This window comes from Denticeps clupeoides, chromosome 7 (genome assembly GCF_900700375.1).
Source record: "Denticeps clupeoides chromosome 7, fDenClu1.1, whole genome shotgun sequence".
Taxonomy (NCBI): Eukaryota; Metazoa; Chordata; class Actinopteri; order Clupeiformes; family Denticipitidae; genus Denticeps; species Denticeps clupeoides.
The window spans coordinates 18,604,111-18,676,199 of record NC_041713.1 but is presented as its reverse complement, the minus strand read 5'-3'; the positions used below and the strand labels follow the sequence as shown (position 1 = coordinate 18,676,199).

The window sequence follows — 72,089 nt, the reverse complement described above, 5'->3', positions numbered from 1 at the left end:
ATAGTGCATCCAGAAAGTATTCACTTTTTTGACATTTATGTTACAGCCTTATTCCAAAATTTATTAAATGCATTTTTTCTCCAGAATTCTACACACAACACCCCCTAATGACAATGTGAAAAAAAAGTTTACTTGAGGTTTTGTCAAAAAAAAAAAAAAAAACTGACAAAGCACATGTACATAAATGTATGCAGCCTTTGCCATGAAGCTCAAAATTGAGGTCAGGTGAACAACAGAACAAAATGCTGTGAATAATTTCCAGATGCACTGTCCTTCCCAAGTACTAAGGATACTGACAGACTTGCATTGCAACTCCAGATGTATTGTTCCTGACAGCCAGGGAATAAATTATTTGAGCCCCTGCTGATTTAGCAAGTTTGCCCCCACCAACAAAGAAATGATCTGTTTGCCAGAACATCCATGGCCTTATTTTTTACTTTCACTTTCAAATGCTTTTTGTGCCTGCCTCAGCCCCATTTGATTTTGTCTCGCAAGAATTCACCATCTAATCTTAGGAAACAGGTAGAGGTTCAAATTAGTTCTGATGGAAATTTCACTACTCAACAAAGTTAGCTAGACAAGTTAGGAAAATGCTGCTACCCATTATGGCAGTAGCAGGCTAAAGCTATTCTATCAATTTCAACTCGATGTCTAGTGTTAGTCGTTTCTGTTTATTTCATATTATGCTATGTTTTCAGAGTTGCCAGACCCTAAAAGTATAGTGCCAGCAGCTGAAAATGAACGTATTTTGAGAAAAATGATCGTACATATGCAATTTCCATTCAGACGTTGCTCAGAAAATCTGCTTTAATAGCACATATTATCATAGCCTGAATATTAAAGTGTTAAATGCAACTTTTACCTACAGAACGGATCTCATTCGGCAAGCCAACTGGAGCACTGAATTATTGGATCTGTAGTTTGTGTGTTATCAGCACTTCATATCGCCGGGCTGATCTCACGGTCTGGCTGTAATTGTACCCTGGGCTGTTTTTCAGCAATAAATGTTATAAAAGTGTTAACAATAAAAGTGTTCAACTTCATCTTATCATGCACAATTACTTTTAGGGGACAGTGTTGGCCTAGCGATTAAGGAAGCGACCTTGTAATCAGAAGGTTGCGGTATGAATCCCGATCCACCAAGGTCCCACTGAGGTGCCACTGAGCAAAGCACCGTCCCCACACACTGCTCCCGGGCGCCTGTCATATCTGCCCACTGCTCGCTCAGGGGGATGGTTAAAAGCAGAGGACACATTTCACTGGGTGCACCTTGTGCTGTGCCTGCTGTGTATCATAATGACAAACACTTCACTTTCACAATTTTATGCAATTGTGAAATTGTGCTTGTACCCAGCACCAGCAGACCAAACATGCAGACAACTTAACAGTTAGTTTTCAAAAATCTGTCCATCTTTTCTCATTTCGCCTTGTGAAACGTACAGTAGTAGATAAAAAACGAAATATTTCTTAAGTTCACTAAGGGTGATGGGACACATTTCAATGTGTGCACTGTGTGCTCTGCTGCTGTGTATCACAATGACAATCACTTCACTTTGATCCTTCTGATGTGCGGAGAGAGAGGTTCTGATTTCTCTGGTCTGCCTGTCTACACCAAGCCGGCTGAGGATGACCCCAGCTGTGCCAGCCTCACCACCGCTTCGGGTGACTATTCTGTGTTGTCTACTCTGACACTTAGTGCACTTTGTCTCCTTATCACTGATTAATTACAGTCCAATGTGTTTCCAATTTAAAATAAGCTCATCCACTTCCTCCTGGTCCCTACATGACCATACATGTCCCTACATGTATTATCCAAGAGTGTTTTATTTTTATTTACTCCCTGTTTTGTGCTTTCATCATGTTGTGTTAGGGTGTTGTAGGGTGTAGGGTGTTAGTAGCCTAGTGGGTAACACACTCGCCTATGAACCAGAAGACCCGGGTTCGAATCCCACTTACTACCATTGTGTCCCTGAGCAAGACACTTAACCCTAAGTTGCTCCAGGGAGACTGTCCCTGTAACTACTGATTGTAAGTCGCTCTGGATAAGGGCGTCTAATAAATGCTGTAAATGTAAATGTAAATGTTGTGTAATATAACTTCACTCAGACGTGACCATAATATCCATAAGTCTCCTCCAACAGCTGGCCTCTTATAACTGCAAAGTATTATAGCTTATTCAGTGAAATAAACACAGCTTCTTGATAATACTATTTATTCTGTTTCCATGACTACAGTGACTCCACACTAACAAGAATTAGGGAATATAATTGCCTTCTCATTAACTGCCCATGAGGCATGGTGCGACAAAGAAAATTTGATGTCAAATTCAAGCTAGACACAATTAATTGCTGGGCTGCGTGTCCTTATGAGATGATAATGTTAGTATCTGCTATTGTTTCCCTTAAATCAGAATAAAGCCATACTGATCTTGGTCTATTATAAACACAACAGCTCCAACCATTCATAATCTGCTGTAAACAAGAAAGCCTGAAAGCAGTGACCTTAAAAAGCAGAGTCACATGGAATAGTCTCGGACAGAGTTTGGTACAGAGGGAGACAATCACTGCAGGGGACTTAGGCTGCAATTAGGCCAGGCACAGGCGCGTGTTGGAACACAGGAAGGCACTCACAGGTCGGGGGTTTAGGCAGAGGTGGTTGAAGAAACGGGTGAGGGGGGTAAATCCAGGAGAAACAAGGCAACAGAAGCTCAAAAATGCAGAAGAGAACATCTGCAGCACGGGAGCTCATGTAGGGTGCGGGTCAATGAGATCCGCCTGGTACAGGCTGTTGATGAAGACAGGTGCACGGTGCTTTTGTGGTTGACCAAGCCTTCTGGGCAGAGCTGCCAGGGGAGCTCTGGCAGTTTTAATTATTGGGGAAGATTAAAAGTGGGTGACTGATCACGATTACACATTCCAGAAGGACAGGCACAGCCTCATTAGTGTACAGGTAATTTTTCTCATTTTCTTGCTGTCTTTCTACCATCCGTCTGACGCTGACCACATAAAATGAAAATATGCTGATGGGCAGTGTTGCTGTCACTTTAAATTGACCTGCAGGAAAACAATTGTTCAATGGAGCTCCCAAAACCACATTCTCTAAAAATGAAGTGTGCTGAGTTTTTCCATCCGGCACACAGGCCCCCTGGCCTTCAGCGGCTGTGTAAACTTCACTAATCATAATTTCCTTTCTTCTCTCCTGCTGCCTGATTCCCCAGGGAGTAGGATCTTCCTAACTCCAATCCTTTTTGAGTCCTGCATATCGCTTTCTGCTAATCATATGCGCTGCTTGCATTTTTTTTTTTGTTCTTCTCCTCTTTTTTCTTACTTACCGTGTGCTCTGCAACTTCATAATCCTATGTTTTGAAGGTGAGACACAATCACGTGGACTTAGAGTCTTTCTTTGCACTTACCATTTGAAGGTAAAAATGTCTCAGAATATAAAGTTAGAATATTTAGGCAGTTGTATATTGAAAAATGTATGCTCATTGTGAACCAGAGCAGAGCTTGCAGATCTATAAAGTGCTGAGAAGGAACCTGTTTTCTGTTACCATGAGCAGGTAATCTAGTACAAGATAACCAGCAGTGGTGAAGATAAGCATTCTGTGAACATCTAAGTTATGTCATTTAATACTTAGCGACTTGACGAGTGCATTGTTGGCCAGTTTAGCCCATAGAAGAACACAGAGACGATCAAAATAATCACCTTGATCCCATTGCTGTCTGTAATTTTTGATATCACTCCCTGATTTCTGTGGAGGACCATTTCCTGTACAATCACACAACCTGAATTAAATGTCTTCTGATGGTCAGCATTAAACATGCTGCTAATCATCTTCCATGTGGCAGCTTGTACAAGCAGACGGTATTTGATGTTGATTTGTGCTGACCTTAATTCATACTGCCTTCTGGGCGTACTTGACGTGCCCATTTTACCCTCCACCCTATTACTTGCATCTTTTCGCTTTGAAACAGGATCTGATTGCTGATTGCTGTCCACACTCAGAATGATCAGAAACAGTCTCCTATACATAAAATTTGCTCTGATTGTTGGTCGAGTGCCTAATTAGTTCTTTTAAGAAAACATCTGGTACCTTCTGCTTGGCAGAACCTTTTCCAGGTTACTGTCAGCATTTCAACAATTCTCACTAACACAGGATTATTGAATAAAAAAAATACACTCTGTACAGTGCATCCGGTGCAATTCAGTGCAATTCTACACTCAACACCCCATAATGTCAGCATGAAAAACTTACTTGAGGTTTTAAAGAAAGGGGGTTTCTGAAAGGGGCCAAAGGGCTGATGAGTTAAGCACTGCTCTGATTATATTATCTTCTACCCAGTAAGTCCTCTGCAGGATTGTTGGCGCCACGTACTTTTACAAAAAGGTGCTATTTACAGTTTTTTAGGAACTTCGATGCACTATTTCACAGGTGACAGAGCTACAGGAGCTGCCATACAAGCCGGGCAAAACACTTCAGCTGCCTGGAGAACGCCAAGTGCATCAGCAGGGTGGCGGACAAGTTTCAGCTTTCTTCAGTTTCTGTCTGGTGCTTTGTATCTGTGTGCATGTATGTGTTTTTTTCAATTGTGTTTCAATTTCACATCAAATTTACCATCAAAGCAAGTCAGAGAGGTAGTGCTTGTATGTCGGTTTTAAAGACTGAATATGAGTCTCTTTTTGATCCATGTGAGCCTGTTAATATCTTTATGTTTGTTTGGTAATTTGAACACGAGGCCATTTCTCATGGCCTGTAGAACACGGAACACCTGCAGCAATGCCCGGAGCAGGTCATGGGGTCAGAGGTCATGTTGAACGCGTCTGTAATAGCTGTCAGAATCTGCTGGATGGGAGGATAATGTGACACAGCTCGGCTTTCCAGAGGTGCTCACTGAGCAGCTGTGGACCTGTGGGTAAAGTTACTGAGGTTATTACTCCGTAGATGTGTTTCTGATGTAGGCTTGCGCTCAGTGTGTCAGCATCAGAAAATATGGATTTTAAAATGTATGTGGTTCATGTTTAATATGGAAACGTCTGCATCACAAATCAGCTGATACGATTGAAACAGACTTGTTTTGTTTACTTTTTAATAATAACAATTTTCTGTTAAAGCCCACCACTCTAGATTTTATTATGTGTTTGATATTTGCCATTGGTATTGTTTGTGATAAGAACATTAGACACACTATCTATCTCTGGAAATGGCCAGACATCTTTGGAAGCAGACTCACAAGCAGGAGGTCACAGGTTCAAATCCACCCACTGTCAAATTGCCACAGAGAAACCCTGTCTAGTGTGCACTTCCATTTTAAAATTTGTCTTTTTGAACTGCTAAAAAATATATTCATAGAAACACTCAAATAAAATAGCCACTAAACTGTTAAAAAATGAACTGTTTAGAGGGGAGTTGTCCATGGGACTAATTCCTGGTGTGTTGAAAGGTACGTAGCAGCGACTTTTAAAATAAATTCTGAACAATATCAGTTAAAAGTCATCACTGCTGGCTTGTTCAGGGGAGCTCTGGGTTGAGACTGATTGGTTGAATACATTTTGATTTGTTGATGAAAAATTAAACGGCCAGTTGGCTCAAGGGGAATCGTTTGTCTAGTTTTCTAGCTTCACAGGATACTGTAATTTTGTGAAAAAGAAAGCAATTTGGAGAATTATTGAAAATTATCTAATCAAAACATTGCTAGACATGATTGTTTCAGTATTTCTAATGAAGGATGAGTGTAGCTGATGCATATTCTGTGATGCATATTTTGAGCAGGCTGTGTGTTTCTTTGCAGCTAGTATTCTGTTTTGTTACTGTGAAATCTGAAATCTGTAAATGTAATCTAATTGTGTGTGTGTATGTGTGTGTGTGTGTTTGATTTTCTATAAATCTCTAAGTATTTTCTGCAGTTAAGAATGAAATATTACACATTTGTTTGAACACAGACTCACACTGTAATATAACATATTAATATTAGTGGTGTTTGACACATTTGTAAAACAGACCATTCATTACCACCTGAATGCATTTGCAGAGAGATGAGCCCTTTTGTGTATTATGCTGTGTTGCAAGAGTGCAAATTCACTGTAATCATGGTTCATTTCTTTATCAAAGATCTTTTTCTGAAGAGGATATGTACGGTGTGCATACATTTAAATGGTAATATGCGGATGTGTGCACACTCATGGGGTGGAACAAAATTCCCTGGAGGGAAAGATAGTGTGTGTGATTAAATCACGTTCTACTGGGGGAAGGCTGTGTGGCAGATCAAAAGGAAAATGAACATGCAAAAAAAAAAAAAAAAAAAAAGAGAGAGAGAGAGATTAGGCATTATTTATGCAATGGGTTCATTATAGTCCAGTATACTTCAGATTTTGGCCTATTTTCTGAATTTCTAATGTTATTTAATGACTTTCATTAAAGATACTTCTGGATTCTTAAGAGGTTACACTATGCACTATGTTCAGGAGATACACTAAGAGGAACAGGTTTAACTTTGGAGAGTGTTGTCCTCACATACTAACAAAATGGACAGGATTTAACGGTTAAATTTAATAAATGGTTAATTTAATCAAACTAATAAAATTTCATAAAAAAGGAGCAATTTTATTCTCATCTAAAATACAGATAATGCAACAGGTCAACTGTCATTTGATAGCCAATCGGCTGCTTAAGTTTTATTTTTTGATCCCAGGCTCATGTCAGGCTCGGCTCCGGAAGGGGCTACACCGGACCAGAGTATCATGCTCGTCCTGTGTTACTAAATGTCCCGATTGTTTTCACCTGTAAATCTGCATATATAGCATCAACCTAAACTAAAACTCATCTAGACTGGTCTGTTAGCATGCAAACGCTAAAATCAGCATCGGTAAAAATAGGTGAAATTTTGGTTAATTTGGGAGAGGGCAGCATATTAGCACGCTAATGCTGATATGCTAATGCTGACATGTTAGCATACACAGCAGTGTATGCCGTTTCAAATCCCAAACTACCGAGGTGCCACTGAGGACAGCATAGTCCCCACACTTCTCCTTGCCTATCAAGGCTGAACACTGCACACCAACTTGATGGGCTAAAAGCAGAGGTCACGTTTTGGGCAGTGGTGGCCCTAGGCAGTGGTGGCCTAGTGTGTAATCAGTAGGTTGCCAGTTACAATCCTGAGCAAAGCAGTCCCCACACACTGTTCCCCGGGCTCCTTCCATGACTGCCCACTGATCACCAATGGTGAGGGTGTCACATCCACGGGCTGAAAGGTGGAAGGAAGTGCAAGCGAAGGACATTTTGGAACAAAAAGGGATTTATCAAACACAAAATGGGAAAACAAACAGGGGAAACAAAGGAAGACCAAAAGCAATCATGCAGGCATGTGGTAATTGCCAGGAAAAGTCAAAAGGTAAGGGTCCACGTTAATGTATCCGCCTCCTCCAGTGGCGTCTCTTCTCTTTTTATGGAGCACTGACTGATCAGGCCGGATGATGCTCAGCTGTGATCAGTCAGGGCTCGCCAACCAGGTTCCTGCCGTCCCGCTGTGACAATCCCATGGCCTTGGGGCATTACAGATGGGTCAAAAGCAGCAGACACATTTTGTTGTGTGCACCGTGTTTCACAATGACAATCACTTCACTGAAACTTTAACGGCTACTGACCAATAATGGTGAAATTTTGAAGATTTGTTTGTTTTTTAAATGGTTCACTTGAATCATTTGATACTGATTCACCTTGAAACAGTGGAAACTCTTATGGACAGTGGTTTTCCTGGGCAAGTTATTGAACTTCTTTATAAACGTATGTATACAAAGGTCAAAGGCTTACCAATGGGCCTGAACACAAATGTTACACAAATTGAGTTCTGAGAGTTGCATCAGATGATGATTAATATTGGAGGGAAAATGTGGAAAATTGGTTCAGACTGGTTGAGATTTGAAACTCTCCAGAAGGGCTTTCACATTCTTTCAATCCAAGACAGCCTGTTTACATGTTCTGGTTATTACATTGTAGAAGCAGATGGTATGGGCTGGAATCTGAAACTTGACAGGGCTTGCTCTGGGAGCAACCCAATAACCTGTTTGTGGAGTTCAATGAGGAGCAATGTCATCAAACTGAAGCCCTTCCAGGAGTGGTTTATGCGACAGAATTTTGAACTCTGCAAACAGAATAGGGAATGACATAGAAGCTCTCCCAAAGATTGCAGGCAGGAAACACATCATGCAGATTGGAAGTTGGCTAAAGTGCCTGCAATATGCCAACTGGCCACCATCTTTTAGACCTCATATTTTCTGGTATGTGCTGGAGCAATTTTCAATTTCAGCTACTTAGGGAGAAATTCAGGACCTTTTTCACAAAAATGTCCTAGTCACAAAAGGGATTTTCACGTTGAATATTTATACTTTATAATATTTATAATATATTTTGAGTACTGGAACCGCTTAAAAGTATGCAATCTTTGTTTTTTTACTCTTATATTTGTAAGATGGGACATTCTGCAGGACCACGAGAGTTCTTTTGTCTTGTGGAGAGGCCATCACCTCTTTGTTCTCCATATCTTTGTCAAACGTCATTATAGCATTTAGCAGCCTTCCCCCAAACAAAAGGTGTGAAGCACACCCATGTGTTTTGAGATCCCCCGTTCTCTTTGTCTGCCCCAGACAGGAGACACCGGGGGCATGACAGGACAGAAACAACAAATTCTGATTGGTCTGTGACTACTTCCTGTGAGTCAAAAGTATAAAAGAATGTTCACTTGTGGTCTCTGGACTTCCATTTTCTTTTCCATTGGGAGCTGAGGGGAATCTTCCCATCGGCCCCTGAGTCTTTTCTATTTACCTATGGCTGGCTTTTCTCTCTCTTTTTCTATCTTTTCTCCTTCCTTTTAATTTTCGTTTTCTCTGTAACATTGGTACCTTTACATACAATATTGTAAATACAATAATAATTTACTGGTGTTAATAAATTAGAAAGTGTTTATCCTTTTAATCTCTATTGTGCCATGCCTCTTTCTGCTAGGTAACATCAAGTTGGAATGGTTTTAATACAGTGCTTTTGTGTTTTGATACTATTCTCCACGGTTTACATATTGAAAGTGTGTGTTTTGCTGCCAGTCCCAAGCCCAGGTAAATGTTAGGTTGTGTCAGGGCAAACGTCTGCCATGTTGATTGTGCAGTCAGACCAGTTGATTTACTGTGGTGACCCCTAGCAGGGACAGCTAAAGGAGAGAGAAGAAGAAGAGAGAGCCAGGTCATGAATACAACCATTAAACTTGGTGCTCTGCCGTCTGGTTCAGAATTTAGATCTAAAATTACAAAAAAATCAATTTTAGCCATGCATGGATGAATAGGTGGATGGGTGAATTTTTTGGGTTATATTTTCCTGGTGCTAATGATATGCCTGTCTGAATGGCTTGGTTGAAGCTATGGTCCTGAGATGACTAACGGAATACATTTCCCAACCCCCCCCACACCTTTTCCTCTTTAAAGATGTTTTTTTTGCTGTCAAGCATAATAAACACGGGAATGATGCATCAGCCAACTTCTAAATAGGAGGAAAGCAACATGTATGGCAGAATGCAGTGGTGGGGCAGTGGTGGCCTAGCGGTTAAGGAAGTGGCCCCGTAATCAGAAGGTTGCCGGTTCGAATCCTGATCCGCCAAGACGCCACTGAGGTGCCACTGAGCAAAGCACTGTCCCCACACACTGCTCCCCGGGCGCCTGTCATGGCTGCCCACTGCTTACCAAGGGTGATGGGTTAAATGCAGAGGACAAATTTCACTGTGTTTACCATGTGCTGTGCTGCTGTGTATCACATGTGACAATCACTTCACTTTACTTTACTTTTTGCTATTATGATTTATGAAAAAAACACCTGTGGCTTGACAACACAGACAGATTTCCAACACTTGGGTGTCTGTGAACTTTATGTACGTTATACATGCAATGTACATTATATAATGTGCCATTTTGTTTCGGTAATTTTGTCTCAATTTAAACAATGTCATATCAATGATTAAATTAAATAAGTAAATAAATGCTACCGCCAGGAAAGCTGATGTGTGCCACATTTTAATAGCAATCCATAACAATTTGTTGTGCACTCTTTGGTTTGTAATTAAGTCTTGAGGGCACACACACTAAATTAACTGCATTTGTTTGCCTCTAGACCAACACACCCATAAACAAAAGTCAGAGAGTGGAGATAAAGTGTTTAGTAATACTGCTGTGTATTTGTGTTCTCTGCTGCTCTGGAGGGGGAGGCTACACTTTTCATTTACTCCTGACTTAATTATGGATTTATTCTGATCTGAGTTTATGACTGGATAGGGTTTAAATCTCAAGCCAGTAAATATGTTTCTCAGAGCAGTCTCAAAAGTGTATCTTGAGCATATTACACATTGGCCTTGTTGGGTTGTATAACAAGATTAGACTGGAAATCACGTATAACCCACGAGTAAATCATAATTAAAAATAATTAAAAAATTAGGCTGAACATGTACAATCCCTCAAAACACTCTGTCTTTCTCTTTCTTTATTTCATTTTTTCTTTTATTGAGTTATTGAGTTATTTAGCTTTCATGAGCAGCAATGTCCCTCTCAAGTGTATTTTACCCAAACAATTGCTTTATGTCCTATTTACATACGTAGACAAGCATATGAATATGTAATCAGATAGTTATCAGACTGCCATTTTCCATATGGTAAGTAGACGAACCCTTACTCTCAGAGGCTTATCAGTCTCAGTGTATGTTGAGGCAACACCTGCCAGAATGAGTATAATTCTGCTGTGGACCTCAATCATTTCTGATAAATTACATCAAATCATGCTGCTAAAAATGGCTTTGCAATAATATCCTGCTCTGTTCATTTGCACAAAAGGAGAAAAACAGATTAGAATGGAATAAAATAAATCCAGCCAAGAATATATGGAAGAGAAGACATGATGCATTTCATCTTTGTGTTCAATTCAATTTCACATTGTTATTAAGCAGGTCAGCATGATGACACTGATCCAGCAACCCCTGAGCAGTGAAAAGTATGGAGTTCATGGAGTTCTAAACTTCTGAGCATATTTGTCCAAATGTATAAAAAATCGGTATAAAACATGTTAAAAAAATGGTATCTTGATAATTACATTTATCATATCAGTATCTCTTCATAAGACTGTTGCACATCTGCATGAGAAACCAGACAGTACTTATCCATTATCTTGAAAAGGTTTCTCAAATTTTCTTGTTTAATGGAAAAGCATGGAAATAATAAAAAAAAACGTTTGAACGGCAGTGTAGTGCAATAATGAAACCTAGAATGTGATTTTATTAATGTTTGTAGAGCCATAAAGAGATTTGCCCATCACTATTTCAACATTTTCTTTAGTGAAAAAGAACACAAGATTAATTTCAGTATTAAGCAGAAGTGATTTTTGGGGTTAGCCTGCCATTCAGGTGAGTCATTCAAGAGCCACTGGGTGCTTTAATTGGAGGACCATGGAAGGGTCACTGATGAAATGAGCTGTGCAGTAATAAAAGGACTAGAGGGGGTCAGCAGCTCCCAGAGGTAGTCAGTCAGTATTAAAGTCCCAGCAAGATCGTGCTGACCCCAGTCACTTTTGTTGCCTTCTTTACGTGACCCCATTAAGGGCCCATTATTGTAGATTATCCAGGGTCTTCCTCTGATATTCAGTGATTGAAACCTTTTTTCTTCAGCACGAATATGGAAATATTGGGTTAAATACAAATACATGCCATCACAGTCCCAGATAACCTTGCTGAAAGTTTCCCAACTTTTTCATCAGTGTTTTTTTCTATTTAAAAAATGTCACTTTTTTCTATACCATTCTATATATTTATTTTACTAATTCACTGATACACTTGCAGTATCTGTCGATAACAGGCTGGCAATAATCTCCAGAAGGCAGCAATTTGTGTCTATTTCTGGATGAATAATTTATCAGTAAAATGTATTAATGGAGAATAATATAAATAAAGTCTAATCAGCGAGTGTGCATTGTGAGATGCGCATCCCAGTTCCAGACCTGCTTTTTAGAAATTAGAAATAATTTATAACACTAATCCCTCATTTTTTATTTCCTGGTCCAAATTTTTGTGTCTGGATCTCTGGGGATCTGATTTGTACCCGAGGGTAGAATGGGCTCTAATGGTAAATGCTCTCTTTGCTATTTAGTTAGTTGGTTTTCTGAGTAACTGAAAATAGGCTTTAGCTACCTTTCCCCTTTTTTCCCCCTCACTACACTCCTTTGCACGTTCACAATCAGGCAGCTCCATCTGGTCTAGATTCTCTATCTGACGGACAGAGACATGCACACATGCTAAAATTAAGCGGACGGTAAGGCACTCAAGGTTGTCCAAAGCAATGTCCTCTGCTGTTTAACAAGCACTGTACATTTGTCAGTCATCAGCATGAGGCGTCTGTTTCTGTGTGGTCGAGCAATCAGTGGGCCTGATAAATGAACAGTTTTCACGCCGATGACTGCGCCATTATAGCCGTCTCCTGAGAGCCGAGGACTAAAAAACACTGGTCTTTGCTGGTGGCCTGCCACACTATCTAGCTCAGAGTGGCTCTCTAGGGAAGATGGATGAAAGTGTTGGGGGGGGGGATAAAAATTAAAAGAATAAAAGAGCTGCGAGTTGCATTATTTATAGCTGGTGACACACGGATGTGTCGTTAGTGGCTGCTAAAGGCTACGCTCAGAGCCCGGCTCGCTCAGCATATACTTGCCAGTAAATATGATACTCTTAATGTTCATTGATAATGATGTTCGGGTAATGAAATCACTCACTGCTGAAATCACTTATCACTTTAGGATTGTGAGAAGAGGGCCTGGGTATAAATCTCTCATAGGAGAAAAGTTCTGTCGCAAATTATTATACAGCCTTTATGGTTTTGTGTCCATTGTTTTCAAACTGGCTGCAAGCGTCGGACTTGTTTGTTACAACCAACCTCAAGACCTACGTTAATAGATTTTTTTTTAGATGTGATTTACTGACAGACACAGGTTTATAGTCAATATAGTGAGGAAAAGACTCATCTCCAACAACGATGAGTCTGCCTACGGAAAGGAGATAAAACATCTGGTGGATTGGTGCTCTGGTGGATTGCTCTGGTGGATTTCAATACATGTATACTGTGTATACAGTTGTACTGGCAATAAACCAGTCTTGAATCTTGAATCATACACAACGAGGGAGCAGCATTCATGTCAATCATCAGCCTCCCATTTGGAAATCATGTTCTGGAAGACGGAAATAAACACATAGACCTTGCATAAAGCTGCTCTTACCAGTTTGAAAAAGTTTAAAACAGACTGTAAGCTGTGGCAGGTTCACCAGAGCTCCAACCCATTGAACTGGCTCCCTCATCGCCGAGTTGGTCTACTTATGACACTACTGGATGCCAAAAGAGTGAAGGAGTCCAAAAAGTGCCTAGTCAACAAGTTCTGAAACTAAATGTAAACCTAACAAAACATGGCCAAAGGGCTCCCAGTTCATCTATAATTCATTTAACACATAGGCAGCAGCATGTCCTCCCACCTACTCATCTGCTTACTGGCTCAGGGCCCACTCCTCAGGGCAGCTGACAAGTCCAGGTCGGCACACAGGCAATGCGTGAAATTCCGATTTCAGCACTGGTCCGAGCTTGTTGCTGACATGCAGGAAAAAATGAAACAGCATCGTTGCACTTTGTGGAATTGGTGGATGCGTATTGCTGTAACTGTTCCTAACTGCCAGAAGTGAACTACGACTCTCAAACTGTGGCCCCTTCAACCCCACTTCTTTCATTATGAAAAATGCAAAAATAAACAAACAAGAAAGCAAAAATAGGAACAAGCTAAATGTTTTATAGACAGAGCAAAGTTAGAGAAATATAGTGAGGAAATGACACTTTAGACAAAGTTTGCATTGATTATTTCTCTTCAACATAAGAATCCAGTCAAGTCAGAACGTTTTTTTATCTCAAGGCTTTGTTTTAAACTGAATAATGTAGTATTATATTGAATAACATTTATTAACAGTATTATATAGTATAACAGTATCTCTTTACTGGAACAGTTACCAAAGTGAAAACCCAACCTTGCAAGTTATCATAACTAAAAACTGTGCGCAGATTATTGTAGATTATACTCAAGAATATCACACTGTGGTACACACACCAAAGAATTTCAAACTAGTCTGGTTTCTCCTGACTTCATCATTATTTAATGACTCCCTGGCATCTCTGCTCATCCAGCTCAATCCTCATATTGTACTGGCAACATTACTCACAGCTTCCATCAGGAGCCAACTATAAGTGACAATATTAATAACGGAATAATATTAATCAAGGAATGCAAGGTCATTTAACATAAATCAGATCAGTCCAAAAGCATTTGAGAATAAGTAAAAATAACAGATGGCTGTTGAAAATGTCTAGAGATGTTGGAGGAGAGCGAATTCCAGAGTGCCAGAGCAATGAAGGCCCTGTCACATAAGGATCAGTCTCTGGACCTTAGACTCTGAGATGGAGTGTAGGGAAGCCATAGGTCGGATGCTGATGGGCTATGGCATGGAGGCATTTGTAGGTTAGGAGAAGGATTTTGAAAGAGATTCAAAAGTGTTTAGTGACACTCATGACATCTCACCTAGACTGTCCTATATAGTGTACTGGGGCCATTGATACACTCGACATGTACACAGGTACATCATAACGACTGGGTTAAGCTTCTAACGCCAAACACCATGTCTCACACCTTCACAAGAAGAGTCAAGTGTGATGGGGTGTCAACTATAGGGCCTGTCAAAACACATACTGTATGTGATTTTGGGCTGTATAAGAAATAAATGTTGTTGTTGTCTTGACTACATTAGTGACAATACTTTTATGTGAATGGGCTACTTGCATTTTTTTATATATATAATATTTAAAGCCCTCAGGGGAAAAAAGGATTCTACTCTAATAACTCATGTCTCCCATGCTTCATTTGGCTTGTGGATGTTGGTTTATAATCCTGTTTATGATTTTTTTCCCCCTTGCTGAAGGATGGTGCAGATCTGAACCCTATCAGCCCCACTAAATGCTGTTTATTTTGTAATCCTCGAAGTTGTGCAAAATGGAAAGAATCACAATCTGGCTGCTGCACCACTTAACATTGGAAAATAGCATAAAAAAGGCTTAATCCTCTCTCCTCAGAGAGTTAGTGTTCAAGAATGGAATTATGTGAAGCTAACACAGCATACTGTCTGATTTCACACGCTGTACAGGAAATAAGCACTTGGCCAAATACTGTGAATAATGGCTGAGGAGCTGAAAAGAAAAAAGAAAAAACTTTCTAAACCACAGCCTGAATGTGAAGACACTTATTCAGCAAAACGAACAGTTCTCAACTAAAACAGCCCAGAAAGGGATAGGGTTTTAATTATGGATGAACAGGGTGGGGGGGTTCTTTTTAGCAGAAGGGAAGACTTGTAAATACACTCATACAAGCCATATGGTCACATCAGGATATAAACTGCCACCAAAAATAACCTCCCCTGCATGTTAGGGGGTAACCGATGGGCCATTTTTGCCCATTATATGTTGTCCCCCCATGAAAACCCCTTTTACTGACGACACAGACGCAAACATACCATGAGCGATGATGTTTGGAATTATATTTCATTTCTGAAAATAGCTTCCTGTAACCTTCTTCTCTCCCGGCCACAGCTACTTCTTTTCACAGCGGATGGCGTGTTGCTGTTTTCATTAGTCTGAATTTAGCTTTAATTGTGAATGCACAAAGGGAGTTGCAGGAAAAAATAACACAATGTGCATTCTAAGGCTTGAAAGTGGAGGTGGCCTACTTAAATCAATCTTCTTTACTCCTGATCAGCCTTCATGAGAAACGTCATAATCTACAGTTCCGATCCAGAAATTGCTTCTAATTTTACAGTTAAAAATGCTCCGTTCAAATTATATCATCCAAGACATTTGATTAATTACATGCAAATTGTTCAAAATATGTTGCATGATGCACTATGCAAAGCTGAAAAGTGACTGCAGTGACTGCTCATAAACTGTGGGTGGATCTGAGTAAAAAATATTGACATAAAGATGTGTATTTGTCTGTTTTACTGTGAGCAGGGTGCAAAATAGTCTGTGATAGTCCATTACAAAACAGTGAATATGAAGGTGTCTTTGTAATGCCCGCTGTTTCAGTCATTTCTTTCAGTGAATGACTCTGCCCCATTTAAAAGATCCATCCCGACATCATGTATTGGAACGACTATTTAAAATAGTAGGTGACCCAATTCTGATATAATAATCATAAGGATTGTCTCTGCTCTCTGTTGCTTCCTGGGATCTGCTTTCACATTTTGTGTATTACTCTTATCCAGAAGAAAATTTATCCTCCTAACTACAGTAAACTTACAAATATGAGCGATATTAAATATACCAACCTCCCTATATCCACATGTGATTATGCGATCGACTGCTAAAAATGAATATAACAAAGATACAGTTAAAACACATATGTAGTTAAAACACACATACACACACAAATGAGAATTTGGGGTCAGTAACATGCAAGTCTTTGGACTTTGAGAATGTACTGAGTAGCAAAGTGTTTGGCATCCAAAATTTCAGACTGAGGGCTGTGTGTGGGGTGTTTTTTTCCTCTCTGGACAATTTTCGGTCTCAGTTTTATGGCTTTGTCTCTGCCTCTGTGGCACTGATTTAGATGGTGGCCCTGATTTAAAAAGAACAGATGTCACAGACCTGTGGACCATGTGCTCATTATACCTAGAAACGTTGTCTTTGAGTTTCATTTTGCATGAATATTTCAAATTCCGACAGAAGTGTTCCATGAGTCACTGTGACACTTCCAAGGTCATGAGTTTGAATCTGGGCCACCGCTTTGTGTATGCAGAGTGTGCATGCTCTCCCTGTGTTAGTACAGGATTCATATGATTCCGTCCCACTGCCCGAAATTGTGACTAAATTTGCAAAAGATTTAATTGTGTGTGAATTGTGTATGCATCCAATGATAGATCATGTAAAGGTACAAGTTCTTTTTAAGTTGCATTTGCACATATGGCACATCACACAGAAGAATAGACAGCAGAAAAGCTGTTGGATTTTAGGACTGTGAAATATGCTTGCACTTGGGTCCTCTGCCCCTTCTTGACAGAATAATATGCTTTATATTGTTTTGTTTTTTTTGCCTCTGACCACCCACAGTCACCAGAAGACCAAGTGGATCCATCAAATCATGGAACAAATCATTGCCCCGCAGGTAGGCATAGCTTCAGCACTCCCCATGTCTCCACCGCCCTCGCTACTCCAGCAGGGCGATGGATTCCACCTGCATGCGAGGGTGAGCGGGCCGACACACCTTCCATGACTTTGCGGTGAGCACAGTGGGCCGGAGCACCGAGCTCAGTTCACCATCCTGGAACTGCTTAGCTGGCCCAACTCAGAGGATGAGGGACGTAAGTTTCCATGGCAGGACATGTGGAAGAAAGAAGAGTCACCACTAAATTTCAATTTGGGAGCAGCTTCTAGGTTCCATCAGAGACAATGAGACATACATGACAGATCACAGATCACATGTCAGTTCATATGAAGAGCTGACACATTAGGTCAGCCTTTGCTGGCTGAGTGGACATGAAGGTCCTGCTTCCGCACAGCCCAGGAAATCAAATGCTTTCTCACTTTCTCATGTATCTGTTTATTTCTGTAAATCCTTAAGAAAAAATTAATGTGACATTAGCAAACACTCACATTACACTCACATTGAAAAACACATTGTATAGTGCCATGAAAAGCCGCTTTGGGTGTCATGACACGAGGATGGACGCAGAAAAGAGACAATACAGAAGGGTTATGATCCAGTCACAGGTTCCAGGTTGTTTTCGTGTAGACATCCCAAGCACAGGGACATGATCAGATGTACAACATTCAGGGTCAGGTCAGTGGGTAGTTTGGACACAGGGAGTGGGAAAGGCAGACACGGTAACAGGGGCGAGATACAGGGGACATGTGAGAGACCAGACCCGGAACACTGGCGCAGGCATTCCTTTAAAGGAGGGAAAACATGTGTAGGGAATCGGGAGGGGGCATGGCAAGCACTCAGACCCCCAGGAGAACGTTGTTACACCTGGAAGGGAATCTGTATAAGAATGCATGTAAGTGGTTTCAATAGGGAACAAAATCTGTGATTTGTGGGGTTTATATTAGAGTGATAATAGTGTAAAACTCCCAAATGCACATAGCATCTTCACATTGCACATGGCAACCTATTTCTGTATAGAGAGTAAAACTACAGCCCCATAATGCATTTGATGATGACATTTCTGAACTTCAGACAAAGACAAATTTGAAACCGAAACTGAATTTGTACCTAAATCTAGAACAACTTCACAATAATATGTTTACATGTGCCCCTCACCTACAGGGCTTTCTTCCATTCTCAAGTTTTAGTAACCTTTATTGCCAGGAAAAACAGCAGCAGCTGTTCAAAACCAGACATCCGGGCTTTTTAAAGCAGCGTCAAATTGTGCTCCACTGGGGAGGCCTCTCCGCCGCCACAGTCGTGGTAAATTATCATCCTTTCCAAGCAGCCTCTTCCTGGCCTTAATTATTGGGGAGCTCTAATCAGCCTCCATAATGAGGTCAACCCCAAGGCAGGTGAGACAGCTACACCAACGCTTTCTGGTAGAAGTGGGTTTCTGTCATTGAAACCGGGGACGGGGGGGACTGGAAAAAAAAAAATTATAACCGGCTGTCACACTGTTGATATACAATTTTACCTTGGTTTCTAGGTTAAGACTCAAGTGTATGAAGCAAAAATAGTATTGCTTTGGGACAAAAAGTTTCTTTACTTATTAAAATTTGGAATGCATTTGTAGACATTCCATTCCTCATAGGGTGAGCAGACATCATTTGCATAAGGGGCAAGAGGGGTATCAGAATGATACGCAGGACTACCCATGACCGCGGGGTTCAAATACATTTCTGAAAAGATAACATGCACCATTATACACACCCATCAGCCACAATATTAAAACCACTGTCAATTCAAATCCAAGTGAGTTCTGGGCCCAGTTGTTCAAAAGTAACCAAATGGGATTTGGGATAACAAATTGGATTGAATCTTGAAAATAGTTCAAAGGGAAAAGAGTGATTCTAAAATCACCCAATCCAGATCACGTTTCTTTTCGTAGTTCCAAAGTTTTTGTTTGAATTTAGATACATTTGATCCCTAAAAACAGGATCATCCTGAACACAAAGGGGGATTCAGTGTGGATTTCTGGTGTAAGATGGGACGTCGCAGGGCCATGACTTTTCTGCACCTTTTTTTTGCTGAGAGGTTCAACACCTCCGTTTTACATATCTTTGTCAAATGGCAAGAGGTGTGAAATGCCAGCCACGGGTTTTTGCAATACCCCGGCCTGCCTTTGTCTGCCCCAGACGGGTGACACTGGGGGCGGGACAAGACAGAAACAACAATTCTTATTGGTCTGTGACAACTTCCTGTGGGTAAAATGTATAAAGGATGTTCACTTGTGGTAGCTAGGCATTTTTTTTCTCAGCTTCTTTTCCATGGGGAACTGGACCTTCCAGTTCCTGAGTCTTCTCTCTACCAATTTTTCTCCTGGATCAGGTCTCTGAAGCTTGGTTCAGGCTTTTCTGTCTTTTTTTCTATCTTTTCCTCTTGTCTTTCATTTTTGCTTTCTCTGTAACATTAGTACCTTTTTTAAATACAATATTTACATTTAACTGCAATAATAATCTACTGGTGTTAATAAATTAGAAACTGTTCATCCTTTTAACCTCTATTGCGCTGTTTCGGTGTCTGTAGCTTTAAACGCTAATTAGAAGGAGAGAGGTGGGACAAGGAGGAGAGCAGCCTGTAGAAGTGGGCAAGGGGGCACTCGCGGAAATTACGTCACCACCATTCACCAAACACAATGTTTGGTGTACACAGAAAGTCGTTTTTTTTTTTCGAAAAAAAAAAAAATCGAATTAACCCACTTCTGAGTCTCATTTGATGGAACAAATACATTTGCTCATTTTTACGTGCAATCACTGAGCAACTACAATGCTTTGCAAGTTTTCATGAAGTGACGGTTGAGTTCCTTTTTAGGGGAGGGTGGGAAATTCTCTGGGCGGACAAAGCATGAAAAATGGGAGGTAGCCATAAAGGGAAACATTCCAGATCTGACCGTCCAAGCTGCTGCTCTCTGAACGGTGAAGCAGAATGACCAAACACTCTTTACAGCTATTTCCATTTCAAGCCATGCAGGACCATAGACAGGGCAACTCGTATTAAATAATTTCACATAGTGATATTTTCGTAATAGGGGACCTTTAAGCCACTTGAAACTTGTCTTCTGGTGTTGCTGTGGCCTGCAAGACCTTTCTTGATCATTTTTCAGAAACATTTCCGTTTTTAAGTGTCATGGTCTTTCTCTTTTACATTGTTTCATTAACCTCCACTTCTGCAAAACGGCCTGTTTGTTTCCTAAAACCTTTGATTAGTAATGTCCTTACTCACATTAAAGGCAACAGACAGGAGACAGAGGATTTTACCTTGTTTCTTTTACATGTTTGTATTATATGTGATTAAGATATTTGAAACAGGGAAAGATTTCCTATTATGAAATATGTTGTGATTAGAAAAGCTCCGCCCAACTACCCTGCAGCTTGCTGTCACCATACAATATATATTTTTTTAAATCCAAATGTTATATTATACAATCTAACATTATTAAACAATTATTCTTTATATTAAATTATTGTTTATTATAAATTATTATTATATATTTTACACATATCTGAATATGACAACCCACGTGTGCTATTATTCTTGCATACACACATCTTCACAAACCCCATGTGGTGCTGGGTGCCAGCGGAGCATTGATGTTTATTACTTAATGAAGTCTGGTGCCTCTGGATTACTGAGCTCAGCTAAAGAGGAGAGGGGCGTGTGTTAGATCTGCAGTGTGTTGAGATTTGCAGCAGAGTCAGGTGATGTGGGGAAATTTGAGGCTGCAGTATTTTTACTTCTCTTTGAGCGGTTACCTTGACTGGACAAGTATAGAGCGACACTGGGGCTCAGCAGAGGTATATCTGCACTGAGGCCACTGTCAGCATGTCGATAGGTTAATCCGGCAGCATTATCAGTGAGCGGGACCCTTTACCAGTCACTAAGATGATAATGAATGCTGAGCCGCACTGGAATGATTGGAAAGGAATCTTCTATACAGCTGAGCTGACGCTTTTTTTTATGTCACTCCCAAATTTCAGCATGAGGAATTCAGCATTTCGGAGTGTCGGACTGATGCTTTTGACTATAACACAGACTGAGATGTTCAATATATTTGGACGTTTGGGTTCAGCAGTTTTTCAGCAGTTTAGGATTTGATTTTAAGGCATCCCAAGATGATGTTGGAAGCGGGAGTGACACGGAAGATGTATGACTTTCGCTTAATATGCGAAAAGCAGGACAGCTGTGCTCAGATTTCTATCTGGCTAATTGAGTCATGTTTGTGCTCTCTAGAAATGTATGCATATGAGACACACAAGATAGTAAATATAAATGGAGCATGAGTTTAATTTTTATTATAAACGCTGCATGATTTCATACCTAAATAGCAGATTGAACTGAGAGCATTAGTGGTTATAAAAGGTTGTTAATTATAAACCATTTGCAATTCAGATGTAATGGGCTGATGGTTTTCATTTCATCAGCAAGGAGGTTATATTTTTTGAGAGCAAATGGCTAGGAACATTTGCATAACTTTGCTGAGTACTTAATGCTGCTTCTAGTAATGGAGGACAATTTGTCTGATGTTGCCATATATCCAAGTTTTTTGGTAAAATTCTGAACTTTTTTTTTTTAACATGACATGACAACTAACAATTGATATTCTAAAATGCATTGCACAGTGTGTCCTGACCAAGAGGGGAGGAGTGCCGGTTCCTGGCCCACCAGGAGGCATCACTATTACTGATTGACTTGTCTGATTGTTTGGGGAAAATTTCCCTCTGTGGGTATATTAGCCCAGTCTTCCCTCATTTCCTTGTTATGCTTCTGACCCCTGTACTGTCTAGGTGATGTGAGTTTCCCACGTGTATGCATTAATCAGTTGCTCTTGAGTTTCTTCATATGAACCATGCCTTAGTTTAAACATTAGTTTTATGTGTTCGACCCCTCACCACTTTATTGTTTGTGTGTATCTTTTTGGTGCTATAAAAATGTGCCTTGTGTCCCCTTTCTGCTCCCTATTCAATTTCAGTATGCCAAAGAAGGAGACCAAAGACAAGACAACAATTGGCAATAAAGCAACAGGGTTTGTCATTAACATCTCATAAGCAGTGTATTCCACATATAAAGGGCTTGCCTTGCACACACCTGTGTCACTTTCTATTGATGGATTTTAACAATGATGGCTAATATATAGGTAGCCATTATAGCCAAAAGAAAAAAAATAGCTTAAATCTAGATGATCTAGGAGCTTGGCATCAGCTCCTCAACAACCTCTACCACTAAGTCGCCTGGAACCAACACCCAGCACATTTCTACCTTGTTCTTCTGAGGTGAGGTCTCCTGTGCTCCAGTGTCATGTGGCCATCATGCACCACGTGGCCCCCCTGAAGATGAAGTCGGCTGTTCCAATGCATTCCCCTGGTCAAGCCTGAGGGGGAAAATGGTGCTCAGAACAAGAGTTTTTGGGGGGCGCAGTACAAGTTAGGAGACCCAACCCTGATGCCTGATGAAGGAAGTGCGAATGTGTAGCCGATGGAATAGAGTATGGTGGAAGCAATGTCCTGTATCTTAGAGAAGGCAGAAGGGTGGTGCCATGGCCCAAGACAAGAGGAGGTCGGATCAGAGGAGCTGGGGAGCCAGCCTCTAGCTTGGACTGATGGAGGGTCAGTTCTCAGGTCAACCTCTGAGCACACAGCCAACAATAACCAATTGCCCAGAAGCAGAACTATGAAACTATTCTGAAACGCTCCCATTGTACCTCGCTACCTGCATTTCACACCCTTAAGCTGCCATCTTTCATTTCAAGCCGGCCACGGTACCGTACAAACTGCTTCAACCTCCTAATGCACACTCTGCTGCCCACTGGCCCACCATGGCTCCCAACTCCCTATTTTTGGTTAAAGTTAGGGTTAGTGGTTAGGTTTAGATTTAGAGTAAGGTGTGGGGGGTCACATGTTTCTGGCTACTTTGGAGCTCAACTCCTCACAGCGTCTGCAGCCAGACCCCCCACCCCATCTGCCCACACGCCGTGAACCCTCCTGTGACATTACTACTGCTGCTGTTCTTCCTCCTGCAACCATGTCTGCTCATAAATAATTATATTCATTATTATTATAAATGTACCCTTGCTGTGTCCCATCCTATGTTCCAAACACCGTTCATTATTATTATTACTATGTATATCTTATTATTTAAAATATTTATTTTTAAAGGTCAGCTACATCACCCATAAGTAAATGAGACATTGGACACACGAGAGGCACTTTCCCCGATGAATAAAGAAGACACCGGAGTTGCGTAATCATCCTTGAGACTGAGTGGACCGTCACCACAGGACTCTTGAGATTAACTGCAGGTGATCTTATTGACTCCCTGTGAGCACAGCCGGCCTGTCTGAATGAAGAGCCTTTAGGGCCAAAAGATATTTGGCAAAGGAGGTCAGCTGACTGCTTCTTACTTCTCCTTCTGATGTGTCCTAGTCCCGAGTGTTTGTCTTTGAGAAAGTGAGTGTCCCTTTAGCAACCACAATGTAAAATCCAGACCAATCAATCACACAAAGGCATTCTGAGAAGAAACAAATTTATTGTAAATAAGTATTCCGATGTGAACAATACAACAGTGCTTTGCACATAGAAACATGACAATTCATTATTATTATAATTTTTTTTACTTAAAAAAAAAACACACAAAAACTGTCATCCAACATTTTAACAATGAAACTGATCCAGGCAGTATATGGACTAGAGGGCTTTGTTGCACACAACCATTGGGACTCAAAAGCAGGGTGGGTGTAGCCTGCAAAAAATCCAGTACAGTGGGATCCCGTGGATGAGGGGTGGTCTACAGAGCACCATGTGCAGTATATGTTTTAAGAATATCATATGACATTGAATAGCAAGATCACCAGTGTACTTGCGTGTGTATTTCTGGTACAATGCTTTTTAATGGTCAAAGCTCAGTGTAACTGGCGTTACTGGTCATTATTTAAAATACATTATTCTATATAAGTCATTATGAACAGACAACTAAAGCATTACATTTTACATATTTCTATTTATTAAGAGTACCTAGTGGCATAATAGTGATGTTAAATTGTCTTATTGTTGTGAAGGCATGACATTTCAGTACCACATAAAGAAAAAATACTCTGATGTTCTCAAACGTATTCCACTGTCTCATTTACACAGAGTGGGAAAGTACATTTTGAAAAAAACATAATTCTTTTGGAGGGTAAACTGCGTAAAGGTGTTGGTATTGAAGTTGGAGTTAACAGTTTGATTAGTCTAAGTAGCCAGCGACCTGTATCAATTAGATGTCAGCTATAAAGGAATTTCTGTCACAATGAAACTGAAGTCATTAGAGAGCTAAGTTGATGGATGTTGGTGTAACATTAATGGATGCTATCAGTCTTTTTATTTTGATTTTTTTTCTCTATGGCCATCTTGGCACCCATGTTAAACTTTCCTGGATCGTGCCTGTCATGGTGAAATGTGCTAATGGAAGCAAACATTTCTGGTGAAAAAATGGTGCACAGTTTTTTTTCTTTGTCTGGTTTAATATTGGTGCCATTTAACTGCACATTGATTTGCTTGTTGTATTCCGAAGATTATTCAGCCCTTTTTTTGCACAACATAGTACACAGCATCTCATAAAGAAAATTGCATTGTTCATGGTCCTGTTCTAATTTCACATTTTCTCCAGAAAAAAAACATGCATGTATCTGTCAAGTTGGCCATGTCAGTCATGTCTGTGTAAGACATGACACACATTTATGTAACACAACTTGTTTATGTCACTCGCATAAACACAGTTAAGTGGTTTTCTACTTTCAAACAACACTGCCACTTAGAGAAGAAGACTTTTATGAAGAAACATTTAATCAGAAAGAATGGCATGAAGGCGATGACAAGCTATGAAAATACTGATGAATTCACCAATAAGACACTCAGTACGTTTACTTGGACAGAAATATTCTGTTCTTAACCAGAATAAGACACTACCATGTAAACAGAGATTTCCATTACATTGACCTAGACCAAGATTATAATTGGTATAAGCATTCATTAGAAGTCACTTTCAGAGGCACAGGTTCATGCATGATAACTTCCTCAGAACTCAGGACTTTGTCCATCATGGAATACGGCTTCATAAATGATATATGGGACGTTTTGATCTATGTGGACATGTTCCTACCATTGATTTTGGCATCAATAAATTACTTTAAAGCAACCCTCTCTATTGGTGTGCATAGCATTAAATATATTTATTTAATGCTATTTTGTATATATTAAAATATAAAATAGCACATATTCAAAAATACTGGAGGGAGAATCTTACGTAGGTGTCTAAGGAATCTACTGTGTACAATCCATTATACATCACTCAGACTATTCTCTCTCGAGCATGTAAACAAGAATATGATTGGGATACTCTACAAGCAACTTGTGTAAACACTTTTATGGAAATAGTGTCTGTCTCTCGGTAAAAAATTCAGAATATTGCTGTCCATGCAAACAGCTGTCTATCTGTGACATGTACCCCAGCTCTCACACAGAACCAGATGAGCATAGACCATGGTTCAGGTTTTTTTATAGAATAATGGGGGGAAAGCGTTAATGCCTGCCATTTCTTAGCCAACTGTGTCTCAAATTGTGTACTTCTGTACGTACACTTGCTATGTAGACAATAACGGCAACATGGTTGATTGTGCTACGTTACCATATTGTAGTAGCAGGTCTAGTGCATTGCTTCTTCAAATTTTCCAAAGAGGTACCAACACAGATTCATCTTCCAAGTATGACCAATATCAATGGCATTATAATATAGTATAGCCTGTTTAACTAGTTTACACTAAAGGTAGTTTTATTCCTAATATGAATGTTATTGTCCATCAGTACTGTCAATACTGCAGTTAGCAACACAGTGATGATATAAACTGTACCACTTTTAAGGATATTAAGAATAATAACTACACATTTAAACACAGCAGCTGTGAATAATAACAATAATCTCAGGGACTGGTGTACCTTTAGAGAGAGTCCAAGTACCACAAGCACACGTATCACAGTGTGAGAACCAAGGGTCTAGTGAGCAAATAAAATGGTCAGATAGAGAGTGGCAGCTCAATGTTGTGATCGTCAAGTGCAAATGCACACATTGCAGTGTACAATTTGAGAATCAACATTACCCTGTTGAAATTCACACTGCGCTAGCAAATGTGTAGTGCCCATAGATAAATGCAATTTGAGACACAGTGTGTTTTTCTCAATTACTTAACGAACATATTTGATTCTTTCAACACAATGGGACAAAGTGTAAAACTATTAATGCCACAACAAACATAAAAACTACTTTCTTATTGTACTTATTGTCAATGACACAATGTCAATCATCACTGGTAGACCCAATTTGGGCACCTGAGCAATGACAATATTCATTCTGCTCAGATTGCTCAGAAATAGAGCATTAACTAAACGTACTAATGCTGGCCACTGTTACATCAACTCTCCAAGTGAGGGCCAGTGCTGCAGTGCTATCACGATAAACCCTAAAGATCATGATCAAAATGAGACACAATTTGTTTACTGTCAAATGGGAGAAGAAAACAACAGTGGCCTTTGGGATAATAGGAGCAGATAAAGCTGTGAGTTAGCATTGTACCTTTGCTCCTGCCTGCCAGATGGTGACGGCTCATGGGTTTTACACACTGAACTTGAAAATGGACGGTTTTCATAATGCATTCGGCAGGTCCTTCCTGCTTACCTTGCATGTACCGACCTCTGGTAAAAAATGTATGGGGGCTTCAGTAAATATCCATGGCACACATACCACTGATTTTTTTTCTCTGAAAGTAATTATAAAGCGATATGTTGCAAATATTCAAACGGAAAGGTTCTAATACTAAACACTTCTGTAAGTGCCTTTCAATGGTTGACATTATGACTTCATCCTGCAAATAGATGTAAACTGTACATGACGGTCAGATACGTTGAGAATTATGCACGCAATTAGGAGGAAAATCAGGTGGATGTTGTTATTCATAATTTGACAGGACGCTGTGAATGTGACACACTTGACTTTATTATATGTGGATTGGTTGAGTGAGTGACTGATATTAGCTGAAGCACTGCTTTCTGCAGTTGTTATTGCCGTTTTTAAACTAAAACAGCCATGTGGAATTGATCGAGACATCTTGACAGTGGCTACTAGAGTAGGTTGTGTGAGTGTTATGTTGTTTTCTTGCCTCCCTTCTCCGTCTAGCATCATAGGATAGTATTTCAAAACTGGAAATTCAAACGCAGTGCTACACAATAAGCATGGGGCTTGTTCGGAAGCGTAAAATCAAAGGCGCCGTCAGGAGCTACATGAATAAATAGATAAGACATGAGAGAAGCACACAGTTTGTGCACGTGATGTTCTGACAGGCACAGGTTTAGTTTATCCAGACTGAGAATGTCGCAAGCCCCATGTTTAGTACACGGCACTGCGCTTTGTGCCAGTTTGAAAACTGTCCCATAGTATTCATCATCAGTGCATGAGGGACGTGTGTGTTTGCGTGGAGCCATGTGTATTGTTCACTCAGAGCTATTGTTCTCGGCCATTAATACATAGGCACTAGGCTTCCATCTTGAGACTTGGGGTGACGCAAATTGGCACATTTTCAGACCGACAGAAAGACTGCGGGGCGATTTAAATGTTTGTGTGAGTGCGTGGGAATGATTAAACACCAGAAGCCGACTGGGGTTCTGCATGATGGGATGGTTTTTCTTCTTTCGCATGGCATTTTCAAGACTGACACCTGACAGCGGTAGTCATACTCCCATGCAGAGAACAGTTCACTTATCTTAAATTACAAACACATAAAAGGACATAACCGAAGTGTTGGAGCTCTTAGGTATGAACAGTAACTGACCTTAGTAGAAGAAAAAAATGAAAAAGGCACAGCCCTAACAGTTTATCAGAGTAGAGTATGCAATGTCGCTACACAATGGGTTTTGGCATGGGGCTCCTGTCTCATGCTCCCAAAGACCACAGCAGAGGCGTCCCAATGGGGCATCAACAGTCTGCACATTGGATGGGTGTTTGCACTGGCCTCTGACATGGATATTCTTCCTTATGTACAGTTTTATTACGAGGAAAGCTTCCATCCTGAAGACAGCATAGAAGTCGAAGACATGCAGGTTTTTCTTCTTCTTCTTTTTTTTTTTACCTTTTGTGACTGTGCAGTTCCATTTTCAGATTTTTGCAAGTACTCCAGTCCCTGGAAGGCCGTTTGTGTTTAAGTATCTGAAATCAAATGTATAAATTGCATGAATATTGTCAGGCCATCAGTCACCATGGTGGATCTTGTGGTTCCCCTCCTGTCGAACACACAGTCTACGGCACATCCATCCCACGCTCAGTCACAAACAAGAATCTACACACACAGGAATCAAACGCCGCTGACTTGCACCCAGGTCGTGGTGTAGGCCATGAGGTCACTGGTCCCAGATTCATCCCATTCAGTCACCCTTTGTCTGGTGAGTCCTTTCTGGGTGATCCTTTCACACCGTCACCTCCGTCTTGCTGTTGGTGACAAAGTAGGGCTGCGGTGGCAGGTAGTGCTGGCTGTGGGCCGAGTGAAGCTCGGTCATGGGCTCCACTGGTGCATGTTTCTTGGGCCCGTACGTGTGCCGGCGGCCCATTGTCTCTGTGCCGTCCCAGCCCCGCATCATGCCTGGGTTGGCGATGGTGTTGGATCCATAGGCCAGGTGATGGGAGCTGTGCACCTTGGTGCTTTTGGACTTGTGTCCGTTCTGCTTCTGGGATGGCAACTCGGGGCTGTATGGGTTGCTGGGCTCCGGGTCCATCCTGTGGACAGGATGCAGTGGGAGGCTGCCTTTAGCTGCTAGTTCAACCATGTGCCTCCGGTTGGTGTAAAAGTTCTCATTTGCTTTTTCGGCTGGAGAAACAAAAAATAAAAAAATAAAAATTAAATGGTTACATATTTAATTGACTTTCACTTTGTTTCTAAATACATGTAGTCTTCGTCACGCCTTGAGTCACGTTTCACTCATTATTTAAGTGTTCATATCTACCAATGAAATCAAGCCAATGTGTACTTATCATACATGCCAAAATGTAATTTCAAAGAGAATTACACAGAATTAAACAAGGATGGACATAAAATGCCTATTATGTCCCGGGGAGCAGTGTGTGGGGACGGTTTTGCTAAGTGGCACCTTGGCGGATCGGGATTCGAACCAGCAACCGTCTGATTACAGGGCTGCTTCCTTAACCACTATGCCACCACTGCCCCTCCATTGTCACTGGGCCTCTGGGGTCTTATGAATGTGGGTATTAATGAATTTGGTGTGTGTGTGTGTGTGTGTGTGTGTGTGTGTGTGTGTGTGTGTGTGTGTGTGTGTGTGTGTGTGTGTGTGTGTGTGTGTGTGTGAAGTGGTCCTTGTGTGAGTCGACATTCCCTTTTCTCATTTCCAGTTCCATTTGTCCCAAGCAGAGCACTAGGTTTGTCCTTCTCATTTCTGTGACATGGCTGATGTACAGTAAAGACCGAAAGTTTGGACACGCCTTCTCATCAAATGTGTTCTCTTTATTCTCATGACCATTTACTTTGGTAGATTCTCACTGAAGGCGTCAAAACTATGAATGAACACATGTGGAGTTATGTACTTAACAAAAAAATGTGAAATAAGTGAAAGCATGTTTTATATTCTAGTTTCTTTAAAATGGCCACCCTTTGCTCTGATTACTGCTTTGCTCACTCTTGGCATTCTCTCGATGAGCTTCAAGAGGTCCTGAAATGCTTTTCCAACCGTCTTGAAGGAGTTCCCAGAGGTGTTTAGCACTTGTTGGCCCCTTTGCCTTCACCCCAAAACCATCTCGACTGGGTTCAGGTCCGGTGACTGTGGAGGCCAGGTCTCCACTTTTTGTTAAGTACATAACTCCACATGTGTTCATTCATAGTTTTGATGCCTTCAGTGAGAATCTACCAACGTAAATGGTCATGAAAATAAATAAAACACATTGAATGAGAAGGTGTTTCCAAACTTTTGGCCTGTACTGTATACAAGGATGTAAATAGGCTACTACACATAGTCTTCACTGCAAATTACACATCTTTGCAGACTTGGGTTAGAATTCAATAAAGTTGTTATTAAATAAAATCACAATATTATGGTTCAAATAATTTTTAATGAGGTTACAACAGTATTAAACGTGAAATGTACCTAATTTCACAGTGGTTTGAGTAATTAGGGCCAAAAACCAACCAAAAAAGCCTGCATCTGATGAGACTTGGTGGCGTTAATCCAGGAAATCAGTCATCGCACATCTGTTTCTTCACACTATTTTAATATCTGGGATAATCATTTTTTCTTTTTCACATCTTGGCTAATCTCTGCTTCAGATCAGGATGTGTGCATTTTCCAGTACAATTTCACTGTCAAATTTACTATGCTGGGTTCACTTAAACTATTAACCTGGATCATCTTAATATTGATTTTTTTTTTCTGTCCCTCTTTATTTGTAAAAACACGCCCTCTTGGAAAAAGTAGATAAAAAGCTTCCTGACTTAAATTGAAATTGAGGACCGATAATAACAAATCGGTACATTAAATTAATGTGTAAAAGGCACTTAACAGGTTTTAGGTATAAATATGTACTGAATAATTCATTTTGTGCCACTTAATGGGATTTGGATCAAACTAATTTCCAAATTTAAATTCACATTTAAATGTAAATTATTTTCTCCAGTAACTGCCAAGTGTCAACATACTATTAACTTTATGGCTAAAAAGTAAATAGACCCTCCAGCTGTCGTGCAATTTTTTTTTTCTTTACAGGTAGTTGAAATTCTAATTCACCCAAAAATGCAGCGGAAAAGTGATTTGCAGCTAATTGGGACGAATCACACTCGATATCATGTTGCCATGACATTTTAGACTTCTTAATTAAAGCCCCTTCAGGTGACCTTTTTCATCTGTCAGGAAGCCCCCTCGAGTACGGACACGACATGAGCAGGAGAGACGTCCGGCCAGGCCAACACGGATCGCGTGATAAATACATTCCCCAACAGATACAGATAAAACCTTTCAACTCCTCAGGTGCCGCTTTCATTCCCAGTCTGGAATTCGTTCTGGATTTATTCAGTGAACCAAGAAAAAAAATGTCAAAACCTGTCGGCAGTCTCTGATTTATCTATAGTCACAGACTTTCGGACCTTGGAATTTCGACAGTCTGGCTGTCATGCTGCGGCGAGGTGACGAGATGAGAGAGCGAATGTCAGAGGAGACGTGTCAACAGATTGTGAGACGACGCAAAGAGGTGGGTGAGTCTCCACCGTTTGATCTACGAGCATGTCTAGGCTTTCGCTGCAACACCAACGGATGTTGACGCTCACGCAATAAACACAACAGACTGGGAACATGGAGTCAGGAACAGAGAAGGCAGGTAAGAGGGATCGAGCTTACGAGATGAGAGGAGTCGTAGTCCATGGAACAACGACTGAGCACCGAACGGGTGTCAGGACACTGATTATAAAGGAACCTGGTTCCGCATTAGTACCGCCACGCGACCAAAGTCATGTGACACCGGCTCATGGTTTGATGCCTGATTCCACCAAAAGTGTGTTTTGTAAATGATGGCCGATGCTTTTACTCCCTCGGAAACTAGCTTGCTCGTGATCAATCAGATAATTAATCAGGGAAATTCTCTGATTAATCTTTTCTCCAAGTAGCTCTAGTAAAAAACTTTTTCTGACAACCATCAGAGATTTTTGCATTTTTGAGAAGAACAAGATCAGTGATGAAGACCACATGGTCTTTTTTTTTGGTATAATCAGCACCCACTTGGTTTTATGTTAAATTAAAAAAAAAATTCAATCTCACTAAAATGAACCTAATTTCAACTTTCACATATCATCAGAACGGGCCTTGATGTTCACTGGAATAATTCTGGCCTTTCCCGACATTGTCATTTCCAGCCCATAATTACAGCTTTTGGGAATGGGCATTAAAATAATTAGCACCATGTTTTTTTAAGATGAAGAGTTCACAAAAAAAAAAATTCTGGGCTGAATATGCCTCACCCCATACATTTCTTTATTAGTGAGCCTCTTCAGTTTGTCAATTTCTGGAAGAAATTCAATACGGTGACCTTACGGTAGCATTAGGGGACAGGAAAGAAAGGAATTGATTGCCAGGATTGTGGCCTATCGTCTCTCAGCCCCCGACTCTGGTCTCCTTGGGAATTTTGAGTAGAGGCAATTATAACATTTAAATAAATAACTTAAACTTTGTGTGTTGTGGAGGTCACGTTGTTCCAGTGGCTTCTGATACAGGCCCTGTAATTGTCTGAAATGTAGCATTTTTGCCAGAAAGCTGATTTCACACTTTAGTGGAATACAGAGGTCAGCTGTTGCTGAAGTGGTGAATTTCCCTTGTTCTCTGTGTTTTCCTACTTTATTAACTGAGTCAGTGGTAACCATATCGGCAAATAGGCAAGTTAATGCGTCCCCCATTTCTCACTCTGCAGCAGATCACTTCAAATCACTTCTCAGAAACAAAATGAACTGTCAACTAGTCCACAAGTGACAATCACTTCACTTTTATTATTATTTACAAGAACACAGGTCTGAAAGGGACATTTGTATGTTCTTAGTCTTCTCACATCAACAAAGTTGTTTCAAGTAAATCCATTCAAACAATAAATTTTTATGACATAAAAATAAAAGAAAATGTATAATTTTTATTGTCAATTTAAGATGTCATTGTAAGATGAACGTGAGAAGTGCAACAACTGTGATGACCCGCTGTCCCCCATTCACATGAGTATTGTGTCAATGTATTTCTTGGTAGAAGTGCAAAGCCTGGCTAAAGGTGGAGGGTTGCTCAAGGGCATAAAACTTTTGCCATGTCATATGTGCTGACAAGGAGACCAGTTGATTCGCTCTGACGACCCCTAATGGTAGCAGCCAAAGGAAAAATACTTTTTTTTTTTTTCTTTTTGTCTCCATGCAAAAGAGCCCATTGTTCATCTGGAAAGAGCTCATTTTGAATCCATTGTTTACTCGGCGTAAACACTCCGACGAGAGGCAAATTCTTTGAAGTGAATGTCCTCTTTCTCTAAGCAAACATCTATTTGCATGCTTCAAATAAATAAGAAAGTCCAGGGAGTAAAGGGTAAATGGTAAATGGTAATTACACCCAGATGAAAAGTTCTACCTCATGCAAGTCTGTGTGTGTGTGTTTTTCTTCGCAAATCTCAAAGAAACACATCTCAAAGATCTCTTAATTACCATACTTTTAATTGAGTAATTTTAGTGGGATCTGTACAGCTGTGATTACTCACTTCAGAAAGGTACTATCATTAATAAAGTGTTGATGATATGATTCGTTGCCTCTCGCTTGGTGAAGGCTTCATTCAGGCTGTCCTGGAAAGCTTTCTGGCTGATGTACAATGCCACTCAAATTTCCATTTAGGGCACTATTTTCAAGCTGGCCCTAAGCACAGCATTACGTGCTAAGTGTAGGCCATGTTTGCTAGTGTAAGTTCAAAGGCCTTATATAAATAAAGAGACAAAACAAGGAAGAAACTTTGAAAATCACGCCGGTGTCACAGAGCTGAGTAAATGTTTAAACCCAACTGCAGTAAGGCGCAAAAGAGTAGGTGAGTATCCACCTTTTTAATCTGTGATCGTAAACCAGCCGAAGCTACAACACACATCACAAGAGCGTGGTACGCGCTGAAACAAATAATAATGGGAGAGGAGATGAGAAGGGAAACTTTCTGAGGAGTGTTGTGGTTGTGATAAATATTAAAGGTTTAAATTATGCAGAATGAGGAAGTAGTGTGTTTGACAGCTGTCAGTCACACTGTTCCTAACCATTTGAATCTCTGTTTATGAAATTATGTTAGCAGAAGTTAAATTATGTTTATTAAAATTGTTAAAAGTGTTTAAAAAAAGTGTTCTGGGTGACAGAAATTATTATACACCAAGTTACAAAAAACATATGATGTAACTAATGAAACAAAACATGCGATTAATGCCACTTCCCTACATATTAAAGTTCCATAAAAAAAAGAAAAAATCACTTTCACTTTTCAGAGAGTCAAGTTGACACTCTGAAAAGTGAAAGTGATTGTTTTTGTCATTGTGATACACAGCAGGCACAGCACACGGTGACACAATGAAATGTGTCCTCTACATTTAACCATCACCCTTGGTGAGCAGCCATGACAGGCACCCGGGGAGCAGTGTGTGGGGATGGTAACTTGGTCAAGGTGAACCTCAATTGCCCCCGCAAACCTTTGATTATGAGTCCCTTTCCTTACTGCCCCACTAAAGGTGTGAATGGTCTGGATGAGTCAAGGAACCCTGGATCTCTACAGGAATCTGCATGCACATTCTGGTATTCTTACCCACGGCCTTGAGCGAGGCATACTTGTTGAGCTCCTTGCCAGGTTGTGGCTGATCGTAGCCATGGCTGACCTGTCCGAGTGCAGGATACGGGGACATGGCTGGCACCAGGGATGACCCGGGGCCCACGTTGTTCATCTGAGTTCCTTCTGTTATTCAGAGGAGAGAAGAGGCCGATGTTAGAGGGTTTTTCTTTATTTCATTTACTGCAGCCTTTTCAGACTTACAGGTCCTGGAGCTAAGGGTTAAGTGTTAAGGGTTAAGCTCATAGACACAATGGTAGGAAGTGGAGTTTAAAACTGGCACTTTGTGGTTGCCTGGTTTATAGGTGAGTGTCTTTACGTCTCCACCAGTCTATTCAAGAATTGATCCCCTTTTATTCGAAGCTATTCAGATACTCTTTAGTAAAAAATAAACACATGGCGTGTATAGACTCTCCTATCTTGTCTAAAGATAAGAGTATTTAAGCACCAACAGAAGGTGCACAGACACTTTATCCTCAACCTTTCCTTCCAAATTATTCCGTTCTTTGGCTGTGAGTCACTATGCCTCTATATCAGTCATGGCTTAACAACACTGCTGAGCTGAATACCTTTTTTTTCTTTCTTTCTTTGGTGAGGATCAGCCTATTTTGTCTCCCAGGATGCTAATCATTAACCACAGCTTGCTGAGATCTTTGTTCTCCCAACGTGGTGCTACTCCTCATCTAATCTAATGATTTTGATCTGCTCCTGTTGGCACATGTTAAAGCCAAAAGCAATCAATGCATAATTTAGCTGAAACACTCATACCCGTATATTTTTATATTTTCTACAAATAAATAAGTAATGCATAAACATTTTATGCAAGGATTAATTGTTGCGATTCTACAGAGTCTTCAGAGCATTCCCGTCGCAAGAGACACATTTGGAAAACATCAGGAACACTAGCGCAGGTCCAACAACAGACATCTGGTCAATTGTGGGGTGCACATCACCATGTAAAATTGACTGGCCCACTGCCTGCTGGCAGGAGACGCCAGCCAGATGTTCTGGCCATAATTTCCAAGTGCTGGGCTTAACCAGAGGGAGCTGGAAAAATTCAGCTTTGCAAGGTTCGTGTACCATCATGAGTACAGCAGTAAGGGAACATTCAGGCTCCATGTCACTAAGACCACTGCCTGAACCCTGTTCCTGGGGGTTACACTGCACAAAGTGTTGTTACCACGTGGATCATCAGTGCATCTTAGCAGATTGAGCTCCCTTTTGCTTTTAAAGCACACATGTAAGAATTAAGATGCAAAATTAAAGCCTTTATATTGGTGTCAGTGGACACATAAATATTTGTGAGAGAATGCAGAGGGAACACAAACCCAAGCTAAATCCGGAAATAAACTTCAGACAACGCCTTCTGATGAGAGTTCGGCATTAGCTCCTACATCACAGAGGCTGCCATGTCAGTCATCACGCATAATCAAAATCAATTACACAGCGGAGCTTTGAAATAGAGATTTAAGCTTTCAAGAAGGAGCAGAAATGGCATCATTTGATCTGGATAATCAATAGGTCTGAGCAATCACGGAGATTCATGATTTTGATTACTTCCTCTGCACAGAGATTTCATTTTGCTCCTTGTGTGTCTTTTTTTCAGACTCAAAATGAACCTACTCTTGACATTTCTTCTCTCTCTGGTTTTTTGTTAAGGTCTTCGTGACCTCATTCTCCCCTTGTCCTACTTCACTTAGTCCATTATACCTGCCTTTCTGTGACTTTTTGTTGCTGTTGCTCTCTTCCTCTTCCTAATGCCTTTTCTGGCCTGCAGCAGGTAATGGTTTTTTTTTTACTTCGCAAATCAAATAATGGCTTTGAAAATAAAGGCACACCAGTCAATAAATCTGAAATTAATTTCACAAATTGATTTTAATGGGTTGAAACAAAGCTGAAATTAAATAAACAAGCAGTCGGTAATCAATGTAGCACCTGCCATATCATTGTTCAGTTATGCCATGCTGGTATCATTCAGTGCAGCCTTGCATTGCCATGCAATCAACTAAAGATAATGACATGCACATACTTTTTACATTTAATCCAAATACTCAATTCCAACACTCAATTCAGAGTCCTGTTTTATACTGTATGTCTGACATGAAAACAATCCCACCAATGTAGTTTTTTTTTCCCCCTGAATCACCAAAAAACACGTCTCTGCCTACAAACCTCCAAACAGTCCCCACTGCAGACCAAACCAAAATAAAACTGTGAATACTGTTACGGCGAATACTGCCCGTCGCTGCATTTTCTGTACATCTTAGTACAAGGCACTCCAGGGAGATGAAGAGATGCTGTTGTGTTTGCATTTGTCAGTAGCCAAAGTCCCAGCTGCCCCATACGTTCTGAAAAGGCTGTAAAAATGAGGCTGTATTCAGCAGCCAGCATAGCTTGGTTACTGGTAGCACATGCAACCCAACTCCACTGGTGTTGAGTTGTACACCACAAGCTTGTTTTTGACTCGGGTACTGAAGGTCATTTCATATGATGTACTGTATGTCACTGTATGTGACTCTTCAATTAAGGCATCATGCTGGAAGGCATGATCCATTAGGATAGAAATGTTTGTTTTTAGGGTAAAGGTGACATCTCTGTTTTTCTTACATGTCACGTCTTACAGGGGCCCGTGGACGTTCGAGGGGACACTATCCTGGAAGTAGACACGGCCGGGGTCACATAATGTATCCCACATAAAAGATCGACGGCCATCTTACATTTACATTTCACATTTACAGCATTTATCAGATGCCATTATCCAGAGCGACTTACAAGTAGTTACAGGGACAGTCCCCCTCTGGAGCAACGTAGGGTTAAGTGTCTTGCTCAGGGACACAATGGTAGTAAGTGGGATTTGAACCTGGGTCTTCTGGTTCATAGGCAAGTGTGTTACCCACTAGGCTACTACCACCCGATCTTGGATGCTGCCCATTCGTTGTCATTTATTAACTGTGTTGCTCGCCTTCCTAAAATCCTTTTGACTGATCTTGCTCCACGGCAGTTCTCTTCAGATTACACTCGTCCGCTCTTTGTTCGCCATGGACGTTGCCCGACTACTCTACTGCCTCGTGCTCCAATGTCCCTCTTTGCTCCTCAATGACCCACGATGTCTGCCGCCTCTACAGCCCGCCACGTTCAAGTACAGCTACGCCACGGTAACGCCGTTACAGTTAACACAAGTTAAATGTTGGAGAAGCTATATGCTCTAAAACATTTGGTTTATTTGGTAGCAATTTGAGCTACAGTTGATCACAGAAATGTAAGAAATGTTCAGGGTTTGTTTTATCCCCTGTGTGCCTGTGCTGCCCTCAACAAGATTCCTTTCTGGGTGGCTGCCCAGATTGCTAATCCCTAATTACCCCAGTGTCCACGATCTTCTGCTAACAAATTTGTTAACTTAATCTTGCATGTGAAGCCAACACTGACTTCTGTGACAGTGAGTTATTGTTCTTCTGTGCATGTGACATACACATTCTTCCATGCACCCTGCATGCACAACAATGGGCGAGACTTTTTCAAACAAATTAACTGTCACCGCCCCCATTCTTCACATCCTTTGTGCGGGCATAGAGGGTAAGTCACATTTCCACTAGGGGCCGAGACAATTATGGCTACATATTCTTTGCTTCTGAAACCCAGGTGTGATAATACAGGTGATGCCCGACTCCTGAAACAGTGCTGTCATTTTTAAATGCCCTGACTGCATTAGCAACGCCACATGCCGCAATCCTTCAGTAAAATATATAAAGTGAACAGCATGCACAGCAGCACAGCACACGGTGCACACAGTAAAGCCCAGTAGGATGTGAACTGCTTAGCTTTGGTCCTATTCTGAAACCCTTGCTTAAGGAAAGTCTCACATCTGCATACGGCTCATCTCTGTACATTGTCCTCCAGTTTGTTAGAACTGCAGTTGCTAGAAGACTCTGCTTTTAAAGCAGTTATTTATCTGTCCAGTTCTGTGAAATTGTGAGGGGAATATGTTCCAGGGGACAAACACGATAACAGGCTTATACGTCCAACACCAAACAGAGCAAAATGTGTGTCATTTGTGACCAGCACAGGCAAGGCAGGCGTGGTTGGCACTTTTTCACAGAAGAGATGGCAGTCATGGGTAAAATGCCACCCAGACTTTTTGTTTTCCCAAAGCAATGGTTTTGATTGAATTTCGCTCTGTTTCTCCAGGCTGCCAGTTAATGAATATGCCAGTATAAGTTATGCCTTGTGGACGTCTTATCTCCAAAAAGAAAAAAAAAAAGGTTCTCAGGTTCATCACACTGAACAAAATGGCGAATGAAGACCTTCAGAATGAAGTTCTCAGACCTTTTATGCAGTTTTCCTGTTCCACCTGCACCTGCTCATGCAGGTATTCTGTACTGACCTGTACTGCCGGGGGGAAGCAGGCTGAGCTGAGAAGGGAGGGTGTGGAGGTGCATGCCTGTGAAACTGTGTAGTGGGAGGGGCTGCGATGATCGCTTCATCCATGTTCAAGACGCCTTGGTGACAAAAATGGGACAACGAGAGTAGTCCAGAAGGCAGGGGTCAAACCGTGAATCCGTGTCAGTCCAGGGGAAATCCAAAAGGTAGAAAATAGGGGCAAACGGGGTCAAACCATAATCTGTCAGTAAAGTCACCAGTAGCAGAGAGGCAGGATCTAACTATGAATGAGAGAGGATCAGCGTCCAGGCTGAGTATTTATTATTGTTGTCTTCTGAAGATGGGACCATGACAGTACCCCCTTCCCTAGGGCTAGCTCCAGACGGTCCGGCAATGTTTGAAAAAGCCTGGATGAGCGCCAGGTCATAAATGTCATGCACGGGTACTCAGGATCATTCCTCCGGGTCGCAGCTCTCAAAATCCACCGGGGATTCAAGCCCACGGCTCCGGTAACGAGTGGAGAAAGATGTGGAAGAGCAGGCTGACTTGCATGGTGCAGGAAATGGACATAAGGTAGGCAACCGGCCCCACAAAGCCGGGTCCCAATTATTTGGCATCCCATGGCATCAGAAGGCCTTAAGTGGACTGGGGGAGAGGCCAGTGGATTATGTGACCAGTTATCAGTGGTGTACTCTTTACTTTTACTCCGGTACATTTCAGTGTCAAAAATTATTTACTCCACTACTTTTTCAAAAGGCAGTCGTTCCTTTATTACATTTAAAAATCTAAACTTTAACCTGTTAGATAAAAAAGACAATGTGAATGTGATAACCACTACACCACAGAAACTTGAATTCTATGGCTGTAATAGTCATTTTAGTGTATTTTATAAAATGGTATGTTTTCAGTGTTGCTAGATCCTAAATGTTGAAATATCAAGCATCTTAAAATGACGTATTTTGAGAAAATGTATCATACACACACAATTTCCATTCTGATAAAAAAAATCTGCTTCAATCATAGACTTTGCATATTATGCACACGGTGACACAACAAAAAGTGTCCCCTGCTTTTGACCGTCACCCTTAGTGAGTAGTGGGCAGCCATGACAGGCGCCCGGGGGGCAGTGTGTGGGGACGGTACCTTGATCAGCGGCACCATGGCAATTTGGGATTCGAACCGTCAACCTTCCGATTACGGATCCGTTTCCTTAACCTGCTAGGCCAACCACTGCCCCATCTATTATCATACACAGTATGATACAATTGGAGTGGAGTTGTGCTTATACCCAGCTCCACACCCAGATTATTTAAGGTCTCCTAGTATGCATTTTTTTTTGCTTTTTCAATAGGTCCCCTAATACTGTACTCTGCAGACTTAATAAAGGGTAGTGTATGGGGCCACTAAAGTACCATGAACTGTGAAATACTTTACTCTAAATTCATTTAGATCTCTAAAAAAAACATACCTCATGAGGACTCTCCATCATGAGGACATTCATTTTGGAATGCCATTCAATGAAATTATTGCTGCCTTTGCACCCGAGATTCTAATCAGCCAGAATCATTTTCTGCACATAATGAAAGATATCAGGCTCAGCCGATGGAAGGAATTCACAAACTGAGGTTGTGTGTTATTGACTTCACCCAGGAACTATTACAAGGTCTAAAGAAAAAGCATGGTTATAGATCAAAACAAAGTACAGAGAAAATTGCCTTAAATCAATAGAAGAAGTTAGAATCATATAAGGCAAGATGGATTCTAAGGGGTCAGCTTTAGAAATATTGAAAAACTTGTGCCCACAGACTATGGTACAGATAATTGTTATATCCCAAGGTGCCACTGAGCAAAGCCCTGTCCCCACACTCACACTGCTCCCTGTCATGGCTGGTTGAAAGCAGAGGACACATTTCGTTGTGACACTGTGTGCTGTGCTGCAGTGTTGCACAATCACTTTCACTAAGTTGTGCAGACCTTCCAGTTCATGGTACTTAATGAGCTCTGTAGTAGTGAGCTAGCTGCTTGAAAAAATGTAAATATCTCCCCCTGAACAAATGACTGCACTATGCATGCATACACAACATTCTTTGTCAGATTTAGAAGTTTTCCTCATAGGTCCTCTAGCAGAGCTAGTCATTTTATTTTTCATGGTGCTTTCCCTTCAAATGCCTGGTGAATGCAGACATTGTCCCAGCTGTCTCCGTCAAAGTGGTTGGAACATAAAGACAGTCACAAATGGTAAATAGAAAACTGCGCGTGCGCAAAAAAAACCCCACTAAAAATAAATTCTTTTGCTGATGCCCATGATGCCACACTGAGCCATGGCCCATGTCAAAAACCAACTTTGTTGGAATATATGGACATTTTGCTGGCAGTGTCTATCGAGAAAATGTTGCAATGTAACGTTTTTAATAAAGATGCATCTGACCGGATGCGTTTGAAGTTAGGCTCATAAAAAATAATTATACTGTTCTGTGAGGATGCGCTATTTTCTCTTTTTTCCCTCATTCGATCGAGAGCGCAAGACAAGACCGAGACCAACTAGCATCGAGACCATGACCAAGACCAAGACCACAAAAATTGGTCTCAAGTGGGATTATTGTCATTTGGCAAATAATTTGTTATTATGGGCACCATTTCCAAACTGCTCCTGAGCACAGCACAGCATAATAAATATGGGTCTCATTCACTAGTTTAAAATCAAAGTCCTAAACTAGTTTCAGCTTCAAGTAAAAAAAAAAAAAACTTTTTGCACATTTCTCGTATTGATAGGTGTGGCTTTGTATCACGCCAGTAGCATGCATGAAAGCTATGGAAACAATTACATATAAAAAATCTAAAAACAAGATTTCAGATCATCATTAAAAACATGATTAACATACAATAAGTGAGTTACGCTATATTGTTAACGCTGTACTTGTGTGTGCAACAAATTCTTCAGTATCCCTTAGATACTGCTGTGTTAATTAATTAAATAATCGTTTATGCTACTAAGTCTTCGTTTCAACTGAGTTGTTACACTCCTAAAATGGATGGAGACGGAGTCATTTATCACCAACACTTGTCACAAATAACTGTGGCAGGATGGAGAATGGCAGGAAAAGTACGATGCCGGTGGGATGTAGAGCACAGAAAACGTGGCACCAGTCCCCAGGTGTTCTGCCTAAAGACGAACAGCAGCAAGTGGCAGGGGAGCAGCGTTTTCTGCACAGACCGAGTAAGGGTAGAGGGGGGTGGATAGGAGATCCAGACATGAATGACTTCATGAATAAATGATGATTTCAGAGTCCTTCCAACAGACATGGGGGGTTTAAAAGAAGAAAAAAGCCTGAGCGTGGACCTGCAGTGAATTTACCTTGAGAAATGGAGATGAATGCAGGTTTTTTTTAAATGCAGGTTTATCCCAGTGTTGGAGAAACGAATAACTCAGGTTTGTGAAACTGAATAGCAGACCAGGACAGAGGGAGGACGGCATAGGCACACATTGAGGTCAGGGTAAGGAGGACATGGGGAGAAAAAGACATGAAATAAAAGACCCTCGGGGAGCACTTCAAAAAGAAACTTTGGCTCAGTCCAACTTTTATCTACTGTTAGTTGTGGAGAGTCCAACTCTCCTTTGGTACTGCATCCTGATAAAAAAAAAAAAACAGATGATATTGAAAATTAGGCTAATTAAGACCTAATTTCCCACTGGTTAAAGCAAAACCGGTGCTGTGCTAATTACTTTGGACAGGTCTGCGAAATGATCTGCAGTGGGCGGTGAACAGACATAGCCCAATGAGAGACGCCAGGGCCGCTGTGCCTGGGTGGCCAGCGATGTTTGAATGCGGTTCATTTTACTTTACCCCGGGACCATTCCCTCACGTGTGAAGGAGCTTTAGGCCATTTTCATCTGTTTACAGTCAGTTTAATGGCCCTTTTAATGGTTTTAATAACAGGGAGGAATCCCCTAATATCAGCAGATCCTTCTTCAGCACCCCATGTTCCCCAGCCAAAATAAATACAGCAGTCTTAGATTCTTGGATGCTAGAAATTCTGCCCTATTGCAACATGCATCCCTGCTGCAGAATCATTCCACACTTATGTAAAGGTTAACAGGTTTGATCTCAGACAGGTCCTCCGTTTCTGTGTGCACAAGAATGTATATGTTGTGTCACATCTGGCAGGCCTCAAGATGATGTGCCGAATAATGTTTAAATTATAGTTTCATCTTTATATAAAAAAAATCAATTTTGCAATAATACATTCAGTAATTTATCAAAATTGAAAAGTGCATTTGTGAATGAGTCTTCGTGCATGTAAATGATTGCTCATTAAACTGATTGCAATTCAGAAAATCAGCAAAACAGTCAGCAGCAGCCACCATCAACAACAAGGAGAATGGAGGTGAAGTAGGTTATAAAAACTTCCAAGGCATCAATAGTGTCTCTAGTGTCTCAATAGACATCAAAATATACTCTATTTATAAACTAAAGAGAGCACCGCTAGATGAAAGTGGTCTAAGACTTTATTTGTTGTCCGGTTTGCCATCATCAGATGACCAAAACCAACAATATCTTGATAATAAACTAGTTTTGTTTAGGACTACTGCTGCCTGAATTATTTTCCAGATTGTCTCCTTTTCCTGTCTAAGCAAGGACAAGTTAAAGGGCTGCAACAGCATCTGTTCTCCAATCTGACTTGCTAAACTAAATAATAAAAAAAATTATTATTTTTTATTTTTTGGTTTGATAGAATGACCCAGGACCGTAGTCAGTCACGAGGTCAGCTGTTAGGTCAAAGGCTGAAAGGCTGCTGCAAGAAAATGAGCATGGGTCCAAAAAAGTCAACAATACAGACACTGATACCTCAACCCAGCTCATGAAAAATGCAAGAGAATATTTTTGGAGCTGGATGCCCGGGTGGAGTGGCACCATGAGAAGGGCACTCTCACTCTCAGGTTTTTCCTCAGTGCTTTTCTGATCAGATTTGACAAGCCTATGAACTGCACTCCCCTTTTTCCTGGAGTCTGCATACCACCAAAAGCCCCCGAAAGGGGTTTTAATAAAAAAAATATTGATGTCTGCTGATACTGGCCTTCCATTTTTGATGGCTGTGATTATCTCAAAGGGCAGGAAGGGAGGCTCGTGTTTCCATTCTTTTGCCTTATATAAATACAGCCTTCAACACTGTGCACTCTCTAATTGCTCAATGTTCTGCTTCCAGAAGTCTGCTTTAGATCTCTGTTCATCATAATGCAGCAGAATATGTTTCACCTGATCTAATAAATGGCAAATAACATTGTTATAAAAGCAAGTATTAATAGTATGAATAGTATGTTATTTATAATAACTTTTCCAAAAATAATTTTTTATGTTTGAAGATATAAGCTATATGTTCAGATAAAGATATACAGCATTTCAGTTTTGCCATTTTCTACTTTTCAACATTTAAAATGAGCACAACACACCCTCCAGATATTTATTGTAAACATTTTAGAACTAGTTGTATTTCTATTGGTTGTATTTGTGAATATATGTCAACACTAAATAAATATCAAGAGTGTGATGCCCAGGTGCCACTTGACTTGGCCAACTGGCACCTGTTGCCCTGATTACTGGCTCCTGATCACCCTTTATCAGTGTGCCTGCAAGACACACAAGTTGTCCTGCATTGTCAATGTTCGTGTTGACTGTGACAGGTTTCTGACTGTTTGTGGACAGCATGCTATTTTTTATTTTTTATTTTAATTATTAAAACGGATAAGTTCCTGCCTCCTCCTTTTTCACACAGTGGCATGACAGAACGCAGGACCCATTTTCAAGAGACACAGCCGACATTGGAGGAGTCATGGGATCAGGTCTGTCTGTAGCCTGCGGTGTTGAGGACCCATGGGAGTGGTATCATGCATGGTCAAAGTACAGGGAGGAAAAGCTGGAGCCAGATGACCGCAAAAAAGGAGGCTGACTGCTGGGAGGTTGTCGCAGAGACAACACTCCTCACTGTGCCCTCACAGGGGCTCTGTGAATCCTCCTAAGCACCTGTTGGATGAAGCCAATGGAGAGCGGGAGGACATCTGCAAAAAGTGGGAAGACTGCAACGAAGAGGAAACCTGGTGGAGGTATGCAGCTTGCCGGCCAGAATTGAATTTGCCACAAAACGTGCTGAGCAAGTCCACCTTGCTGTGCTTGGCATCATTAGGAAGTCCCCTCTGCCCGAGTGCTTCCCAGTGGGCATGCAAAGTGCCACCCGTGCCACCATCCATGCTCTCCAACTGGCGAGCAACTAAGACCAAGGGCCACTGCCGGGCCTTGAAAGTGTGCCTGAGGGTCCAGGTTTGCCTCTCCTCCTGACACGGCAAGGAAAGACACCAGAGTGTCCGGGTCCACCTCTCCTCCTGACGCGGTGAGGAAGGACACCTGAGTGTCCGGGTTCGTCTCTCGTCCGGACGCAACGAGAAAAAACACCTGAGTGTCCGGGTCCTCCTTTCCTCCTGACGTGGTGAGGATGGACACCTGAGTGTACTAAGGGTCCGGGTCCACCTCTCCTCCTGGGTCCACCTCTCCTCTTGATGCAGTGAGGGAAGACACCTGAGTTTCTGGGTCCACCTCTCCTCCAGACACGACAAGGAAAAACACCTAAGTGTCTGGGTTCACCTGTCCTCCTGACGTGGTGTCCTAATGGTCCAGGTCCACCTCTCCTCCTGGGTCCGCCTCGCCTCTTGATGCAGCAAGGTAAGTCACCTGAGTGTCCGGGTGCGCCTCTCCTCCTGATGCGGTGAGGAAGGACACCTGAGTGTCCGGGTCCTCCTTTCCTCCTGACTCGGTGACGATGGACACCTGAGTGTCCTAATGGTATGGTTTCCCCCCCCTTCTGGGTCCGCCTCTCCTCTTGATGCAGCGAGGTAAGTCACCTGAGTGTTTGGGTCCGCCTCTCCTCCTGACGTGACGAGGGAAGACACCTGAGGGTCCAAGTCCGCCTCTCCTCCTGGTTCCGCCTCTCTTCCTGACCCAGAAAGTGGGGGCTCTGTGATGCCAAGGTGCCACTGGGCTTACCCAGATGGCACCTGTTGCCCTGATTATGAGTCCTGGTCACTCACAGCTGCCAACCTTTTGTCTTCTGTTTGTGGCCATCATGCCCTTTTTTCATTTAATTTATTAAAAGAGATAAGTTGTCATGAGGTTGAGCATTTGCACCTCCGCTTTTTCACCCAGTGGCATGAAAAAAGAGAGAGAGATCACTTTCCATAGTAGCTAAATTATTTAGTAAAAATCCAGACTATGCATTTTTTGTGAGTAGGAAAAGATAAATGTCATTTTTGTAAAGCAGCCCCTCAACTTTGTGTTGACTTTCACTAATACGTATGCACTTCCAAGAGGTTCTAAATAGGGCAGAGATTCTCATCCTCTCTTTGTTAAATAGTAAATAAAGCTTATAATATTCTCATTAAACACAAACACATTAACATGCATGAGATACAAATATACAAGCACTGTGGCCTGGATAGATGCATCCATCCTATTTAACACCAAATGGTTCCATTAGGCCTGCTTAGAACAATATCTTAATTGTTGTCTAAGGACCAGTGGACCACAGCTCAGATGAGTTGTGTAGTTTGATTTGGAATCAAATGTAAGGATCTCGTTAGTGCAAATGGGTCACGTCCAACAATTTAATTGGTCTGCAGCAAGGGAATAATTTGCCTGATCGAAATTCTACAGGTCATTTTTGTGTGTGTGTGTGTGTGTGTGTGTGTGTGTGTTCATAGCTGCATATCAATTTTTGAATCAAACGAGGAGTCTAGGATGAAGGGGAAAAAAGCACATTACGGTACCACCACTTATCCAAGCTAAAAATCTGAATATCTGAAATTGGATATGTTCATGGTTATTCCGAAAGCCATGTTCAATAATCAGGCATTTATTTTATGGTCGCAGGTTAAGAACACATAAATGATATGAACACTAGAACACGTGTAGTAAATTTGAGTCACATCACCCCGTATTGGATGATTTCTACACACTTTGTGGCAAGTTCTCAAAATTGGATTGATGTAGCTTATTGCTAAAATGCCACACCCAATTAATGAAATAAATCTTACAAATAAATGAGTAGATTTTACAGATGATGCAAATTAACAAGGTAGTGTTGCTATTTTTGACTAGTAGTTTTTGAGACAAAGTTTCTCCTCTGTTTTTTCCTCCTGTCAATTAACTGTAACCACCAGAATTCAGATGCAAATGTTCACGGCTCTACCTGGACATATTCTACCCCCATGGCTACTGCTTCTCCCTGGTGGGGAAGGCCCGTACATCAGGTACCATCATGGCTGCAAAATGCTGAAAGGGCACCATTTTCACACGGTCAGCTCAGCTTTGAAGAACAATGCGTTGTGGTCCGGAAAACAAGACCAAGTTGACAGGAACTCATTAATAAATCACTATAGGTTTGGTTTGATGTTGGTATAAACTACAGATGCTCAGGTTGCAGAGCTCTACTGGTCTAATGAGATTCATCAAGATCTCAAAAGCCCTGATTTTCATCATTTTGTCTCATTACTGTCCAATATATTATGCCTGTCCAAGACAACATTCATCATCATTTAGCCTTAAATTCTTCTCAATTTGGTCAGTTAAATAAATTAAATTACCACTATGGTATTATTGCACCTCTGGTCATTTATAAATATTTAATAACCTTTGCCAGTCTCAAATGTAATAAATATTGATGGGATGAAATTCACGTGGTAATGTATAAAATCCAGGTCCCAAGTAATGTTCCTGTTGTACAGGCTGCCACATCCAAGAACATTTAACAAATGTGCCTAAAACGAGCAAACCCTCTACTACCAAGCCATTAAAACAGAAAAAACTGAAGAGAGCTGAACTTTTTGTGTGTCTATCCAACATTACCATGCCACATTTCTAATTAGAGAATAATGCAAATTTGTACTATAGTAATGAGAATTTTTGTGATTTATCATTTGCATGCAATTGTACATAATTTGGTATTATATATATGTATATATTAGATTTGGTTCATTGATATGGGCTATTGGTTGCTTTAGGCAAAAGTTTGATGCCACCTACATCAAGGTCTTCTTCTGCATAAACACTGTTAAACATTCTTCTGATTAATCTTAAAGCTGTTCTCACACTTGGTCTGTTTTGCTGGACCAAACTTGCAAACCCTGGTCCGTTTATGTGCGGTATTCATGCCAGACAGGAGCCTAAGAGGGCGGCCAGACAAGAAAGACACAGTTCAATTGAAATCATAGACATCACCAGGGTATGCATTTTTACTATGCCTCATTTGCATCCCACTGTCTGGGAGTGAGGCAAGTTGGTTTTGTCAAAGGACAGGCAGCAACGCAGATTGTCTTTCAGTTTTGCTTGCAGAGAGCACACATTTTGAGTCATTTTTAGATGTGTGAATTGTTATATAGTGAGACCACCAGGCAAATTATATGTGAAAAGAGGTTTTTTTTTAGATCAGCATTAAAGTTAATCTGACTTGTCGCCCAGGTATGCCATAACTCCTGTTCTTGTTTTGCAATTTGTATACACTTGTGTTGCACTGCACAAAAGACAAAGGGATTTTAGTCCCAACTCCCAACTTACAGTAGACCTTCTCTGGGTTCATACATTATCCATGAAGCACAACCCACATGCACCTCTCATAGTCCTATTATTAATCCAGTCAGGCTTGGCTCTGTTAACAAAAAGCTTGCATGAAATTAACATTTCATTAATGTTCTGCCTGCTCACAACATGCCATTTTCATGCATGTTTTTGCCTAAATTTCGCTGCTCTTCTCTGCTCTCTTCGCTGCTCAACATTTCTCAAATTTGCAGAGAAATGCTTTAAATGGAGGGAGCTGTGTTATTTATTACTTATTTATGATGAGTAATAATGCATTTGCTGCCCAGAAATGTAAATGTTGTGTGATAAGGTTCAGAGTAATAAGGATACAGTACATTTAAGCTTGTTAAGATCGATGCGATTCATGACTGCACGGGTGACTAAGTGCCCTCATCTTGCACAGCAGCTGCTTTCCATGGTGCAATTTGGAAGAGTGGGTCTCTCTGTACAGCCAAATGTGTCAACGAAGGTGACCGCGTTTTGTCACGCATTCTGGAACAAGGCTGGCTTTCCTTACGCACAATACCTAGCAACAGCCAATCAGCACACGAGCAGCGTGCACAAATCACGCATAAGTAAAAGGTTAATTGCGTGTGTTGTTGGAGTAAACACTGAGCACACCCTCTCCATGTTGCTTTGCGGTGATTTGTTTAAGAGCGATTTGCTTAAAGGAATGCTCTACACTGATTTGTCTCCTGATAAAGGTTATTCATTGATACTCAAGGTGAGTCACTGCTGCAAATTCTGCAAAAAATGTGATGGAATCTGGTGGGGTTTTACGTCCTTGTGCTTGTAAAAATCAGAAATGTGCGGCCTTTGAGAAAAGAATCACATCTTGATTTGTAATTAGCATCGGTGCAGTTCCATTTGCATTAATATCACCTCAAAACACTTCAAATGGACAAAGGAAATAAATTAAAGGCGGCCCACATGCACCCACCTACACATTTTCACCAGCCTCAAATCAATTCAAATTTGAGCTTCAAATCAACCATAAATGGAATCAACACCCCAACAAACCTGTGATCCCATGTCCTGTAATTAGATGGGGTTTGATGGATGAAAATACAATATCTTGCACAATTTGGCAGAAAAATAGATTTTTGCATAGGAACTGGTCATAAATCAAATGGAATGTCAATAAGTTGATTCTGCATTGGGTTCATCAAGGGAAGAAAAAACATGGTTCCAATGGCTTCATTCAAAATCCTCCACAATGCAGGAAATGTATCAAATTTAATCAAAGAATATAACTTAACTTCTCATGCTGGAAGTAGACACTGCAGATGAAAAAAAAATTGGAAGAAGAGAATACTTAGATGGAAAAAATTCGTTTATTTTTGACGGACTATGCCAAAATCTATGTCGGACTATGCCAACGGCAATGGCCTTGGGTCTTTCAGATGAGAAGACAGTAGCATGCTAAAATGGCAACCCTTGTTTAAACATCATCCTCGCAGATGGATGATGTTTTTTTTTTATCAAGAATGTCTTTCCAGCCACACACAACTTCAGTATTGGTGGTGGTGTATTTTGGGGTGACATGCAGTGTCTTTTGACTTTTTGTATTATAGCATCTAAAGAGAGCTGGGGGGTTTTGGGGGGTTTTCAGACTGAACACGTGTCCGGATTGACTTCTAATAACTGATGGATTTCACCTGGTGCCTTTCCATGCCTTTTTGCACCTTCCTTTCTTCATTTGTTCAATGTTTCATTCCATTTTATTGCACATAACTTAATTCCTAGAGAGCCGTGGTTTGATTTCATTGCCTGTGTGGACTGTATTGGTTGTTGCCAACATCTGAGGAACAGCATGTCAATAGCACTTTTAAAAATATATCTACTTGGTGTCGTGTTCAATACTTATTTCACCCGCTGTAAATGCAGTCAGTGTCAGAGGGTCCTTGAGGTGTTGATGTGTACTCTCGTCATTGCGGGATGGAAAGCTCAGCCTCAGACCAACAGTCAAAGGCCGTCACGGCACGTCATGGAGCACATCAAATTATGCCCACATAGTTTACAGACATGAACCTGTTCTCCCTTGAGTGCCGAGGGTGAGCAGCAGAATGTAATCCAGCACTACTGCCATTGCATCTCTTGACATAAATATGCGGAGTAATATGCCAGGCCTCCTGTGGAGACAACCTCGCCGCGATTTATATCACGGAATCCGTGGAGACATCCTGATGGCGCCAGAGGATTTCCACGTGGCCATGTTCCAGCGAGATGACTTTTTCTTCCGAGGTTTTGGGCTCTATCACAGTGAGCCAACAATGCAGCGATGAGCACGGTATTATTTGCTTTCATTCGTTTGTCGGGCCACTACCTCCCAGAGATTACTGCAAAGTCGGGGATTTTAACAAAAGCAATTAAAGCTATTTCCCAGCAGAACACATCGACTTGTTGAAGGATTTAAGGAGAGCAAAATCGAAATGTTTGCCAAACACTGTAACATTAAAGAAGTCAAAGACTCATTCCAGTGCACATGCCTGCAAGCGGGTGGGTAGGTGAGCTTGAACCGGGGCTTTTTCCGCCTGGTCCCGGCGAGAATCCCTGTAAGAGGAAATGGAGTTCTGCTCTCTCTGCTTGACCACCCCGAGAAAAGGAGGCCACGCTGTCCTAAGTGCTCTAACGGGGCAGAGCGGCCGGCGCCTCGGGGGCGCGGCGACGCGGGTGGCGACACCCGCCTTCTGCTGCTCGGTAAAGAGACAAGGCTTCCCGATTCCCGCGAACGCTCGGCACCTGCTGAAAAATTCATGCCCTTGCTGTACTGAACGTCACTCCGGATGAAAGTCTCGGCAACGGTGCATATGTTACAGTATCTCACGCATCTGTCAGCTGGCGGTGGGGGGGAACCCTCTGAGCGTGACACTGGGGGGCGGGACACAGGCTATGCTCTGCTAACGGATGACATGTTAGGTTGAGCGCTCCCTCTGGACCGGTGCCGGGAATGTTAAAAGTTCGCTCTGCCCCCACACGGTGCCCAGAGCTATCTCGGAATGACAACACCAGACACGAACCACCAGACACGGCATCAGCAGGGCCACACCGGGCTAAGCATCTCTTCAAAAGACCAGACAGGTCATAGAGCCACCGACACACCAGCGCGCACTTCACACTCCCAACCATGAAACATAATGGCTGTTATTCTGGGTCAGTCTGGACAAGATGTATGTTTTCTGTTTTCAGCAGATACTACATGGTGTTAAGAGTGGAAAGGTTGGTAAAATAGATCCAAAATGTTGGTCCCTGCTTCCTTTCTGGGCTAAATGTTTACAAGAAGAACAGCAGAGCTGCATAAAAAAAGCATAAACAAAAATGTCATTTCTGAAAGCATGAACGCTCTGGCAGCGTCTGGGCCCTATTTATGAATTTTAAATACAATTTTTGCTTTAACAAAAGTCTAATGAAGAGAAGTTCTAATAGTACGTACACCATGGGATATAATGGCGCACTGCTCCTTACTACTCCTAGAAGACATACCACCCGTTTATTTCATGTACTTGCCACATAAAATAATCAAGAGGTGGTGCTGATTCTGGTGCTGATTCCTGGAGTGGGGTTTACTCTTGTGTGGTGTTTGCGTCTGTGGGACCTATTTCAGTGTATACCAGTATGACAGATTTGATCAGAGCACAGACCTGCGGGTGGTGGTGGACGAGGCTGTTGTGCTGAAAAGAGGACAAGATGCATCGCTGAGATGGTAGAGACGCTACATGGGCTCCGTGGCTGGTAGTTGCACGCCCGGGGAGACAGAGAGTTCATAAGCTACCGTGGTGTAGGCGTGGTGGAAGATGGCTGGCTGGAAAAGTCGAGTACGGCTTGGGTCATTCACCTTGGCGGATCACAAGTCGGAGGGGAGGACGTTTCTACGCAGTGCGTAGAGAACAGATGAGGGTAATACATGAAGAGGAGTCGAGGGCCGGGCGGTTCTCCAAACAGTGAGCAGGTTATTCATGTGGGGTTTTGACCTCGACCCCTTCCAGCCGTGACAACCACAATAAAATGCAAATAATTATTAATGAATCCTGACATTCTTTGATCACACAATATGACACAATTTCAATGACTTTACACAATATGATCCCCCCCCCCAAAAAAAAAATGGGAACACCACACAAGGGTTCTGTGGACTTTTTCATAGGCAGTTGGCACAGTTTGGTGTCTCTACATGGCGCCGGTGGGAATTGCATTGCGAGGCGTGGCGATGGACAAAAGAGCTCTATTAAAAATACAAGAAGAACCTTCCCTTTGAAGCAAAAACGAGTCCCTGAGAAGATTAATATTACAGGACGCATGAGGAAGTCTGCATTCTGTCAGCTCTTTTTTTTTTGTCCTTGTACCCACTGCTGGTTGGGCCCGGCACATCTTGGTCGTTTGTTAGTGAGGGTCTGTTTACTAATTACCATGTCGAGCCAGGGAGAGATAACCCCGGCAAAACCGAGCGCGAGGGAACGTGGCCTTCCAGCGAGCCCCAGCCCCTCCGGCACCATCTATCTTCAGCGTTATCACCTGCCCGGAGGTGAGCCGATAATTATTCGTCACGGGGGCAGATAATAATAATAACAGGTCCATTTAATCAGGGATTTTACAGTCTGCTTGGTGCTTCATCAACACTTAAATTCATTACTGTGAGCATTAATCATTTTGGCCATATAGCGCTCGTCTGCTCAGGGGGAGCGGTGGGGAAGACGAACCTGACAGACGGGCTGCTAATTTCAGACGCGGGAAGGGGAGCGGCGTTCACGACTCACCCACAGCCCTGATTATTCATCTGCAGGACGCTCTGTACTGTACGTGCCGCATCCTCGTATTTACACTCACGCCGATCTCCACTCTGGCTCAGTTGAATAATTAAACCCTGTAGGTGATTTGCTCATTGCTCAGAAAATCCTAAGCTCACATCCTACACTGCCTCTGACTCCTAAAAGCGGGAACACAAAGATGTATTTCTGAGCTACGCAGACTTGCCGACAACCGTTTCTGTCGGGGACAATGACTGTACGACATAGTGGTACGAGGTTGAGTTTGGTGTCAAGGAGGAAAAGGGCAGTGGTCAGCACAATCTTTTATCACCATGGAAACAGTAGTCCACAGAACAAGCCACATAACATTCAGTGTAACTAATCTGCCAGCATATTCAAGGACTTTTGACACAATACGTAGACCGAAGGAGCACAGGAACCAGCGCATGATGCTCTCACCAGGACCACCCTATGGAACGAAACCACGGACGGAGGCAGGCTGTACGTCCACATTTATTTTTCCAGCGTAAGCTGCAGTCTACAGCGTGTCAAATATATGCAGATATGAAATTCCTTGTTGCCTCGGCACCACCTCAGGGATTGTCATCCTGTCAGATGAGATGGTAATAGGAGGCAACAGTGAAGGAACGGGTGTGCTGCATGCTGTAAACGTTCTGTGCTGTTGTGGCAATATCGCCTATGTCAAGAGCAGGTACCCAAACACATTTCTAAAGTGGGAATTCTAGGTTCCGTCGTAAGTGTGAATTTGAATGAATGACTAAATAAGTTCCAAGAAAGAGAAGCGTGCTATACGTAAACCGCGGCTTTGTTCGATTTTCTTCGGTGTACAGGTACAGGCGGTGGTGGCAACATCACGTTATCTTCATGATAACATCATGAAGACAGATGACGATAAATCCAGATAAACCCAAATACTGAAAGATTTTGGCACTAGACCCAGTACATTCTGTCAAAATGTAATCCCAGTAATCAGCACCATATGCAGTTCCCCAGCTACTGTTTAATATCGCCGCTGAGCAAACACTGAGCTTTGTGCACCGGAACATTGTTGCACTGTTAACAGCACATGACCAAAAAAGACATAAATCAAGTCACTCTTCTTTTCAACTGCAATATCTCCTTTTTTTCTCTGTTATAAGGTGACCAAGGTAATGAAAAAGGCCACACAAATAAGCACGGACAAATGGATATTGTCATTTAATCCATCTTTTCACCTCCAACTCAATTTCTTTTTCAGGTGCAATAAGGTTTCTGCCTCACCCTTTAATTTATATTCATTAAAATGTTGGATCATATATTGTACTATGTATGTATTATATTAGTATATGACTTCTTTTAACCTTTTACACACAGTATTTAAAATACCTCTCCGTCTCAGGGACTGCACTTCATTTGTAATTTGTTGTACTTAATACAATGGCAATACAGATATTCTGATTCTTCTGATTCTGAATCCAAGTGGATTGCATGCATTTTTAGAAACATTCCATTACATTATTATTATTATCCATCTTCACTTCATGCAACTTTCATAAAAAGAAGATGTGAGTGGTGGCTGGACCTTCCGTGCACGATTAAAGAAGCCTGCTAGATATATATTTAGATTACGTGTGACGACTGCAGCTCTGTGTGGGAGGTTTAAAGCCCTCTGTTGACACCCCACAGCAGCATAACCACTATTTACTGGAGACAGAAATGCAATTTTCAGATTGTTATGGTTCATTTTCAGCTGCCCTTTGATCAATGGGTGTTAATGCTAGATGGGTTTCCACCTCCTAATTAACATTTTACCATGTGAACTGTGTCCCAATTACCGTAGCGTGCCGGGTCTGGCCTTTACTTACATACTTCAATAATTTGGCTTGGTTCATCTGGCAAAACTATTGTTATTATAATTTCATTGAGCCATTACCACAGTTCCTCTCTATTTAATAGAAAATACATATTATTAATGCAGTAATTGCATGAGTGGGGTCCTATGAACGCTAAGGGGCTAATTGTCATTGCAATTTAAAACAAAACAGTCAGCATTTAGTATTAAGTTTTGTCTTTTGGGAGCTAACATTACATCTTCTACGCTTTACCTGGCAGGCAGAGTTTGCCTCTTGTGAAAATATATCAGTTCACATTTCCCTACTTGACGCATTTGTGAAACGTTATGATTTTTGTGCCATTTTGAAAGTAAAAGTGAAGTGATTGTCATTGTCAAACACTGCAGCACAGCACACGGTGACACAACAAAATGTGTCTTCTTTTAGCCATCACCCTGAGTGAGCAGTGGGCAGCCATGACAAGCGCCCGGGGAGCAGTGTGTGGGGACGGTGCTTTGCTCAGTGGCACCTCAGTGGCACGTTGGCGGATCAGGATTCGAACCGGCAACCTTCTGATTACGGGGCCCCTTCCTTAACCGCTAGGCCACCACTGTCCCAAGCCACAGCCACAAGCCACCAAATGACATGCATGTGGTGACACAGACATATAATGGAAAATAAACTGACAACGCCTGTGTTGTGAATCGGTTACACTGCCGCCGTCACCTTCCTTTGGAGAATGTCTGCACTTTCAGCTGCACACCTTCATCTGTAATGGTGACCGTGCTGTGTGGTCTGCTGCATGCCTTGTGCAATTTGCCCACTGCAAGTACCCATTTGCAGGCTCATTCTGTCAAATATCCACTTCAGTTGCTTGTTTGGTAATGATTTGCTCGTGTGGTAATGAGATTAACGCTATATATTATGTAACATAATATTTTATTATATCTTAAAGTACAAAAAGACAAGAATGTGAATTAGTTAAGTGAATGTGAATAAGTTGATTTTTACGTGAAACTGTATATTTATACGTTGTTTATACATACATTATACATCCTTTTTGATGAGGAAATGTGCTTTCTTTTTACATCCATATGTCCATTTCCACCAGTGTCCATCCACAGGTCATGAAAGAAACAGCTCTCACTGGTTTCGTCATTGCTGGGCTTGTGTAAAATATAACATGTTTCTTGAAGAATATATGGAACAAAGACATTTGAGTAAGACTCTTAGCCCTGAGTGTATCCAGGGGGACAATCTCTGTAAATACTGGTTCTTTAAAAAAAAAAAGTGAAGTGATTGTCACATGTGATACACAGCAGCACAGCACACGGTGCACACAGTGAAATTTGTCCTCTGCATTTAACCCATCACCCTGAGTGAGCAGTGGGCAGCCATGACAGGCGCCCGGGGAGCAGTGTGTGGGGATGGTGCTTTGCTCAGTGGCACCTCAGTGGCACCTTGGCGGATCGGGATTCGAACCGGCATCCTCCTGATTGCCCTAGCTGCCCTGGTTGTAAGTCACCCTGGATAAGGGTGTGTGTAAATTTTTTTAACTGTCATAAAAGAAAAATGCAACAACGTTACACTAACGCCAGTCACTGAGCAAGTTCGTTGCCATTATTGAATGATATGGTAGTTTAAGAGTTAAAATAGTTTGAAACATGCCTGTTTATTCCACAGCATCTTCTCAGACTTTAATGTTTTTAGCTTCATCATGTTGAAGAAGGTGTGTTGGTGTTGAAATTCTGATAATAATGAACATTGATTGGCTGCTATTGAAATAGTAAGACATTTGTATGAATGGGTTTCACATTTTCTTTCCAGCGCTGCAAGTAGCAACTATTCAGTGGCTGTGATCCATTTTTCTCAAAAAGACATTAAGTCATTGTGCTGAGGACAGACACCTGAAGCTATCGGTTAGCACTTGAACTTTAAAGACATTAATTTATCCTAAAAAGTGTTTCTTTGCCATAAAAAGTGGTTGGGCTCCCAGCAGACAGTCGCGAGCCCGGTGCAGTTATTTCTCCCCCGCCTGCGCTGGAGACAGCTCTTTAATGGCCCAGCACCTCCAGCGTCTCTCCGGCTCAGCTGTGACTCCCCTCGTTCCAACTGAGCGCTCACTCACTTCGGCTGTTAACGCCGATACCCCACCGCCTCTCAGGTGCCATTGTCGCGGAGCAGGATGCTCGTGCAAGACGCTGTCTCAGGCAGACGACTGAGAACTATCAAATCCTTTCAAGCTCGTAAAATTGTGGGGGAAAGCGATATGCATTACATCCAGGCAGCAGAACATATAAATGCTGTTTGATGTAGCTGAACGGTTTTGAGGCTGAGCTTTGTTCTGGAGAAGAAAACATCTACAGAAGGCATCTGAAGTGGCTGGCTGAAATGCACATTTTGAGGGCAGTTAACCTGTTCAGCCCTGGGCCCCTTTTTTGAATGGACATACCCAAATTAAACAGAATATCTCCGCAATTTCTTTTATTCTAAATCATAACACTCCTGAAATTACTCCAGAGTTTAGGAATCAGCATATATGCCATCTGAAAATAAAAATGGAACACTGAAGAAAATTATATAGTGATAATTGGCCATCCGAGAGAGGCTGTAGAAGCAACATTCCTCAAGTAACCCACAGTACTAAATCATAATAATAAACCGGGATCAAACATATTTCGATAAAAGAAAACATTAGTAGAGAAATTTCCAACATATCCATTTGGGCACATTGGTGACATTCAGGACACCATATGTGCCATTTTCTTAGGAATTAAACTATAAACTTTTTACTTACTTGTGACAATATTCATTCAAACTAATTATAGCAGTTTTGGGGTGTTTTTTTTATATCACATCATATGTATGTTCCCCATATACATGTTCCATATACATTTGCTAAACTAGAACAAGATTTATTGATTAGAAATTGAAAGTGAAGTGATTGTTATTGTGAAACACTGCAGCACAGCACATGGTGACACCACGAAATGCGTCCTCTGTTTTTAACCATCACCCTTAGCCATGCACCCGGGGAGCAGTGTGTGGGGACGGTGCCTGCTCAATGGCACCTCAGTGGCTCGGGATTCGAACCAGCAACCTTCTATTTACGGGTCCATTTCCTTACCCACTAGACCACCACTGCCTTAAAAAAATATATATATTAAACTATATACAATTCCAACAGTAAATGGAATAAATGAACTATCTACATTATTGTGCATCATTCCATTGCTTGAATCAGTTCTTTTTTTCACCCTGTGGATGCAGCAATATTGTCTGTCTCACGTTCTTCTGTGAACAGCAGATGCTCTTCATCAGATTTAAATTTAACAGGACAAACTGCTGTCCTGCTCCAGAATATCCAGCACCTTTTTTGCCATCATAGTTTGCTATTCTTTCAGAATCTACAGAAACCACGCCGTCTGCGTGTTCTAGACTGTTGTGCGTTTTGCATGTAATTCTGAAAAATATGCGCAGGAATATCGTGCAATTGCATTGGCCGTTTTGAATGGCTCATGGCTTGCTTGAATCGGCTGAACCTATAGAATTGAAGGGGTTATTCATGGAAATAACTTCATCGAAAACATTCACCAACCACAAGACACGCAACACAGTGTGTGTGCACATGATATCTGTATTGCGGTGATGTTTCTGGGGGTCTCTCGGCAGTCGCCAGGGGTGCCATTTTAGACTGCTTATGGGACTGCAGATTCATTTTGAATTTATTTGCTGTCGGACATAGTCCTGTAGAGTTTTTTTGGTCATGTTCCTTTAGGGTCGTGATTTTGGAATTGTGTTTTGTTGAGGTAGACTTTAGTTGAGATTCTCCATGTTAATGTATGAATTGATCTATGTTTATGGGTGTTAATATTGTGTGCTCTGTGCTGCCCTCGGGGGCAGGGCCCATCATTTTTTAATTGGTTAAAGGCACAGAGTCACTACACTGAGGAAGTTCACAGAACAAAGAACTTCCGACGCATTGTTAACAAGCAAAACTTCATAAAGCCAGCATTTTAATAAAGACTTTTTTTGTGCTCGAAATGCAGCTAATATGATAACCATGTTTATTTGTCTGTGGGGTTCATGTATTTATTTACATATTTGATAAACAAAAAAATCACCTGAATTTAAATGAGCAAATAGCCAAGAGTCTTTGGTTAATTACCGCAATTATTCTTTAGTTTCAGCTGCCAAAATGCTGTTTAATTGCAGCTCTCATTCCTTAAATGGAAAACGATGCATTTCAAAATTTGTTTCAGAACTAATGTGTTTTAACGTTATTATAACATGGAAGGATAATGAAGAATCATCATCTCAGCGGAAAAAAAATAGAGAGAATACAATCTAGTACTGTGGTTTTTAATTGCAAAAAATGCTTCAATTCAATAAGATTCTGGATCAGTGGAAAAAGGTTGTGTGACCTGACGAGTCCAGACTGACGCTGTTCCAGAGTGATGGGTGCATCAGGGTAAGAAGGGAAGTGCATGAAGTGATTCCCCCGTCACGCTTCGTCCCTACTGTACATGCCTGTGGAGGCCTTATTATGATCTGGGGTTGCTTCAGTTGGTCAAGTCTGGGATCAGCAACATGATGCGGCACTACAATAAAGTCAGTTGACCACCTGGCTTTATAGGACCTTCTTAGGATACGTTTTCGCTCAAGAACCGGGAGAAGGGAAGGGAAGATCCTCACAGGTCCCTCACCCCCTGGACACAGACTTTTTGACCTGCTGCCCTCTAGAAGCCAGGCAGACTAGGACCAGCCGACAGATGAACAGTTTCTTTCCCCTCGCCGTCACCCTTCTAAACAACTGTCACACATATTGCAACTGCACTTGTGGAATTTTAGACTATATTGTATATTGTTGTGCAGTATAGAGAGACCATTGTAATATTTTTATATGTGTCCACTCACGTAGTCAATAAAAGCACTTCTCCTTCTGATTCTGACTGTACTGACTAACCCTGGTTTTACATCAAGATCCATATTCAAGGACTCATCGGGCTCTAATACTGAATGGCTGGTTCAGGGACATATGAATCCGTCTCTACAGGGTTCTGAACTTAACCCCATTAAGAATCATTGTGAGTGTGGTTCGACTCGTGCATGAAGGCTATAAAATGTAACTTTGAACTGAAATGAATGTGAAATGCGTGCTGCAATCACAGCTGAAAGTGTCCCAGCCAGATATAGAGCTAACTGACAGTCTGTTCCAACGAGGTTCCCAGGATCGTCACACGTGGAACCTCTTCTGACAGGCAATGGTGACAAGAACACTGATGCAGTCACCATCAAAAAAAAAAAAAAAAAAGGCTTATCTACTGAGTACCTCAAGTCCCAAAGTTTCAACTTCATTCTGCTTCTGGAATTTCTCAAGGGCTCTCAGAAGTGTTGCTTTCCTCGCACGCAGCCTGCCCTGGTTGCCAACAACACCCCTTCAAAGAAAAAAAAAAAAAAAAAAGTGCATGCTGTCTAACAACAGAATCCACTGATTACTTCCAGCGAAGCCAACGGAGAAATGGCCTTTCCATTGGCAGGCCTGACACCCAAAGCCGACGGTGATCACAGTAATTAAAACGGCCAGATTTTGAGTGTGCGTACCAGCGACAGTGTTGCTGTTGCTCGTATTAGTCAGTCACCGGGCCCACGATCTGCGTGCACGCGCGCGCGTGCATTTGTTGCTACTCTTCGTCAGCCGCTGAGCTCATGACAGTTACGAGGCCGACGTGTTAATCGATCGCCGTACGCGCAACTGCTGCACCAGCCTACTGGACCTGCCAGGAATGGATGGCTTCAACAACTTCCCCTCTTCTCTGTGGGCGCTAAATCAAGCCGCCGAGGATCTGCGGGGTGATGAATGGCCATAAGAACTCGCAGCTGCCTCTCGCGGAGCAAGTGAGCCCCATCTGTTTCTGTTGGTGCTGAAAAGGAGCGTGACCCGCCCCGCCCCGCCCCTCCCCTCTGCAAATGTAAATGAAACTGCGGTAGTAGGAATCCACATGTGCCCCTCGCCCCGGCGTGCTGTGCGGTCCTACACTGTAACATGCACGCTGTCGGCTCGTGAAAAACATAATTCGTCTTCAGGAGCCAACGAATGGCGTAAATCACCACGTTACGTAACTCAATTCTATTGAAGATTGCATAAGAAGGAATGTCTCCGCTCAGCTCCGATTGTTCCCGGGCTCCTTTTCATTGCGCCCTTGATAGGACGGGCGGGGTGGAGGTGGTGGTGGTGGGGGCGGGGCGGGCTTGGACTTACGCAGGCTGTTCGTGGAGAGTCTGGCCTGCAGGTTCTCATAGTGCTGCCCGTGCAGCGCCAGGTTCTCCTCGCACTCGGGGTTCTCTCCCGGGCCCGTCTGCCGCATCACCTGTGCCAGGGCCCTGAAAAGACAGTGGGTGGGACGGGAGGGGGGGTGCCTGTCAGCGGGATGTCGTGCAGTTGTACTTCATGTGAACGCCGAGATAACGGTGACGCGTCGACAGCAAAGGCAGGAAACGTTAAACGGGAGTGAAAAAGAGAAAGAAAAAAAAAATCGAATCTGCCCCTCTGTCTGCTGTTTGTCGGCTCGGGACTAATTGCATTAATTTGGACCGAATTACCTTTGAACCGAGCAGCAACCTTCCTCCTGTTCCGGCCCCAGCCCTGCTCCAAGGCCACGGATAAGCTGGCTCGGAACGTGCTGTTAGTGGAACAGAACAAATGTATCCGGGCGCTGGGGCCAACTGCTGTGGCCCGTGCAGGCCGGGCTGGGCGTAATGGGCGGAATTAACGGGCCACGCGAATCTGGGGCGCACGGCCTTTAATTCGTCTGTTTCGGCGGGAACAATTACAGCTTCTATAGAAAGGCAAGTGACAGCATCTCCTGCCCAGGCCTGACCAAGAGGGCACTGACGGGCACCGGGACCAGCACAACCATCTCTCCGGCGCAGGCAGGGGGGGGAATTAGCATCGAAACGTAATCTTCCAGTAATTAAAAGCTCGAGATACCAGGAATCAATTAGGACAGCGGCCGATTAATAAAGTCCCTTTCAATTGGTCGCCGGTGGGCGTCGGACTGGGTCACATGACTCAGGTGACGTTTGTTGCAGGTCGGCATCGGTTTAATGGACTGCAACGCTGTCATGTAACTTCTAACAAAGTCATAGTTTCGGTCTCAAAATGCACGTTATCGTGATAAATCATAAATATCATCTTTCTTAACAGTAATGAATATAAGAGGCGAGATAACGGTCAGTATACTTTAAACAAGCAATCTGTTGTTAATACTACTATTAATAATCAAGCTCGAGTTTTTACTCCCCACGCGTGGCCATCGGAGGGCAGCGGGTACCTGGACATGTTCTCCCGGTGGGGTCGGTGCGCCTTCTCCAGCCCGAGCTTAGTGAATATTCCCACCAGCGCCATGATGGCAACTACTCCACAGATGATGTAGACGATCAGATTGGTTTTATCCTTGGTGGGGTCGTGAGTGGGGTCTTTCTCCTTGGGCTGAGGTCTGCCAGATACCATCCACGGCGGCGTGTCGTAGTTCTTACAGGTGGTCTGGTCGAGGCGCTTGTCCTTAAACTTGCAGCAGAACCTGAAGCCACAGGTCCCGCAGCAGTACAGGTAGCTGGCCGTCTGGCACACGAACGGCGGGTCCCACTGACCCATCACGTCGTAGTAGCCCCGACATTTATCCTCCGTGTGGGGGGTCTCGGAGATGCCGTTGTCCGCGTCCTTCGACTCGTTGGAGCCCGAGACCATGACGAATCCGTCCAGGTCCTGGCCGGGCTCCCCTTCCGCGTTACACGCCAGAACTTTCACCAGAAAGTAGCCCAGCAGCAAGCCCCTGCGCCTCATCGTGCGCTCCTCTCCCACGGCGGACGGCGGGTCGCGGAGTGGACAAACTGCGGCGCGCCGCTCATAGGAGCGCGCGTTTTGGGGATCTCCAAAGTGGCGAAGAAGGCGGCGGAGCGGAGGGCGAGGTGAGGAGACCCACGGCAGGTCGCCTGTTACATGTCTCCCCTCCCCGACCCCCTCTAATAAAAAAAGAGGGAGAGAGAGAGAGAGGGAGAGAGAGAAAGTCCGGAGAATCCGCGGCGCGCGTAACGACGCAGCGGGTCGGGAGAGACGCGGACACGAACGCGTCACGGGAAAGGAGCGAGTGAGTAACGCCGGGAGGGAAGGGGGGAGACTCGGCTTGAGGTGGGAGCGACTGTGCGTGTGGGTGTGGGCGTGGGTGAGGGAGGGAGAGATGGAGGGACGGACGGAGGATAAACTCCCATTCAGCGAGGGGGGTGAAATGCAACAGACACGCAAACGCACATGAATAAAATAAAAAAAGTCTGCACGTCATCCATCGTTTTTTTTTTTTGTCCATTACAATGCATGTAAAAAATAATGCGTGTGCGTGTGTGTGTGTTTTGCCTTTTTTCCACGAGCAACATTTTGCGGAGCCGCCGAGACTTTTTCACGGTTACTGACCGCCTGTGATTGGTTCGAATATAAAGACAAGAAACGATGCGGCCGGTTGAATATCCACACAGACACACAAAGGAGGAACGTGGGTTTATTTTCATAAAATATTGATAAGAACACAGCTGTTAGCTCGGTTTAGGTCCTGGAGAATGAGTTCCTTCTGCAAATGACTTTAAAGAAAAAAAAATTCATTAAGCACTAGTAGTAATCCATTTTTTTTTTCATTTTTATTGCAAGGTGCCAGCGTGTAGAATGACTCCATTTCAGCTGCCATTTTGGGCCGTCTCTCTTTGTTCTCCTGTCTCAAAGTTCTAATTTCCTCTGTTCCGTGCCCTTTCTCCTCCCTCTTTGTTATCTGCCTCTCAGCAGCTCTGAATCTGGGCATTAATGGAACTTTGTCGGATCCTGTGGAACTTTCCTGAAGCCGAATCGTGCCGCGGCTCCTTTGAAATGCCTTGCTCTGGGGGCTTCGCCACCAGGTCAGTGCCGCCGAGCCCGTGGCCATTCCTTTGGTTGTTTTTTTGTTTTTTTTTACCTCATTACCATGAAGTAATGGAGGTACAAGTTGGAGGCAGAGAACAAACATCAAAACGCATTATTGATGGAGGGTTTTTTTTTTTTTCATTCATTTTCATTCATTCATCAATGGTAACTTGAAAGCACGCTCTGGATAAGGGTGTCTGCCAAATGCCATAAATGTAAATGTAAATTTGGAAAGTTTCAGACTTTGTTTTGGTCAGTTTTTGTGATATGACATATTGTGCTCACCGAAAGACACCGAAATTCTCTGATTTTGAATCAGGCTCTTAGGCCAAAGACCAGAAGTCATGTCATGTTTTTAAAAATGGGAAGGAAAGGCGTCTGCGTTGCAGTTAATGAGAGCCCTTCACCCTCTAGCATCATTATTCACTCATTATTCACTTATGTGCGACCGTTGTGCAGCTCCCCTGCCAGCTCCCCTGCATTATCCAGCCAATATTACCCTCTTAATTGCGTTTTACTTCAAACTAATTATCTTGGATTGATTCTTTCAAGTGCCTACATGTTATTTTATCAATATATGCTGATTAACATAATTGATTAATGTCAATGCAACCTCTGATTCCAACCTTTCACTAAGAGGTTGGGGTTCTTTAGGCGACCCGCTGTCGTTTTGTCTTTTAAAATTTTCTTTTTTTTAGCCCTGACATTCACACATCTCAAAGAAACAAGGCAGCACCACTTCATTCGGCCTTATTTTAGGGTTGTCAAGGGCAACAGGTCAATGAGACCATTGCGCCATCTCTTAAAAGAATAGTGCTCCTGTTATTTCCATGGAAACCATTTAATGTACAGAGCCCACAGGTGTCGGTATTACCAAGACTCGCGGATGCTTCCGGGTACGAACAACAAACATTCAGACAGGATTATGCGAGGAGTTCATGTCTGGTTCTTGTATTCCAAAATAATCTGTAACTCAGAAATATTTACATTGATGGAACTTGTCAGATGCCCTTATCCAGTAAGACAGCCCCCTTGGAGAGTGTGTCACCCACTAGGCTACTACCACCCTACCACCATAGCACCATAAAGAACTCCTCTTTATTAGTCAGTAGCTCCGTTTTATTCATGCTCTTATTACATGGAACAATGACATTGATCACTTGACTGGGCCAATTTACAGTTCATAGAGATGCGAAGGGGAAAAGAAATTCATCGAGAATTAAAGACACCTGTATGCATCACGGACTTGACATCCTGCAGTGTGTAAAGCCCAGGGGCTGGGCGGCCGCAGATGCCATGCGCACGGCTGCTAAATACAGAGGAGAAGCCACTGGGAAAGGCCACATTAACGTGGACCTTCAACCTTACCTGGTGTGTTTAGTTTCAGATCCTGGCAATCGCCACACGCCTGCGGGTCAGTTTTAATTGATCCCTGTTCCTGTTGTGTTTCATCTTTCCCCTTTTTTTGACCCTCTTGCCGTTTCCTTTGTTCCTGTTTAATAAATGACAGTGTTACATTACAATTGGGCCTTACTGTCAATATATTATTAACAGAAAAAAGACCCTAAACACATTCATTGTGAAGTCAATAAAAAATGAATGCTCATGACCTGGTATTCACAGCCACCCAAACAATGGTGAGGGGAGAGACCAACTCAAGCATGGCAAGTGGTATGTATATATATGTATATGTATGTATGTTTCTGCAGTATTGCACATTCCATATAGTTACGATGTAGTTATTTTGTTTGACTTTTCATTTAAAACTTAAAATATGTGATGTGTGCGTCATCTTAAAAAATCATGAATAATACAAGTGTGCCCACTTAATTTCTGCTCTTTAGACTTTCTGCACTATAAACGATAATCAGGCAGTCTTGACGCATGAATCTGCTAAAAAAAAAAGATGGATAAAAGATAGATAATCTTTTCATCTAAAATTATAAACATTTATCTCTTCTTTTTTTTTGAGAACGCGAGGGAGGGAGAGACAGAGACCATCTGCCACCTGAGAAATCTAGCTCATTTGTGTTTGAAGTTTCTCTATTGGAGCGATAGCGAGGTGCTTTTATTTACAATTGGCTGCCTTGGGATTTGCCGCTTCCCTCCTTCCCTCCTTCCCTCCTTCGTGTCTTTAGAGTTGCCTGTGATAGCTCATCCACTCCCGAGGGGACACGCTTCCTAAAGTTTGCTTTAGAGTAGCAAAACTCTTTATTAGGGCCTTGGAGACCCCAGCTGGCGGCCGGTGATCAATTTGGCCGATTTAACGTGTTGCCCAGACAAGTGACCGCGAACCTCCGGACGAGGGGGAACGTGCATTTTCGGCGCCTTCTCACCCAGGTGGATCTGAACCTGAGATTTAGCACATGCGCTCCTGCCGATGATTCCGACGGGAGGGGAGTGACACTGTGCCACGATGAAACAGCCGAGAGCTGTGTGAAGTGACAGGTTCCCTCGCAAGCAGGCGACGCTTCCTGCCAAATTAGCTGGGATTCAACTGTAATTTACATTTATGGCATTTGGCAGACGCCCTTATCCAGAGCGACTTACAACGTGCTTCCATGTTACCATCAGTGAAGTGATCAGTTCTGGTTCATTGGGATCCCCATGAATACAATTCATTTATTCACTCTGTTGTAGTTTTCCTTGCATAAGTAAGACAATAAGAAGGTTACAAGTTAATCTAAGTATTCTCTGAAGAGGAAGGTCTCGAGCTGCCGTTTGAAAATACTCAGTGACTGAGCTGTTCTGACCTCGAGGGGAAGTTCATTCCACCGCCGAGACAGATGAGAGTCTAGACGAGTGTCTTCCTTGTACTGGAGGGACGGAGAATGTGAGGTGCAATGCAAGGTTTAATTAGCTGAATGGGATCCATAGTTGTCCTGTTGTGACTCACTTAGCCAGAGCATCTTAACAAAGCATAGGCTGCTCGACATTTCCTGCCAGCATTACAGATAATTCCTGGGCAAACGTGCAGGAAATTCATTCACACATGTCTCCTAGTTGATGCATGCATGGCTCTTTTTCATTCATTTTTCACTTAAAGTAACAATGAATACAGTACAGGCCAAAACTTACTACAAGAAGAAATAATTACAAGAAAACAGTGTCTTTTCTTTTTTTTTTTAAAGGTCCTGTATCTGAAGTCTCTTTCCGAAATCCAGCCTTGGTGAAGAATTACAGCCACTTTAAGCCAATCCCACATTATGAGTTCACCAGGACGTTTCAGTGTCTTCAGCTTTAAATGCAAATGAGGAGAAGAGAGGCGGGACGAGGATTAGAGCGGCCTATAGAAATCATTCACCAACCGCAATGTTTGACACTGACAGGAAGTTGTGTCTGCGTTTTTTTCCAGAAAAATTCCAGATCCAACCGTCGGAGCTACTGCTCTCTGAAAGGCAAACCAGAAAAGTACCTAAGCGCTCTTTACACATGTTGCTATTTCTAGCCACTGCAGGACCATAGACAGGCTAGGGGAACTCATATTGATGCTAAATAATCTCACAAAGTGAAATTTTCATGTCAGGGCACCTTTAAGTGTAATGGAACTAAATACACTGCACTTGTAGTAGAATGAATGTGAACACTGATGTATCGACACTTTGCCTTCATCACAGCAGAGTCACAGACTCATTGTATCATTTACAGCAAAACATGCACTTAATATCTGACATGACGTCTTTAACAACCAACACTTTGAGCTTTTGTGGCTAAATTGTGTTACTGCGTACACATTTTTTTAAATGAGTCAGTTGCATTGTTTTATTGTAATCAAATGTTTAAATGCTGGGGCAGTGGAGGCCTAGCGGGTTAAGGCAGGTTTCCGGTTCAAATCCTGATCCGCCATGGGGCCACTGTGCAAAGCACCGTCCCCACACACACTGCTCCCCGGGCGCCTGTCATGGCTGCCCACTGCTCACCAAGGGCGATGGTTTAAAAGCAGAGGACACATTTCACCATGTCACCGTGTGATGTGCTGCCGTGTTTCACAATCCCTTCACTTTAAATAGCCGTGCGTCGTGTATTTGTTTGAGGGTGAGGGAGCCCAGCCTGTAGTGTATGTGTGCACATATTTTAAAATTATTGCACGAATTTTGACCATTAGCTAACTATCATTTTCTTGTTTGTCACTCTGTCATCTCCAGTCACCAGAGGTCACCTCTGCCATCTGTGCTTCGCCTGCCTCTGCTGGGGGCTCCTGAGGCGTCTGCTGACTGCTTCATCATGCTGCTCGGCGCCGTCGTTCCTCGATACAGGACACAGGCGGAGGAATCTTTCTCTGACAAGCAACAAGTGAGCAGGGGCTTATGACGCATGGCCGGGCTCGGAGAGAACTCTGCTCAGATGGACGTGACTAAGACCAGGCGGAGACAGATGAGACAGATCCTGCCCACGTGACATCCCTCTGCCCTGACGCTCTGATAACAAAAAAAAAAAAGATGTACTGCTCTGTTTGTTTTAGAAAACTTTTACTTTGTTCTATTGGAGGAAATTTATTCGAACACAGCAGCTCACAGGACAGAATACATAATGCACGCTGCACGCTATATCCCGTGATGTATCGTCGGTACAAAAAGGCTTAGCAACCCTGTTACCATAATTCCATTTCCCAGATGCCATTCTACATTTATATTCCTGCATTTAGCTGTAGCTTTTACGTTGTTGTCCATGTCCATTCAGGAAAAACATTTTTTTACATATCATATGCTGACAGCTAGTGTAGCTCATTCCAGGTTCAGTCTGCCAGCAGTAATATGGAGTTAAAGACGGTATGACTCTGTCAGTAAACCAGTTAAATAGATAGATTTGGTCACAGTGCATATAAAAGCCATTAGAAATCCACATATGAATTGTACATATAATTAATTGATTAGCTTGATCTCCATGAAAGTGGGGCATTGCACAGCTGGGCACGCTAACCATTTTTTTCACTTGCATTGCTGCGACGGGGTGCTTTTTACTGCAACCTAATATTGGTTGTGGCATAAGTTCATCATCTGAAGGTGTCCTGATGTTATCATGACATTACCAACAGACCTTATGAGTCCTGTAACTTGCAAAGGGTAATAAAACAAGCTCATACCGGTGGTTTTAATAATGTGGCTCATTGGTGTGTGTATTTAGTGACGATATATGTTCTCAGTGGAACAGATTGGGACGAGGGGGGAATACAAATTATACTGCGATCAAGGGGAACTAGACCTGTAATGTTACACTATGCAGAGGCAAAGTTGCGTCCCTTGGTTTTTAAAAGATGATGAAACGGATCAGTAGACTTTATGTTTGATCTAAGTAATAGTTCTAACCTTTTATCACATTTGTTAGAAGCATCATTAATTAAACTTAGCATGTCAAACTATTTACCTGGAATTCTGAAAAGAATTAGCGTTTCACATGACCCGACCTCATCCAGCAAGCCACATCAAACACAGAGCTTCTGATTCATCTGTGCCAAAAAAATCCAGAATGCACTAAAGTTTCATTCTAAGGTTTTTGGTGCCAGAATGAACAACGAATGAGTATGTTGAAAATCCCAGGATGATCTCAGCTACTGCCAATAACGGTTTACCTGGAAACAGAATTTCCTTAATTTGCACATCCTGTGATATGATTTCCATGACAACGCTGGGCTATTTCATTTCCCCCCATTGGAGTCTAATGGACCCCAAGTGCCCTGTTCCTGCCTTCCTATGAGTACATTGTCTTCATCCTCAGGCTCAGCAACGAGGGCGTTGTCGCACTCTCCCCAGAGACCCCCGTTCGTCTGCCTGCTGAATGTTAAGCATCCATAAAGACTTTTTTTTCAGAACAAATAGAACTGGTGATGAGTCTCCTTTTTTTTGCAGGAGGTAACCATTGAGAGGGAGATGACGGACCACATCATGGACCAGATGACAAGATCTGCAGACTGAGAAGAATGTAGATTGTACAAAATAAAGAAACAAATCACATTCCGTGTACAGTAAAATAGCAGCAGCTGTGGTTGCCAGAGCCTGGCCGTGAAAGATATAGTGACAACGACAGCTTGGTGGTATTAACCCTCCAACCCCCTACATCTGGAAAACCAAGTTTATGTGGTCTGTAGGTTTTTTGCTATCGTTCCTTTTGCCTCTTATCCTTTCAACCCGGATGGCATGAGATCCTATTCCATCCTATTCTATTTTTTTTTTTTAACAGATGTCAGTATTTGTGATTGAATCAAATATTGATGATTATGAAATGGTGATTATTGATGAAAATTGACACGTGTTTACACTACAACTACGATACAAAACAGAGGTTTCTATAAAATTACATTTTCATTGAATATAATATGTATTTGAAACATAGAAGCAGAACTAGTTTATTTAAAAACTAGCATTATATGTACAAATTAAATAAATAAAATTTATTTTTAGTGATGTTAGAGTTACAGAGTATTCAGTATTTTCATTTACGAACAGAATTCAGTGACAAGTAGGTTTAAGTAGGTTCTTCCTTTGCCCAGACTTCCCCTGTTCACCAAGTTTCCTGAGAACTGGGCTGGGGTTCTTGTTTAATCCTGCAGACAGACGGTCTGCTCTGAATGCCTCTTCAACAGAGGAAATAAAATCCCTGTTCAATAGGCAGAGCGCATCTGCTGTGCCCTAATTGAATATGGAACACTGAAAGTTCTGTGTGGAATGAAACAAAATCCGAATTTCATAAAAGACATTGCGATATAAAAAAACAAAATTATTGCCGTGCAGAGTGCGTGAGTGCAGCACATGTGGCGCCAGTGACATTGAGGAGAATTTTGTAATGGCGTGAGGAAGGGGGGGGATAAATCTGCAAATTGCATTTGTTCCCCAGTTCCTATCCCCAGTGCTGCTATACCATCTGGCTTTTCAAGATAAAACAACCCATATTCTGTGATTTCAAAGAGCTGAGGATACACATCCTGGACAAACCCAAATATCACTCACACTCAAAAGAGCATTGTTATAACCCTCCATGTTCTCTCTCTCCTGCCAGCCTCTCGCTCTTCACAGGGTCTTGAGAACCTTGAAAGATACCCGAGTATTAGGTTAGATTAGTGTGTTAGATGTGCGTGTGTGCTGGTTTGACACCCACACACAAGTTTCAGTCCATAGCGTCTCCACCTGAGCATCAAAAAAGAGATTTGTGCAACGTTCATCGCTACGATTCCGAAAAGTTTTTTCCTTTGGTCCGTGAAAGTCCAAATTCTGCGCCTTTGCGGTGCATGTGGTAAAATAAGCAGACCGTCGGGGTGCGCTGTGTGTGTGAAGACAATCGAATTTAATCCCACCGTGCACCCCTTTCAATTTCTCCTGTACTGCTGCTCCTTCCTGAGAGGAGAGATGAATCCTTCCCATTATCTCTGTGTTTCCTTCCCTTTTCTTTCTCAGAAACAGGCGTTCTGTCATTACCTGTGCTTCCCAGAAGCGCTCAAATCGAAGAAACCATTTCGTCTTCCTGCACTCCATGTTTTCCACCTCTACCCTTCCTCTGAGATGTCCCCTGGTCTCCGGACCAAACACTAAACATCAAAAAATGTCAGTGTATCCAGCAGTTTGAATTGAATTATTAGAATAATATTTTATTAGTGTGGAAGTAGCCTAGTGGCTAAAACACTCGTCTATGAACCAGAGGACCACAAAGTCACAGGTTCACTTACTACTATTGTGTCCCTGAGCAAGACTCTTAACCCTGAGTGTCTCCAGGGGGACTGTCCCTGTAACTACTGATTGTGAGTCACTCCGGAAAAGGCCGTCTGATAAATGCCGTAAATGTAAAATTGTCACAATGGCTGGGCAAGGCGAAGAAGGAGGACTCAATTGCTCAACGTCATGAGACAGGGGATTTATTACATGATCACAGGACAGGGGAAACATCGCCAAAAAATTACCCGGG

General features: G+C 42.2%; 1 protein-coding gene across 1 annotated transcript; it reads right to left on the bottom strand.

The window, feature by feature from the left end:
• Positions 1-28,377: 28,377 nt before the first annotated feature.
• On the bottom strand, positions 28,378-63,439 carry shisa9b (shisa family member 9b). Its single transcript, XM_028987754.1, has 4 exons — positions 62,584-63,439; positions 61,512-61,633; positions 34,655-34,801; positions 28,378-29,174 (listed from the first exon to the last, which is right to left on the bottom strand). The coding sequence occupies exons 1-4, from the start codon at positions 63,093-63,095 to the stop codon at positions 28,777-28,779; spliced, it is 1,179 nt and encodes a 392-aa protein (XP_028843587.1). The 5' UTR covers positions 63,096-63,439; the 3' UTR covers positions 28,378-28,776.
• Positions 63,440-72,089: the final 8,650 nt, after the last annotated feature.

Coding starts and splice junctions, on each gene's coding strand:
- shisa9b (XM_028987754.1), bottom strand. CDS start 63,095: ATGAGGCGCAGGGGCTTGCTGCTGGGCTACTTTCTGGTGAAAGTTCTG. Junction 34,802..61,511: donor ACTCTCCACGAACAGCCTGC/GTAAGTCCAAGC, acceptor TCTGAATAACAG/AAGGAACTCAGATGAACAAC. Junction 29,175..34,654: donor TGCCTCGCTCAAGGCCGTGG/GTAAGAATACCA, acceptor TTGTTTCTCCAG/CCGAAAAAGCAAATGAGAAC.